Source organism: Martes martes, assembly GCF_963455335.1.
Source record: "Martes martes genome assembly, chromosome: 4".
Lineage (NCBI taxonomy): Eukaryota > Metazoa > Chordata > Mammalia > Carnivora > Mustelidae > Martes > Martes martes.
Window position 1 is genome coordinate 1,571,547 of NC_137891.1, and position 65,267 is coordinate 1,636,813.

The 65,267-nt window shown below is 66.1% G+C and overlaps 8 protein-coding genes across 8 annotated transcripts; 6 read left to right on the plus strand and 2 right to left on the minus strand.

Moving 5' to 3' along the window:
• The first annotated feature begins 3,234 nt into the window (after positions 1-3,234).
• LY6D (lymphocyte antigen 6 family member D) lies at positions 3,235-4,840 on the plus strand. The gene is made up of 3 exons (XM_080801335.1): positions 3,235-3,303; positions 4,024-4,122; positions 4,337-4,840. Exons 1-3 carry the CDS (start codon positions 3,252-3,254, stop codon positions 4,570-4,572), a joined length of 387 nt encoding a protein of 128 aa, XP_080657461.1. The 5' UTR covers positions 3,235-3,251; the 3' UTR covers positions 4,573-4,840.
• Positions 4,841-14,405: 9,565 nt separating this feature from the next.
• On the plus strand, positions 14,406-20,364 carry LYNX1 (Ly6/neurotoxin 1). Its single transcript, XM_080800376.1, has 4 exons — positions 14,406-14,537; positions 15,866-16,017; positions 16,228-16,329; positions 16,537-20,364. The coding sequence occupies exons 2-4, from the start codon at positions 15,966-15,968 to the stop codon at positions 16,731-16,733; spliced, it is 351 nt and encodes a 116-aa protein (XP_080656502.1). The 5' UTR covers positions 14,406-14,537; positions 15,866-15,965; the 3' UTR covers positions 16,734-20,364.
• A 1,100-nt stretch (positions 20,365-21,464) lies between these two features.
• Positions 21,465-25,251, plus strand: SLURP2 (secreted LY6/PLAUR domain containing 2; the record flags this gene model as incomplete). The annotated part of the gene is made up of 3 exons (XM_080800377.1): positions 21,465-21,516; positions 24,741-24,839; positions 25,115-25,251. 3 exons carry the CDS (start codon positions 21,465-21,467, stop codon positions 25,249-25,251), a joined length of 288 nt encoding a protein of 95 aa, XP_080656503.1.
• A 4,862-nt stretch (positions 25,252-30,113) lies between these two features.
• LYPD2 (LY6/PLAUR domain containing 2) lies at positions 30,114-32,145 on the plus strand. Its single transcript, XM_080802513.1, has 3 exons — positions 30,114-30,249; positions 31,320-31,439; positions 31,861-32,145. The coding sequence occupies exons 1-3, from the start codon at positions 30,189-30,191 to the stop codon at positions 32,064-32,066; spliced, it is 387 nt and encodes a 128-aa protein (XP_080658639.1). The 5' UTR covers positions 30,114-30,188; the 3' UTR covers positions 32,067-32,145.
• Positions 32,146-35,623: 3,478 nt separating this feature from the next.
• Positions 35,624-36,948, plus strand: SLURP1 (secreted LY6/PLAUR domain containing 1). The gene is made up of 3 exons (XM_080801821.1): positions 35,624-35,739; positions 36,122-36,241; positions 36,563-36,948. The coding sequence occupies exons 1-3, from the start codon at positions 35,679-35,681 to the stop codon at positions 36,817-36,819; spliced, it is 438 nt and encodes a 145-aa protein (XP_080657947.1). The 5' UTR covers positions 35,624-35,678; the 3' UTR covers positions 36,820-36,948.
• Positions 36,949-39,627: 2,679 nt separating this feature from the next.
• Positions 39,628-43,687, minus strand: THEM6 (thioesterase superfamily member 6). The gene is made up of 2 exons (XM_080802876.1): positions 43,077-43,687; positions 39,628-40,899 (listed from the first exon to the last, which is right to left on the minus strand). The coding sequence occupies exons 1-2, from the start codon at positions 43,587-43,589 to the stop codon at positions 40,786-40,788; spliced, it is 627 nt and encodes a 208-aa protein (XP_080659002.1). The 5' UTR covers positions 43,590-43,687; the 3' UTR covers positions 39,628-40,785.
• A 5,856-nt stretch (positions 43,688-49,543) lies between these two features.
• PSCA (prostate stem cell antigen) lies at positions 49,544-52,290 on the minus strand (the record flags this gene model as incomplete). The annotated part of the gene is made up of 3 exons (XM_080800043.1): positions 49,544-50,312; positions 50,892-50,999; positions 52,239-52,290. 3 exons carry the CDS (start codon positions 52,288-52,290, stop codon positions 50,098-50,100), a joined length of 375 nt encoding a protein of 124 aa, XP_080656169.1. The 3' UTR covers positions 49,544-50,097.
• Positions 52,291-59,515: 7,225 nt separating this feature from the next.
• Positions 59,516-62,898, plus strand: JRK (Jrk helix-turn-helix protein; the record flags this gene model as incomplete). Its single annotated transcript, XM_080800190.1, has 2 exons — positions 59,516-59,644; positions 60,834-62,898. The coding sequence occupies exon 2, from the start codon at positions 61,273-61,275 to the stop codon at positions 62,896-62,898; it is 1,626 nt and encodes a 541-aa protein (XP_080656316.1). The 5' UTR covers positions 59,516-59,644; positions 60,834-61,272.
• Positions 62,899-65,267: the final 2,369 nt, after the last annotated feature.

Genomic DNA, 65,267 nt, shown 5'->3' on the forward strand with positions numbered 1-65,267 from the left:
CATCCCGCTCACAGGGGGCCCGCTTGTCTGTGCCCCGTCTCCCCAGCTCATCGGGGGTCCTGCGGGCTGGCCGCGTCTCTCCTACCTGTCTCTGTGGGGCCCTGAGTGTGTGGTCCATGGCGGGTACTGCTCAGTGACGAGTGAGCGGCGGCCAGGCACCATGCGTCCCTGCGTGCGGCCGGCCAGCCCTCGTCCGTGATGCATCTGGAAACTAAAGCCTTGTCTGCAGACCCCAAGGTGGGGGGGGGGGGCGCCTCCGGGCAGGGAACCCGACCTGCCCATCCTAATGCCCACCCTCACCCTAGGCAGGGCCCGGGGACCCCTTAGGCTGCCTTTTCAGAAAGTCTCGAGTGGCCACTGTCTGCACTGAGCCAGGTGCTTCCCTCTCTGAGCCACTCGCCCACTTTGTGGGACCCCAGGGACCCCCAGAGCCCGGTGATCGAGGCCTTGATTCCCCTCTCCCATTCCAAGGCTGAGACCCTGGGGAACAGGGAGGGGGGCCGGGGGCATGAGCAGGAAAGGCACGAGGCAGCAGAGGTCTGGGCTTGTCCTGGCGCCGCTGAGTTCAGGAAGCAGGCACGGCTGAGGGGTGAGGGCGCGGGCGCTCCCGGCCCCTCCAAGACCTCCTCTAGGCCTCGTTTCTGCCGCCAACAATCCCCTGGCGCCAGCGGGCCCCGGGGACCGGGTGAGAGGGCTTGCATTCTGGAGAGTGGCAGCCTTCTCCAGAGGATGAGCGAGGACAGGAGGGGAGGCCGCGAGACCTGGAACTGTCAGGCTGACACCAGCGGGGCCCCCCAGTGAAAGGATGTCGGGAGAGGGCCAACCTAAGGGGCCATGACGGCTCCTCTCTCCCCTGAGATCTGCCTCCAAGATCAGGGCAGCCAGGCCACCACCTCCAGGAAGCCGTCCCTGACTGTACTGTTCCAATGACTCCCCATTCTCCGAGAGCTCCTGCCGTGGAAATCGCCCACTTTCTCGAACAAGTAAATGGTGTCTGAGGCTGCTGTTGACGGTCCTGCTAGGAAGCCCCTGGACAGGCGGCTCTCATCTTAGTGGGCAGCCCATGCCCTCACGGCAGCCCTGTCTTCCCATGGTCCACCCCTTCTCAGGCAGGCGTCTGTCCCGGCCTGACGGGCGCACGGCCAGTGAAGCCTCAGGTGCCCCGTGAGGGTGGGAGGGGGTGCAGGGTCGCCTCCAGCCCCAGTGAGGGGAACCTGCAGCCGGCAGCCTCATGCCCAGAATTCTACTCCTGGTCTGGACCCCTAGCTCTACCAGGCCTTATAGGAAACCCAATCCCCCAAACCCGTTGTTCTAGTAGCTTCTATGTCCCTTGGCCTCAGTGAGTCATCCCTCCCCGCCTGTCATCCCCACCCCACCCCCCATGCCAGTCCCCGCCTGTCACTGAGCCCCACCCCCCATGCCAGTCCCCCCCCCATCACTGAGCCCTACATCCTGCTTCCCAAGGCCTCTGGGACGTCCTCCTTCCAGCTGTCCGTGATGGGCTGTGCCTGATGGATTCCAGGCCTCAGAGCTTGCGGTGACTCCTCTCTCTGGCTGAGTGCACGGTTCCCCCATATTACCTGTCTCATCAAAAGAGGCCCCAGCTACCCTACATAAGGCCCAGGGAGGCTGGGACCAGCCCGGGGGACAGGCTCAGACTGCTGATGTGGGCCTGCCCCTGGGGCTCCTGCTGGCATCCCTCCCTGCGCCGCCGGGGTCCTGGAAGGAACGCTCTGTCAGCCTTGCGCCTCTGGCCAGGTCCCACCAGGGCCAGCAACATCTTTAGGGAGGGCGGCCCAGAGGGTCAGGCGGCACGTCCCTGGCCCTTTGGCACCGTGAGGCAGCCTGCCTCGCCCAGGGGAGGGCCCGCTCAGGAGCCGGCCTGTCCAGGGCACGCCGGGAGGAAGGGCCGAGGGCTCCCAGATCTCCCCGGCCTGAGCCCACAGTGCTCCCAAGAGCTGTGGGCCGGCTCTGCCCCCTGCCCTCCCTCCAGCCCAGGGCCGCCCTCCCCGCAGCTGGCCCTGCCCCTCCAGTACTTGCAGGGATGGGGCTGGCGCAGGCCCAGGGCCGAGTTCTGTGCTGTGGCCTGACTCCCCGTCACAGTCAGCATGGCCTGCCAGGACAGAGTCGGGGGAGGCCTCGTAGGGGACCCCCCACAACCCAGCAGGGTCTGCCAGGCACAGCCGAGCAGCGGGAGGGGCCGCGGCCAGCCAGCAGACAGGGAAAGCTTCAGGGAAGGGAGGACAGCGCCTGCGCTCAGGGGCTGGGTCTTCCCGCCCCACAAGCACTCTGAGAGGGTGACGTTGGGGGGATCTACCCAGCGCCCAGCGCCCCTGACCTGGGAGAGCTCACTGCCCTTGGGGACCAGAGCAGGAGATGGAGAGGCCTGGTTCCAAAGCCGGAAAAAGGCTGCCGGTCCTCCACCGTGCCTGGAGCACGGTGCAGAGTACTGGAGGGGCGGCGTCCAAGGCAGGGCTGCTGCAGACACAGGGGCCCTCGGGGTCTCTGGGTCAGTGAACCCTCCAGTCTCTGCCTCCACCCCCACCCCTCCCCCATCAGCCCTGCCCCCGCCCCTCACCCTGATGCACCCGGCCCCGGGGCTCACCTCTCTGCAGGCTCATCCACAGGCTTGCCCAGCTGCCGACCCCGCCCCAGGATGGCTTCCTCCCCTCCTCACGATCCTGATGTCCTGACATCTCAGCGAGATGCCCCGCTCGCCCGGGGGTCCTTCTCCCAACACCCCGTGGGCCCACCGAGCGGCCCTGAGCCCTGAGCCCAGGAAGCCAGGGCCAGAGCCTACACCTGCCTTGCTTGCCCCCTGGGCACAGCTCTGGCTCCCCACAGGGCACCTGCCTAGGCTTGCGACTCCGTTAACCTTATCTGAGGCTCGGGGTGCAAGGGAGGGAGTGGAAAGTCCGAGACAAAGCGACCTAGGGACGGACGGAGAGTCGGAGAGAGGAGAACAGGCAGAGAACCGCAGAGCCTGCTGAGGCCTCCATCATAGCCTGGAGATGGGAGACGGCAGACCCCTGCCCTGGTGGGGCAGGCAGCCAAGGGGCAGCGGTCCCTCCAGGTGGCAGTGGCAGGGGCAGCCACGCGCCGGGCTGGCGGGTGTGGGCCAGCCAGGGTGGGGCAGCTGGAATGCCGCTGCCTGGCTGGGTCCCCACCTTCACCCCTCCCACCAGCACCGGTCCCGGGCTATAAGGCCTCCAGAGAGGAGGGGCCCCCACTGCTCCCAGAGACGCCCCAAGATGAAGACAGCTCTCCTGCTCCTTGCTGTGCTGGCCATGGCTGCCAGGCCAGGTGGGTGAGGGGCTGGGCGGGGCAGGCAGCAGGGATCTGCGGGACACACATGGGAACCCTGCAGTACCCGCCTTTAGGCTCCGGGCATCCTGGGCTCCCTGGATGCCAGACTCAGAATTTAAAACAAAATGAACCCAGGTCTTAGCTTAGCGGAATCAGATGTAACATATCGCAGAGTCAGAGACTCTTAGAATTGGCCCCCTGGATCCGACACACAGAGAGGGAGAGAGAGGCGGGGAGCTGTGTTGAGACGCCCCCCACCGCCGGGGATGACCAGTGGCCAGTCATCCAGCCCCTGACTCTGTCCCCAAGGCAACCCGCCTCCCGCAAGCTCAGCGTGGTGGAGCTGAAACCCCCCAGCCCTGACTTAGTCTCAGGTCCTCATGACCATCGTGGGGACCACTGGGGACAGGCTCTGGGGAGGGGCCAGCTGTGGTGGGCTGCTCTCTGGAAGTGTCAGGGCTCCGGGACGCTCCCGTGGCGAGGTCCCCAGCCCGCACCAGCCTCCTTGCCACCAGTTCTCTAGACACGCCTGGCACAGGAGCCTCCTCCCACCGTCCCAGCCATGGAGGACCGTCGCCTCCTGGCCCCGGGGGGTGTGTGCAGGACGGGAGCCCCAGCAGGGGCCCCTCAGAGGGGTCCGGTGGGTCTCAGGCGGGGGTGGCAGAGGGCTGTGTCCAGGCAGCGACCCCAGGGCCCCCTGCGTCCCTCCTCCCCCAGCCCGTGCTCTCCGCTGCCACGTGTGCTCCAGCTCCTCCAACTGCGAGGGAGCCCAGGACTGTGCGGCCAGTGCGCGCTACTGCAGGACCAGGACCAAGGGTGAGTGCGGGGGGCACCGGGCCGGGGCAGGGCTCTGTGAGGGCGCCCCGGGGCTCGCGGGACCGGGGCCGAAGGCTGGCCGGAGGATGTCAGTGTCGGTGGGTTCCGGGGCCCCAGGGGCCGGGGGCTGGGACGTGGGGGCTCCAGGGGCCGGCTGCCTGGGCTGGGGGGTCCGAAGCCGCGGCGCAGCCTGACCGCACCCACCTGTCCGCAGTGGAGCCCCTGCGGGGGAACCTGGTGGAGAAGGACTGCGTGGAGTCGTGCACGCCCACGCACAGCCTGCCCGGCCAGGTGAGCAGCGGGGCGGCCGCCACCCTGTGCTGCCGGGACGACTTGTGCAACCGGCGCCTGCAGAGCCGCGCGCCCGCCCGCGCCCCGCCTCCCAGCGCCGGCCTCGGCCTGGCCCTGGCCCTCGGCCTCCTCGCCCTCCTCGTGGGCCCCAGCCTGTGACCTCCCCACGGCGGGGAACCCCGTCCCTTTCCCGGGCCCCTCCTGTTCCGCAGCCCCTCCCGCTGGCCGCGCGGTGGGAGCTTGGGAAGCCCCTGGCCGGACCGGCCTGCCAGGGCCTGGGGCCCCCTCTCCCAGACAGGACGGTGTCCTTCCCCGAGCGGCAGGAAGGCAGGACACAGAAGGCGTTCGGACCCCTTCTGACTGGACATTCGTTCTGTGCGGGTTCTGTTTAGTTTTCTATTTGCATAGGAATAAATGCCTGAAAATCAGCGCGGCTGTGTCTGTGCTATCCGGGGGCTGCAGGGGCTGGGGAGGGGGCCATCCGGGCACACAGGCCCCCAGCTCCTGGGGCTTGTCACCCGGGCCCAGTCTTGGCATCGTGCACGAGGCCTGAAATGTCACCACCACTCCTCGTCTTCAGAGGAGACCTAACTCTCTCCAAGCACCCTCTGTGCGGCCCCAGAAGGGTGGGGAGGACTGAGCAGGGGCACAGGGCAGAAGGCTTGAGTGCTCTTTCTGGCACCCAGCCCAAGTGCTCAGCACACACACACACACACGCACACCCCAAATCCACCCTGGGGAAGCTGGCCAAGGGGGCTGCTGAGCTCATCAGCACGGGATCAACCCAAGGCAGGTAAACTTACCTTGGTCCAGCTGCGTGGGTTCAGGGCCCCACTGCCTGGGTTAGGGCCTTGCTGTCTGGATCCGGACAACTTGAACCATTGCATCTGGGAGTTCCCAGAACCCGGCAGGCGTCCAAGTCAGCAGCCTCCCCCCTCCTCGGAGGACCAGAGGCTTCTGGGGGCTTCCTCCACCCCTCGGACGGTCATCACACTCTCAGGCTTCACTGTGGGTCAGACAGAGCCCCAAGTCCAGTGCCGGCAAGGGGGAGTCCTGGCTGCTGGGGGCCCCAGCAGGGTGCAGGGCAGGTAGATGGTGGAGGTGTGGGGCCCCCAGGAGCAGGAGGAGCAGGGCGCCATGCGGCCCGAGCGCGGCGGCAGAAGCTTGAGCTGCGGGACGTGGTGCCCGCTCCGCCAACCACGCCTGTGTTGCCGTCCCAGGAGCCTCGCACGGGCGCCACCATCTGACGCACCCGTGTCCCCGTGTGGCCCACGCATGGAGGCCACCCCGGCCCCCACGCTGCCCACGTCTCCCCATAGCTCTTTCCTCACCACCTGACCCACGGTGCTGTTTCATCAAGGTGCCCTCGAGGTACAGCGAACAGCGCCCTCAAGTGAGCACGGCGATGGGCTCGGACACGTCTTGCGCGTGAGGTCGTCACTACCATCAAGACAATGAGCACAGCCATTCCCCCCAAAGCCGCCTGCACCCCTGCCCGGGCCCCCTCCACCCTTCCCTGTGCACCCCTCCCCGGGCAACCCCGGGCCTGCTCTGTCCCGGCCGTGTTCTTCACGACCGCTCAGACCGAGACCCCCACACGGCACAGCGGCCAGAACTCGGTAAAACGGAGCTGATGGGATTCAGAGACACAGCCCTGCTCTGGGGCGTCCCGGTCTTCGCTCCCGGCCCTGCTGGAGCTCGGCTGTGCGGCCGCCGTGCGGCCGTGGGCTGCGGCCCGTCTCTCCATGCATCTGCCGGCAGGCAGCCGGCGTGTGCCCGGGCCCGAGCGCTCAGAGCGCTGCTGCAACGGACACCCAAATGCAGGTCTTCGTGGGCACAGGCTTCCTCTCACTTGGGTAAAAGCTAGGAGGGGGTGCACGAGGCAGCGGACAGAGGGATGCTTCCGGGTTGAGCGGCCACCAAACTGTTCTCCAAAGTGGCTGTTCTCCCCATGTTCTTTCCGGCAGAGGAAGAAGGTTCCGGTCACGGCACATCCGCGCCTTTCTGTGGTCAGTCTTTGACCGTCCTGATCCGGGGGCCGTGGGGTCTCCCTGCGGGTCCCGTTTGCACACCTCTCCTCGATCGACAGAGCATATCGTGTGTGTTTGCGTCTGGGCACCTTCTCTGATAAATTTTTCGACTCCGTTTACTCCCTTGTCTCTTCTGGGTCGTTTGGCTGATAATTATGTGTAAAAGCCGCTCACCCATTGTAGATACAACTTCTCGGACACAATAACTTGCAAATATGTTCTCCCGATCCGGCTGGTCTTGTCATTTTTATAACATTGTTCTGTGAAGAGTAAAAGTTCTGTTTTGATCAAGCCCCGTTTATGGATTTCTTCTCTTAGGTCTGTGTTTTTTTTTTTATTTTTTTATTTTATTTTTTTTAAGATTTTGTTTATTTATTTATTTGACAGAGATCACAAGTAGGCAGAGAGGCAGAGAGAGAGAGGAGGAAGCAGGCTCCCTGCTGAGCAGAGAGCCCGACGTGGGGCTCGATCCCAGGACCCTGAGATCATGACCTGAGCCGAAGGCAGAGGCTTTAACCCACTGAGCCACCCAGGCGCCCCAGGTCTGTTTTTAAAGAACTGTCTGTCATACCCGAGGTCACTAAGATTTCCAATGGTGTCTCTCTTAGGTAAGGCCTGTGACCCACTGCGAGCCCACGGATGGGACACACAGACAGGTGTCAAGTTTGCTCGCGTCTGGCCTCACTGGTGGCAACGCTAGTCCTCTCTCCGTTGACATGACTTAGTACCTTTGTCAAAAGTCAGCCGACCATACACGTGGGGTCTGTCCTAGGCACTAGCTCTGTCCACAGGGTCTGTACGTCTGTCCTGACCCCTACCATACTACCGTGAGTATATTAAGACCTAAAATCAAGTCTTGTGAGGCCTCTACCCTCTGCCTTCTTTCTCAAAATGGTTTTAGCTATTTTAGATCCTTTGCATTTCCATACAAATTTCTGAGTTAGTCTGCTAATTTCTTCAAGAAAAATGCCCTTGGGCTTTGGGCTGGGAATGTGCCAAATCCACAGAGCGTTTCGGGGAGAAGTTAGGCCTCGCTGTGAAGTCTGACTGCGAGTATGAGTGTCACAGAGCGTGACGAGCCTCTCCATCTGGTGAAGCCCTTGAAAATGTAGGTCAGCACTGTTGCGTGGCTTTCAGAGGGAGCGGGTCTTTCCCGTCTTTCGTCAGCGTCATCCCTAGATACTGCATGGGACGCTGTTCGTAATTTTTTTTTTTTTTAGATTTTATTTATTTATTTACCAGAGAGCAAGCAAGAGAGAGAGAGAGAGAGCACGAGAGTACAAGTGGGGCGAGGGGTGCGGGAGGCAAGCAGAGGGAGAAGCAGGCTCCTTGCTGAGCAAAGATCCCAACATGGGACTCGATCCTTGGACCCCGCGATCATGACCTGAGCCAAAGGCAGACTGAGCCACCCAGGTGCCCCTGGGATGCTATTTATAAAGCGTCTTTTCAATTTCCAGTGATCAGTTGTTGATTGTAGGAATACGGACATACAGTAAGTGTCTGCCTGCTGACCTTTGACCACACAACCTTGCTAAAGCAACACAGGTCTAGGACAGCTTTCTTGAGTTGGCTTTTTTTTTTTTTAAATTCCCCAAAATTTTCTATGTGAACAGTGCTGTCATCCGAAAACCGGGGGCAGTTTCACTTCCCTTCCAATCTTTGTGTCGTTTATGTCTCCGTCCTGCCCCGCTGCACGGCCGGACTTGCAGCACGCAGCTGCGCCCGCGCCATCGGAGGCCCGCGCCCCGTCCTTGCAGACCAGACGGAGGAGCCTTCATCAGGCTAAGACAGCTCCCCCTGTTCCTGGTTTGCCGAGACCTTGGTTGCTTGGTGGGTGGGTGGGTTGGTTTAATCAGAAACGGACGTGAGATTCTGTGAAACATTTTTCCCAAACCTATGCAGCCAGTCGTCTTGTGGACACGGCGAGTCACACTCGGTCTTCGACGTCAAAGCGGCCTTGGGCCTGGTCACGTTACATTTCCTTTTCTCTATTTTCAGATGCGTTTACTACGCTTTCATTCCTAACTCCTACAGCTAAGTCCAGGAGAGGCGCAGGCCCGCTGCGGTGCCCTGCAATGTCTGAGCCTGGTTCTGGGTCTCAGAGGGATGGTGGCCTCCCAACCCTTCCAGACTTTTCTTCCGAAGACAGAAGGGTACTCTGTTATGCGTTTCCTGGCCCGAGAATGAAGCCGGCCTGTGTGTGTGCAGGGCCTGGCCCGAGTCTTCTCACCTGTACGACGTACCGGCGTAAGGTTGTCACGGCCTGTCCCCATGTCCCCTTTCTCATCCCTGCTTTGCGTTGGTCTCATCTCATCTCTGTTTGATCCGTCTACACAGAGGTTCAAGAATCATACCGATGTCCTCAAAGAATCAGCTTTCGGTTTGGCTGATTTTGTTGTTGTTTTTCTTCTGCTTTTTCACAGATTTTTCTCTTTTTTGGCTCTTTTTTGTATTATTCCCTTTATCTTGCTTCCTTGGGCTTTGCTATGCTCTTGTTCTAGTCTCACTGTGTTGAGAGCTTTCCGGTTTTCTACCGTGAGCTGCAGGGACGCTCCCTGTCCCAACACTGCTTCCGCGGTGCCCACGGACCTCCCTGGGTTGCGTTCACTTTCCGTGGGCTGGAAATTCTCTTATTTCCTGGCAAACTTCTCCTCTGACCTGGCAGTTGCCTAGAACGCGGTGCTCAGCGTCGAAATACCTGGGCGCTCCCACACACGCTTGTCTGTTGCTTGTTTCTGATTTCACGCTGTCCGAGGAAACCACTCATCTGATTCCAGTCCTTGTGGTGTACTGGGATTTGCCCCAGAGCACAGGCTGTCCTGGGAAACGCTCTGTCCCCCGGCGCGCTGGGCACAGGGCTCCCTGCCCAGCAGCGGGCGGCTGTGCAGCTCAGGTCCTCGCTGCCCTTCTTAGGTTTGCGCATTTCTGCTCTGGGATCCAGAGGAAGGAGGAAGGAGGAATCACACTCGGACTGGGCGTGTCATTCTCTTCTCCGTCCTGCCAGGCCCCCGCGCCGGTGTGTTCCGAAGCTCAGCCGCCAGGTACGGAAACGTTTCGTGTCGTTCTGTGCCTTTCTAAGCCGATCCCTTCGCACTTACAGAGTGTCCCCCGTCCTCGCTCGTTGAATCCTCGGCTCCGGGCGCGCTTTGTCTGCTGGGACTGCGCCCGCGCGTGCTTTCCCGTCCGCGGGGTTGACGGGTTGACGTGGATGTGTCCTGCGCGCTCAGCGGGAACGGAGCGCGCGCGAGGACCGCACCGCGAGGCCTTGCCCCGCCTCTCTCCGGGCGTCCGGGCCGCCGAGCGGGGTTTCGGGTGCAGTCTGTTCTCCGGCCCTTGTCTTCTCCTGGGCTCCCGAGCTGCCCCCCCCCCCGCCTTCTCTATGACTCACAGATTAATTTTCTCTGGTTCCGTTTAATCCCGCGGGGCGTTCTCAGGCGCAGCTCTCTGAGGCCGCTTTGCAGTCCTCCGGCGCTTGCCCTGGTGCTTGTCGTCTTCAGCGGCCGCCGCAGGGCTCCGGCGCGCACACGGCGCTGCGCCTCCGTCTGTCCGCACCGCGTGGCCGCGACCGTCGCGCGTCCTGCACTTGCTGAGCAGCTCCTCAAGGAGCGGAACCGTGTCTGCTCCAAGCGGCCACTTACCTCCTAATTTCAAAGTTAAGAAAAAAAGGGCGGGCGGGCGTCCCACGCCCCTCCGCGCCCCCTCCTCGCCCCCTCCACGCCCCCGCACCCCCCTCCACGCCCCCTCCACGCCCCCGCACCTCCTCCACGCCCCTCCGCCCCCTCCACGCCCCCGCACCCCCCTCCACGCCCCTCCGTGCCCCGCCACGCCCCCGCACCCCCTCCACACTCCTCCGCGCCTCCTCCGCGCCCCTCCACGGCCCTCCACGCCCCTCCGCGCCCCCTCCACACCCCTCCGCGCCCCCGCCACGCCCCTCCGCGCCCCTCCTCGCTCCCTCCACGCCCCCCGCCCCACTCCACCCCCCACGCCCCCTCCACACCCCCTCCACGCCCCCTCCACGCCCCCGCACCTCCTCCACGCCCCTCCGTGCCCCGCCACGCCCCCGCACCTCCTCCACGCTCCTCCGCGCCCCCGCCACGCCCCCGCCACGCCCCCTCCATGCCCCCGCACCTCCTCCACGCCCCTCCGCGCCCCTCCGCGCTCCCTCCACGCCCCCCGCCCCCCACGCCCCTGCACCCCCCACGCCCCCTCCACACCCCCTCCACGCCCCTCCACGCCCCCTCCACGCCCCCGCACCCCCTCCACGCCCCCGCACCCCCTCCACGCCCCCTCCACGCCCCCCCGCACCCCTCCACGCCCCCTCCGCGCCCCTCCGCGCTCCCTCCACGCCCCCCCGCCCCCCTCCACGCCCCTCCGCCCCCCTCCACGCCCCTCCACCCCCCACGCCCCTCCGCGCCCCCTCCTCGCCCCCTCCACGCCCCCGCACCTCCTCCACGCCCCTCCGCCCCCTCCACGCCCCCGCACCCCCTCCACGCCCCTCCACGCCCCTCCGCGCCCCCGCACCCCCCTCCACGCCCCTCCGTGCCCCGCCACGCCCCCGCACCCCCTCCACACTCCTCCGCGCCTCCTCCGCGCCCCTCCACGGCCCTCCACGCCCCTCCGCGCCCCCTCCACACCCCTCCGCGCCCCCGCCACGCCCCTCCGCGCCCCTCCTCGCTCCCTCCACGCCCCCCGCCCCACTCCACCCCCCACGCCCCCTCCACACCCCCTCCACGCCCCCTCCACGCCCCCGCACCTCCTCCACGCCCCTCCGTGCCCCCGCCACGCCCCCGCCACGCCCCCTCCATGCCCCCGCACCTCCTCCACGCCCCTCCGCGCCCCCGCCACGCCCCCGCCACGCCCCCGCCACGCCCCCTCCATGCCCCCGCACCTCCTCCACGCCCCTCCGCGCCCCTCCGCGCTCCCTCCACGCCCCCCGCCCCCCACGCCCCTCCACCCCCCACGCCCCCTCCACACCCCCTCCACGCCCCCTCCACGCCCCCGCACCCCCTCCACGCCCCCTCCACGCCCCCTCCACGCCCCCTCCGCGCCCCCTCCACGCCCCCTCCACGCCCCCGCACCCCTCCACGCCCCTCCGCGCCCCTCCGCGCTCCCTCCACGCCCCCCCGCCCCCCTCCACGCCCCTCCACCCCCCACGCCCCCTCCACACCCCCTCCACGCCCCCTCCACGCCCCTCCACGCTGCCCTGGGGGAGGGCTTCGCCTGCACTGCCCCCTGCACTTTCAGACTCCACCGCTGGGATCTGGCGCTCCTGACATTCCCTCTGTCTCTGCCACGAGCTCACCGGGCAGCTGTGCCCCCGCGCTCTCCGGAGCGGCCTCGGGGTTCCCTCGCTGTCGCTGCTTCTCCACACCCGCCTTGAGACATGCTCTGGCTTGGTTTTCTTCATATTTCTTGTACTTTGTGTTCATTGGGTTTGTGGGTTCCATGGATTTATAGTTCTCAACAAATTCGGGAAAATGTGGCCATTATTTCTTGGAAACCTTTTTTCTCTTCCTCGCCTCTCCGTCTGGGACTCCGGGGACGCACACGGGGCCACTGGAAGGCGCGGCCAGGCTGTCCCTGCTCGTTCTGTTTCCTGGCAGCCTCTGCCTGGTGCTTTACCCTCAAGCCTGCTGATCTTTGACCCGCAGACTCCAGTGGGCCGTTAATTACCCCCCAGCACGTTTTTCATCCCAGACCCGTTTTTCATCTTTAGAAATTCAGTTTGTATTTTGTTTATTTCCCACAGCTCCCCGACCTGGTCATGCTCCCCTCTGTCTGCTTGACTATGGGAAATATGGTGTCTGGCTGTTGTTGTTGTTTTAAGATTTTATTTATTTGACAGAGAGAGACACAGGGACGGAACACAAGTAGTGGAAGAGGGAGAGGGAGAAGCAGGCTCCCCGCTGAGCAGGGAGCCCTACCTGGGGCTTCATCCTGGGACCCCAGGGATCATGACCTGAGCCAAAGGCAGATGCTTGACAATTACGGTGTCTGTTTTAATGTGCGTGCTCAGTAACACTACCAGCTGTGTCATTTGTGGGTCTGCTTCTAAGGATTTTTTCCTCCCCACCATGGGTCTCATTTTTCCTGCTTCTTCCCATGCCTGATGGTGTTTTCAGTCGGATGCCAGGCACCTAATCAGATGTTACATTGTGGAATGCTGGCTTATGTTCTCTTCCGACCTTTGTCTTAGGATGCAACGAAGTTCCTTGGAGACGACTGGACCCTTTCAAGGCTTCGTTAGGTGGGACCAGACGTGATCTGTGATCCAGGTGAGTAGTGCCTACGATTAAGGCAATTTCCTTCTGAGCACTTCGCCTGGTGACCCCTATTTTAAGGTTTCTGGTCCCAGCTCAAACAGGTGAACCCCCAGCCCCGTGTGACTCTGGGGACTGTTTTGCCTGCCCCTTGTCCACAGCTCCCTCTGCTCACCTCCTCTCTCTTGAGCAGCCCTCCTCAACCTGAGCTCTGCCCTGTGAATCCCAGCTGCCCTGGCACTTGTCTCCTCCCTCAGGGAGGGCACGCAGGCTCTGTTTGGTCCCCCTGAGGTAAAGCCTGCAGCCCCTTCTGTGAAGTCCCTTCCTCCAGAGTCCCGGACTCTGCTGGCCTGTCACGCAATGTCCAAAAAACGCTGCTTCTTGTATTCTCCCTTTTTGGGTTGCTTAAAGCAAGGTGGTAAACCCAGTTCTTTAATGCATCATAGCCTGATGCTGAGGCCGGTGGTGTGCTCTGGGTTTGATCCACGGGTTTATTCTCTGCCCCGTTAGAGTGTGAGCTTCATGAGGATGAGGCTCAGTGTCTAGGGCCCCCCAAACAATTCACCTCCTTTCAAGAAAAAAAACCCTTATATATAGTCAATTGGAATGTTGTGTTTTTGCATCAGAAAAAAAAAAAAGGAAAAATTTAGGGCCCATGAAAATCTTAAATTTCGCCTAAAACAGAACAAAAGCTAAATGTTGAAGTGATGTTGTATAAGTAAAAACCAATTATTTAATATTGATACTATGGTTGGAGGGGGGCCTGAAGTAATGGGATTCAAGGCTTGCCTTTACGCTTTGCTAGACGGGACCAGGGACCGTTGGGGGACTGAAGCCCGGAAATGCTCGGTAAAAGGCAGAAGTCACTCAGCAGCTAAGGCAGGGCCGGGTGGGGACCCAGGCAGGCTGAACAGGGAGCCGGGTCCAGGGGTCACTGCGCCCTGGGACAGCTCCATGCAGCACCTCTGCCGAACTGGGCTCGAGGACTAGGGCCTGGGTGGCGGCATGGACGAGCGGTCAGAGTGCATCCGGCAGCAGCAGGGGAGACTGGGAGAGCCCGAAGCTTCAGCCGGGTCGCTGCGGCCAGACCCGGTGGAGGTAGCTCCTGCACGGCGCACGCGCGTGGGTATCTCCGTCCGGCCGCACTCCGCGGTGCGGGAGCTGCGCGCCGCCGGGGCTGAGGCTTGAATCCCCGTGGGCGGCGGGCGGGCTGACGCGAGATGGGAGGGGCTTGGGGTGGAGCCTGGGCGGACCTGGGGCGGGGGCGGAGACCGCGGAGCCGGGGCGGGGCTGAGACTGGGCGGAGCTGAGGGCGTGGCCAAGAGGAACGCGAGCCGAGGGCGGAGCCGGGGCGAGGACTGGGCCGAGCTGGAAAGGGGGCGGAACCGGAGCAGGACAGAGACTGGGCAGGGGTGGGGTGGGGCCGAGTTTAAATGGATCCAGGGGCGGAGCTGGGCAGGGGGGGGGCCGGGGCGGGGCCCAAGCCGGACGGGGGGCGGGCCGGGGACGGGTCCGGGGCGGGGCCAAAGCCGGACGGGGGCGGACGGGGGCGGGCCGGGGCGGGCCGGGGGCGGGGCCAAAGCCGGACGGGGCGGGCCGGGGCGGGGCCAAAGCCGGACGGGGCGGGCGGGGGCGGGGCCAAAGCCGGCCGGGGGCGGGCCGGGGCGGGCCGGGGCGGGGCCTCCGGCGGAGCCCTCACGCGCGGCGGGTGGCTTCCAGCCGCACTGGCCGCGGAGGGGCACTGCCGCGTGGTGACCGCGGGGCGCTCGGGCCGTCCTGCTGTCGGACCGAGGGCTCGGCGAGCGGCCGCGGGGGAGTCCCGGGCGCGGCGGAGGTACGGTGTGCTGAAGGTCACGGCTGAGGTCACCCGACGCCTGCCCCCTCTGCTGGGGACCGCAGTCTTCGGGGCGGAGCTCTCCGGGAGGGGCGGGAAGGGCTGGAGCCGCGGCTCGGCCTCGCTCAGGCCTCGGGCGTCCTGAAGTCGGCTCCTGGGAAGCGGGCCCTGAGGAAGTGTGGGTTTGATGTGCTGGGGAGGGCGGAGTCTAATCTAGCCCGCTGCGGGGGGACGCTGCGCACCCCCACCACCCCCGAATGTCCCCGCAGGGCGGAGGGGAGTCGTAGTCCAAATTCCGCAGCCCACCCCCGCCCCGCCTCTCACCGGAGACTGGACGTCTCCATCCCAAACACCACAGGGGAACTGGGAAGTCAGTTCCGCTGCTGTCTGCGCAGTGGCCCTCCGCCTGGTCCGAGCTCATCACTGCGCCGAGCTGCGGCTGTGGCCGGGGACGCAGACCTGGAAGGCCCAAGTAGGGCGGGGCTCTGGAGCTCTTCCTGGGAGAGCGGCCCCCGCCTGGACCCTGAGAGGAGCAGAAGTGGGGACCCACTCAGGGATACCCCAGTGACGTGGTTTTGGAATATAGATGAGGTTTGCTGGAGTGGGGTCTGGAGCCGATGCCCGAGAGAGAATTCTTGAGAGGTCTTTGGTGCAAATTGGTTTTATTAAAGCCCAGGGATGGGACCTGTGGGCAGAAAGAGCTGCACTGGGGTCCTGAGGAGCAAATGACTATGCACCATGGGGTTGGGGGAGGTATGGAGAAAGGGAGTTTTTCAAAAGACCTTTTATATGCTCTAGAGCACCTGCAGGGTACTGGAGGCCTCGCCATTGTCCAGGTTATTTCCCCGTAGCCAAGCAGTAACATTAAGACAGTTGGGAGCTTCCGGGAAGAACATCGCATGTCCCCCAGGAGTGAGCGGCAGTGGGGGGAAGGGAGGCTGCAGGGTGTCACCTTCTGCTTCTTCAGCCAGTCTTCTGCTCCCTCATAACCAGGAGCAAAGGGGAGGGGAAGCGGTGAGGAGAGAGCCAGCCCTGGGGCCCAGTCCTGCCCTCAGGGCCCTAGTTGACCTGGGGGCTGCGTGTGAGGCTCCCAGGGCCCCTGCATGGACCGCCCCCTGAGGGTCTGCACCACAGGTCTCCTGTCTTGCAGATGCCTGCCTCTCCCCTTGGAATGTCCCCCACCCTGCTCCCTTCTCGTCTCTTTTCATGTTCCTTTCTTCAGGAAACCTGACACTCTGGGTAGGGTGGCCCTTCTGCGCAGGTCCCCTGGGGTCCCTCAGTCCTCCTGGTGACCACCTGTCTTTGTCTCCCTCTGTGTGGCGCTGCAGTGCCTTGAGGCAACCAGGAGCTCCCGGATGGCAGGGGTCGTCTGACCCCTCTGCGCCCTGCCCAGCCCACCACTCCCACTCTGTCCTCTCACCTCTAGCCATGGCGGCCCTCCTCACCCTGTTCCTGGCAGCCCTGGTGGGCCTCCCTCTAGGTAAGACAGTTGGAGAACAGAACGATGGATAGAGCCCTGCTCGGGGGGGTGGGGGGGAGAACAGGTGGACCAGAAATGGGGAGGGAGGCCGGAGGCCTAACCGCCTCCGTCCAGCTGTTCTGCCCTGAGGAAGGTGACGGGGCCTGGGGTCTGACGGGCTGGAGGAGGGGCCTCTCCAGTCCAGCTCCCGCCCCACGCCCCGGCCCCCAGCCCAGGCTCTGGACTGCCACGTGTGCGCCTACAATGGAGAGAACTGCTTCAACCCCATGCGCTGCCCAGCCATGGTCACCTACTGCATGACCACGCGCACCTGTGAGTCCGCGGGCGCCCCCTGCTGCCCTTCCTGGGGAGGGGGCGCGGGGGCTGTGCTCCCCTGCCCTGGGGCGTGTGGGACCCTGAGGAGGGAGGCTCCCTGCTGCCCTCGGATTCTGGGCGCGCCCGGCTGGGGGAGACCCGGCCCCAAAGGCCCTCCACGCCAGGGTGGACCATCCTGACCCCTCGCCTGCCTCCCCTCTGCAGACTACACCCCGACCAGGATGAAGGTCAGCAAGTCCTGCGTGCCCAGCTGCTTCGAGACCGTGTATGACGGTTACTCCAAACACGCCTCCACCACCGCCTGCTGCCAGTACGACCTCTGCAACCGCGCCGGCCTCGCCGTGCCCGGGACCCTGGCCCTGGCGCCCATTCTCCTGGCTACCCTCTGGGGTCTGCTCTAAACCCCACCCCCCAGGACCCGCTCCAGGACAAAGTCCTGAGAGGCTCAGCCTTTCCCTTTCACTCCGCACACCCCACCCACCTGCTGCACCCCACCCCCACCCCCACCCCCACCCAGCACTGCCTGCTCTGGGCCACCCTGGGCCTCGCTGGGCCTCGCTCCCAGACCACGACTTTCGGTTCTTGAAAGGTCGATGTGGGCCCAGCCCTCCCAGAGGAGCCTGGCAAAGCGTGCTGCTTAGCTGGGGTCCTCTGCTGGCTGAGGAACACCGATTTGAAGGGAGACTTGACCCGCCTTCCTGGCGGCTCCGGGGGCAAGGCCCCGCCCCGGTCCACCCAGGAAGTGTGGGGAGCCGCGGGGGGAAAGTGGGGACCCGGGATGGGTGAGGGACCGTCCTGGGAAGAGGGGCCTTCTGGGGCACCAGGAGGGCTGTCTCTGTGCCTCTGCCCCGGGGGAGCTGCGGCATGGAGGCCCGAGGGAGGCAGGCCTTTGTCCCCGTCTGCTGTCCCAGGTAGGAGGGCCGGGAACATCCTGGCAGCCCTTGGCTGGGGGTTGGGGGTGGACTCAACCTAAAGAGGACCCTGAGCGCCTCCCCCCGCCCCCAGCAGCCTGGTAAGGGCGCCTACCCTTCTTGACTTTCCCCCTTCCCCACCCTGGCCTGAGGCTGGCAGGCACTTGGGGGCGGGGCAGGCGGGCAGCTATATTTGGTGAAGCCCAGAGCTGACCCCAGGACTATTTTTGGCAGGGAGGGAAGCAGGCTGGGGGGGGCCCAAACAGCCTGGTCTTCAGCCCTAGTGTGCCCCTTAACGGAGGGGGCCGAGCCGCAGTGGGCGTCTGGGGAGTTGCCCACCTGAGTCAGCTGGGGCGGGGATCCTGGGAGTCCGTCCAGGACAGAGGCTGGGAGAGGCAGGGTCTGGGATGCCAATGACCAAGCTCCCTTTGGACATGCACCCCGAGATTTCCTGTGCACCCCAATCCCAACAACCTGTTGACACCCACTTCCAGCGTGCCCCCCTCTGCTCTGGTCTGCAGGCCTGGCTGAATGAGGGCTGGCTGACCTGGCCGTGGCCCCAAAGCCTGAGGATCTCCACGAGGACCCTCTAGCCTCTGACTCTGCCTGAGCGGGGAGAGAGAGGTCCACCCGGGGCTGAAGAGCTCCCTCCTTGATTTGAAGAGTGGCGTGCTGGTGTCCCCAAGCCAGCGGGGCATTGGGATCCCCAAGGGCCCAAGAATTGGCATTATTTAAAGGGTGCCCAGCCTAGGTGAACCCCATCCCCGTCCTGGTTTGGGAAACAAGAGTCTGCCCAGCATGGAGCGTCCTGGGTAAGGATGGCCTGGGAAACGCATCTTCCTGCCAGTGGGGCCAGACTGTGCACGTGTCCTCACGCCCCAGGGCGCACAGGGCTTGAGGCCTTACCTGACCAGTGTCCCCAGCTCCGGCATCCGTAGAGGGGCCTAGGAGCCCCTTTAAGCTGTCTGGGCCTAAGTTGGCAGGACAGTGGCAAATACCTATATGGTGGGATTGTCCCTGGAACTCAGGAGCCGGTGGCCCGAGAGCGTGGCTCTCATTGTGGGGGGTGGGGGGAGCTGGACAGTCTGCCCAGAGGGTTTCACCCAGGCCCTTCCGGAACTCGAGGGACTGGGAGAGCCTCGGTCGGGGTCCTCAGGCAGAGCTGCTTGGGCCTCCCAGAATGTCCGGGAAGGTGGGCCTCATCCTGGGCCGGAAGGCCCTGCACTCAGGGAGCGCCTGGTCAAGAGCTCAGTCCCCACAGGAGACCTGGGTGTCTCTGTCCCCTGCAGCCCCATGTGGTGTGAGCGCTCCCTGGGGGAGGCTGGGAGCAAGGCAGACCCCAGCCACAAGCTCTCACAGGTCCAGCAGGAGCCCCCAGGAGTGATCAGCCTCAGGGAAGTGACCCAGCTCGCCCACAGAGCTGGCTGGAAGGCCGTCACAGGCCTTGGCTGCGGAAGCCGGCTAGGAGGAAGGGTGGACGCGGGCCTGCAGCCCCAGCCGCCCTTGGCCTCCTGACTCAGTGGGAGAGGCTTGGAAGCAGTTGTTAGCTTGCGTAAGACTTGTCCCGGGTCAGCGGCGTCCTAGGCCACAGCTGGGAGGAGCAGTTCCCCCTCCCCTCGGTGGGTGATGACCTTAGAGACCTGCCTGGCCACCTTGGGGTTCTGGGGTCCCCGAGAGCAGGGAGCCAGGCTTGCCGCAGTATGGGGGTGCTTATACCTGCCTCCCGTCCCCCTGCCCATCCTCCACTGTGACCGGATCCAAGTCCAAGACCCAGAACATTGCACCCGGCCCGCAGGACCATGCCACCCCACCACCCTCCCACAGCCCCCCGGCTGGCTGGGCTGTCCCCAGAGCCCAGCACAGAGCCCTCCGCAGGCCCTCAGCTGATACGGGACCTGGGCCCTGGTGGGAAGCCCATGACACTGAACAGTGGGGATGGCACTGACAAGAACCGGGAGCTGACCTCCGTCTGGCTTCCCTGTGCCCTGGCCACCGGCACTCCACGACCACCCTGCGAGGAGCGAGCCATTCTCACGCCCCCTTTACAGGTGAGGAAGCTGAGGCACAAACCGGGACCAGGTGCCCGGCCGCCACACCCCTGCCCCACTGAGCAGTCTCCTCCCACCGGCTAGGAGGCCGCCCCCCCAAGCCCAGGGTGGGGAAACCGAGGAGGGGTTTTATAAACTGAAAACAAACTGCGCCCGGGAAATACAAGAGCTTAGGGGCAGGAAAGCTCTAGAAGGAGAAGAGTGGAGCCGGAGACTTGAGAAGCCACGAGGCCCCCAGGCAGGTGTCCAGCCCTGTGTCTGTGTCCCAGTCTGGCTGGGGTTGCCAGGCTGCCCGCAGGCAGTGGGCATGTGCTCTGTGGGGAGGGTCCCTCCAACAGAAGCGAGTGCCCCCTCGACGGGAGTAGATGTGCTCCTTGGGCTCCCGGTGGCGCCTCAAGTCTGGGAGCACCCTGAAGGTCTCCGTTCCAAGCCGCCTGCCGTGGGTCCCCTCGGAGCACAGCTGAGCAGCCGGAGCTGCGGGCGCTGACCTCGGGGGCACCCTCCAAAGGGCCCGCCCCACTGCTGGGAGGGGAGGGGGAGGCCACACCCACCACCCCATCTCCCTTTGCGGCGACTGATTTGTAAAACACCTATCTTACCGCTGAAAAGTGTACAAAGAAGTGGGGACGCCTCCTTCTTTCTTCTACCCGCCCCCCGTGAGTTTTGTTGGGTCCTACAACTCGGGGTACCTGGAGGTCCTCACCCACGTCTCTGAGCCTCAGCTGTCTCGTTGGTAACATGGGAATGGTCGGTCCCCCCAAGCCGAGGCTTCGGGAGCACGGCCGAGGCTGTGGGTGAACGTGCCCAGCCCCGGGCCTAGCACACAGGAGGCCTAAGACGGACGGACGGACGGACGGACGGGTGGCCCCTCTTCCCTTCGTGCCACGTGCGAGGGCTGGGCCCTTCCAGGGCTGTGCCGCACCCTGGCAGCTAATGCTAAGCCCCGTAGCCCTGACCCTGACCTTGATCGGCATGAGAACCCGCCTCTTCAGGCCAGGGCTCCCTCCTTTGCTCACACGATGCACCTCAGAGAGGCCCCGTCAGTGTCTCCAATAAATGGGTAAATACGCGCGTCCACCCTTCTCTCCGTCCTCAGCAGCCGCCGCGGCCTGCGCCAGATCCCCTCCTTGGCCTCGTATGGCTGGTCATGCCGGCTCTGTGGGTCCCAGACTCCAGTTCGCCCTGGCTCATCCTGTCGCCCTTGGAGCCAGGACTGGCATGGGACAAGGGGACGACCCATGGGAGAAGCCGAGGACCCGGGGCTCCAGGGAAAAGTGACAGGCCCACCAGCTCACCCGGCCTCCCTCTGAGAGGAGTCCCTAGAGGAGGCTGGTGGGGGCTGCAGGAGGCAGGCGGGACCCCAGGAACCCACCTACCACCCCTGCGTTCAAGCACTTCCCCCTGGGAGCAGGGTCTGAACCCACCCAGCTCCCAGCCGGAAGGAGCCCGCCAGATAGAGCGGAGGACAGAAGCCACTCGGCGGCCAGAGCAGCCAAGGGTCGTTGGGCCGACAAGCTTCCCCGCTGCCCCCACGGCTTTTGGCAGAATGGTGGGGCTGGCAGGTGGCTCCGCGTGTCTGGCTTCTGCTCTCACATGCAGCCTTTTGGGCTCTCACCTACCATGGGACCCTTTGAAATCTCTCTGCTCCCCGCACCTCCCCCCGCCCCCCAGCCACAGGGCACAGGGGCGCACTGGTGCAGGTCTCGGGCCCTGCCGGGTGAGCTCGGCGACAGCCACCAGCCCTCATCACTCCTAGCAAAGCCGGCAGCTCTCCACCGCTAGGACCGCGGAGGACGCACCTGTTCCGGCTCTGCGGAGGGGAGCTGGACACCTTGGGGGGCACTTCTGGCTACCCCTAAGCTTCTCCCGTGTTGAGCGGGAAAGGCGAGCTCAGGCCTGTGCTGGACCCTCGTTCCAGTTCCTCACGGGAACACCAGACACTGTGAGCTGAGGGTCCACCCTGTGCCAGGGGGTCTTACCTGGTCCCCACGCCGCCATCTGATGGACAAAGAAGCCTGTGGGATAAACGCGGCTGGGCCTGGGGCCTGGGGGCTAGGCAGGTCCCAGCCTGGCTCCTCGGCTGAGTCAGCGGCCAGGTGAGTCAGAGCCGGCGGGAGCAGCCCGTATAAGACGGCAGCCTGGTAGCTGCGAGCCAGCCTCGACCCAGGAAACCATGCGGCTGCTCCCTGGGCTCTTGCTGGCCGCTGCCTTGAGCCTGGAGCTGGGTGAGTCCAAGGGCCACCTCTGTCCCCACTGCTCTAAGCCAGTCCCCCACCCCCTTTTCTGGGCTCTAGACCCTCCCCACCTGCCACCTCCTACCTTCCGCTTGTGGACAGCACTCAGGAGCTCTCCCCCACCCCCTCCTGGACCTGCAGGCCCATCGGCGGAGCCCACAATGCTGTCCTTGTCCCTGCAAGGGCCGTCAACCTCCCAGTGCCCTACTCCGAGCTTGACAGCCCTCTCCCCGACAGGCTTCTCCACTCAACAGTGACCCCCACACTGAGTGTGAGGCCCTCTTCCAGCTCTCCCTGGCCTGCCCCTGTTCCCTAGGACCACCCTCTTCTGGCCCCTAATGGTTCTCTTCTGACTGGGACACGGGTCTCTCCTGCTTTTGCTCAGGCTTCCTTCTGGGGCCAGTTCCCCACTCTGGCCATTTCCATGTTTGGCTGCGCCCACGTCTGCCCTTGCTGGCCCTGTCTGGTCCAGCTCCAGGCCCGGTGGACCAAATGCCTGCCGAAGGGCTTCTCGGGGAACTCTGCCTCAAATGGGGCTGCCCACACCTGGCCTCATCTTCCTAGTGCACCCAAGGGGGGACGGCGTCTCCCCCCCCCGCCACAGCCCCGAAAGAAACCAGCCAGACGCCCGGCCACAGCCGGCCCCACTCCCCCGGCCCTCACCCGACAAGGCCTCGCCTCCATGCCTGGGAAGGCACCCTCCTCGCGGCCCGTGGCCCTAAACGAGATGGACACGGGGAGCGTCTGGACTGCCCCTGGCATGGGCCTCGTCTGGGATCCGCTGCTGTCCCCCTGCGGGAACCGCCCTCCCCAGGCCCAGGCACTTGCAGGCTCTCTGTTTGGTGGGGAGGGTCTCACCAGCGACCCCTGAGGACTGCCCCAGGGTCATCAGTGTGGATGGACAGGGGTGGGGAAAGCCTTCGTCACCCCCAGTGCTAAGTCACAGGCCCCTCCTCCCTCCTCTGGCTCCGCCGGGGTCCAGCGGATCATGGGAGCTGCACATGCCACAGCACTGCTGGCGTCCTCTCCCTGCTCCCGCCGGGTCCACACACCGGCCCTGTCAGAGGGAACACACGGGGTGCAGAGTGGGAGGGGCCCATCTGCTGCACAGTGAGCCAGGACAGGGCGCGAGCCTGGCCAGCTGCACCCACAGCCCTGCCCCCAGACGGCCCTTCCTTCCCCTCCCCCCTCCTCCCTCCTTCCCTCCCCCCTTCCTTCTTCCCTCCCTCTTTCCTCCCTTCCCCGTTCCCTCCCTTCCTCCTTCCCTCCCTCCCCTCTTCCTACCTTCCTTCCACGAAGCTCTCCTGGCCTCCAGTAGGTACAGGGGGGATGCTTTGGGGCCCGCAGAAGAGTGGGTGAAACACCCCACCCATGTCCTTCAGGTCGGGGGGGGTTGGTGGGGAGGGAGCCCTGAGCAAGGTCACGTGGGGACAGGGACGCTGCCACCAGGCTGGCGCAGAGGTGCCAGCCGCTCGTGGGGGGCATGCCACAGGAGGAGCCATCAACTCTGCCTGGAAATCCAGAAGGCCTTCTTAGAGGAGGTGGCATTTGAGCTGGGGCCTGTCTTGCCTGGAAGGCAGAGGGAAGAGCAGGGGCGAAGCAGGGAGGCGTCTGGGCGAATGGGAGAGGAGAGCAGAGGAGAGCGGGAGGCGGGAACTGCCCTTCTCAAGGGGCTCCCTTGGGGCAGAGACACCCCAGTTTCCCAGGTGACAGTCCCCTGTCTGTCCATTAGGTGGCACACGTAGCTTACCACACCGTCCTCGGGTGTGATGTGTTGGTGGCTTCAAGCAGCGGTGATGAGCTTTGTGACAGGAGCTGTCACCTTTCTTGGTCCGGGGCGGGGCGGGGGGGGGGGGCGGGTCTCAGATTGCTCTGCAGGGCTGGCCGATGAGTCAAGGCCGACTGGGCACACTCCCGTGGTGGGGACTTCGAGTCTCCATCACGGCTCTGGGGCTCTGGGAGGAGGCTGCCCACAACCCCAGGGGCTGAACAGAGGGCTCAGGGCTGGCCAGGAGGTGTGTGCGCCTTGCCCAGGTGTGCGTGCATGTGCCCGTGCACACTGGGGTTTGGTGAAAGTGTGCAGTGCGTCACGGTGGCCACTGGCCCGGGTCGGAAAGTGTGCTGATCTGGGGCAGATCCAGGGCGACGGTGATGGTGGGGCTGGGGCAGCCAGCAGAGGCCCGAAGGACAGACTGGGGCATGGGTGGGGCGGGAGGACCCCACCCCGAACTGTGATGCCCTGAGGCTCGGAGCCTGCCCACAGCGAGCGTGCCCCGTGCGAGTGTGCTGCCTCTGCACTGTGGCTCAGGTCCCGGACAGAAGCACTGAGTGCAGGAACCAGAGAAGGAGGGGCAGGCAGGGAGGGAGGAAATTCAAGGCAAGGAGCATGCTGGGAAGGGGGTGCCAAAGGACAGAGAGCCCCCCGCCGTGCCCCCGTGCGAGGACAGGCTGATGGGCAGATCTGCCAGACATTTATGGAATGAACTTAGTATTTCAAAAGCCTCCAGGTTGTCCTCGGAGAAGAAACATTGAACAAAACTGTGCCAGCCGCCCTCCCGTCCCTTTCGTCACCCAGCGCTTCTGTCCCCACTGCTTCCCACTCCCCACGGAGGCCGGTGAGGCCCCCCCCACCGCAGCCACCAGAACGAAGGAGCCTGTGGGTCTCAGGGGTTCTGCTGACGTGGAAATGGGCACGGCCACATCGTGGGGGGCCCTCACCACCTTCTCCCCATCTCCAACGCCTCCCAACCCCCAGGTCGTTCTGAGTGAAGCCGCTGCTCATGCCGTCCACTGGGGGGGGGGTCACACAGAGAGTCCGCAAAGACCCCATCCTGCCCCCCAGCCCAACGCTGTCCTGGGCGGGGGGACTCAGCAGAGCCACCTCCAGCAGCAGACGACCCCGCTGTGGCCCCGGGCCTGGCCACCTGCACCCTGGGAAGAGCGGTCCCGCAGGACGGAAGGGCAGAGCGCCGGCCCTGGGCTGAGGCTTCGGATGGGGTGGCCTCCCCACCCCTTATCTACAGGGTCTTAAGGGGCTGCGCACCCCAGGAGGAGAGCCTAGGGTCCTGAGAATGAGAGGTGTCTCCTGGGTGGGAAGGGAGGGTGTCGTTAGGCCAGCATTGCCCACACCTGTGTCCCTCTCTGTCTGTGCGTCCGTCCACCTGACCCTCCGCCCACGGCTGATCCGGCTGTCCCTCCTCCGCCCGCGGCTGCAGCCCGAGGCTTGAACTGTCACCAGTGCAAGGGCTTTGGAGGGTGCACCCACGCGTCCAGGTGCCCATGGGGCTCCAACTACTGCGTCAGCATCGCCACCCGTGAGTAAGGGATGTGTGGGGTGGCCCAGCTGTGCCCTCCCTGCCCAGGAGAGGAGACCCAGGCTCAGAGGGGGCAGAGCTGGTCCAGGCTCCCGACGAGTCTAGAACAGGATGGGAGGGGCACCCACTGACCTCAGTGCAGGAGAGGACTCAAGGGAGGGGGCCAGTTACACCCAGTTCGGGCGGTGACTCTTGGCTTGGTGGTGGGGGGGGCGGGGGCACAGGCAGCTCAGGGCCTCAGGGAGCTTACACTGTTGACCTTCTGTCCACCCCAGGAGTCCCCTTCAGCGTCGCTGACCTGCCTCTGGTGACCAAATCATGCTACAGTGGCTGCCCGGACATCTCTACCCTTGGCCTCGGCCCCCACGTGTCCATCGTCTGCTGCCAGTTCAGCCTCTGCAACACGGACTGACCGCCCCTCCACCCTCAGCTGCCCCCCCCGCCCCGCCCAGGGCTAAGAGATGCCCGGAGCCCCAGGCAGCCGCCGCTCCCCAGGCTGCTGAGAGGGGGCACCGGCTGGGGGGAGGTGCTGGAGGAGCGAGGAGCGTCGCGGAGCCGGAGGTCCTAAGAACTAGAGGGGGCATTGGGCGGGCCAGAGGAAGGGGGAGGGCCCCCGGCAGAGGCAGGGACCTCTGGGGGAACTGGAAAGGGGGCGATGGAGGGAGCAGAGCAGACAGGTGAGGGGGGAGGCTGGAGGCGGCTCGGGCCCCACCCACGCACAGGCGCAGTCGCGTGCGCACACCCACACCCACACCCACGCACGTCCCCCCGCACCGCCCCCACACGCTGAGAAGCTTTCAATCAGGGCTGCCGCCGGCCTCCTGCTGCGGAGTGGACCAAGACCCTACCCCACCAGGGGACATGGCTCCTCCCCACCCCATGACCCCCAGCACAGCCCTTGCCTTGTCCTTACCCTGACCACGGTCTCATGAAAGAAAACGTGGAAAGCCAGTGCGGTGGTGCAGCCACCCAGTGAGGGGGGGGGGGCGGCCTCCCAGCAGAGAGCGACCCCACAGAGGCACAAGCAGGGCTTCGGGCTAGCGGGGTGGGGGCGGCACGCGGGAAGGGCAGGACTGCGCAGGCGCTGATGTGGCGTGCGGCAGGTGCAGGGGCGGGGGGCGACCCGGCACAGGCGGTGGGCAGCTGACCACCGTGAGAAGAAGACCAAACCGGCTCTGGGCCTTCACTCCCGCTCACTCGAAAGGCGTTCCGACTGAATCACGGATTTAAGTGTTGAGAGAGAGATTGTTCAAGTGTTGGGCGTAGAAAATCGAGACACCAGCAATCCCATCCGCGGGCACACACCTGCGCCGGACGAACCCAAGCTCACACGGAAGCCTCTCGGTGACCGCTCACACCTCGTAACAGCGACAGCGTGGACAGACGCCCCGGTCCCTCCAGACCGCGGGGTACGTCCCCACCACCCCCGCACCCCACGCTGCTAACGGCGGCGGCGCGAAGCAGAGAGCAGGAGGCCACATGCGGAGAACCGCCAGCCGCGCTCTGGTTTCTGCGAAGCGCCCAGCACAGGCCAATCTGCGGGGCGGGCGGCCAGGGCAGGCTGGGAGCGCGCTGGGGCGGGGGCGCGGGGGTGCGGGGGTGCCGGGAGGGCTCCTTCCTGAGCCTCACTGGGGAGGGTTTCAGGACCTGTGAGTACACCAGCCCTCCGTGGGTGAACTGTACGGAAGGGGACGTGTGTCCAATAAAGCTGATACAAATTTCAAAGAGGAAAAAAGAAAAAGGTGTTTGCAAGAAAAACAGGACCGCACATCCGGACTGAGAAAGGTTGGCGACCACACAAACACAGGAAAGGATGCGCTGCGCAAAACCAGAGCGCAGGCGACAGCGCAGGCGACAGCGCAGGCAGCCCCCACACCCGCGCCACTCTTGGGCGCAGTGAAGAATGCTGCCCGGTCCCCCGGGCAGGTTCCCCTGAGGAGAACGTCAGCCACACGCAGAGCCAAAAAGGAGCCTTTACATCTAGGAGCGAGCACACGGAGAAGAGGGGGTCAGGGCAGGCGGGAAGCCACCCCTCTGTGCCCCGGGGTGGGGCGCTGCGGTCCCCGGTGGTCAGGTCCACCGCCTGCCCCCGGAACTGTTCAGTGCTGGTCCCCCCCAAACGTCACCAGACACCTGCGGTGGGGAGTCCCGCTCACATGGCCCGCAACCCCCCTGCTCCAGGCTTGAGAATCTGGTGAAAGGCGGGGCTCCTGATGTGAGGGCCTGGTGAGGCCTGGGTGAGCACCCGCTGAAGCAATTTAGGACCCCGTGGCAGGGGTGCTGAGTCTCGAGGCGTGGGACCCATCAAGAGCAGGGGGGTCTTTCGCACGGTTCCTGCAAACCTCCTGGAAGGGTCAGGCCATGGCGGGCGGGGACCAGAAGCGCTATCACGTGACAAGGAGTGCACGGCGTTGGGGGGTGGGGAGCAGGGAGGGTTCCCAGGTGTCCCAGCACAGATGGGAGCAGCCTCACGCCTGCTGGCACACAGGTGACTGTATATTAGGGCGCGTCCTCATCGGGGTCCTTCAGGAAGGATACAGCAGAAAGGGCTGCCTCCGGGATAATGTCACTCCCCGCATTTTCTTCACTGTGTAGAAACACGGAGCCATCAGGCTACTCTGCTGGACGCCCCGCACAGGGGAACGGGTGAGCAGGAGCCAGACACCCCACTGCCTTCCAGGGGGCCTGCAGACACTGCCCAGAGGAGGCCACCCACAGCTGGGGAGGAAGCCTAGTCCGGAGATGGAGTAGCAGCAGAGAGCCCTGACCCTGGTCACACTCTGAGCCCTGACCCTGGTCACACTCTGAGCCCTCACCCTGGTCACACTCTGAACCCTGATCCTGGTCACACTCTGAGCCCTGACCCTGGTCACTCTCTGAGCCCTGACCCTGGTCACACTCTGAGCCCTGACCCTGGTCACACTCTGAACCCTGATCCTGGTCACACTCTGAGCCCTGACCCTGGTCACACTCTGAGCCCTGATGCTGGTCACACTCTGAGCCCTGATTCCTGGTCACATACTGAGCCCTAATCCTGGTCACACACTGAGCCCTGATCCTGGTCATACTCTGAGTCCTGACCCTGGTCACATTCTCACCCTAACCCTGGTCCCATCCTGAACCCTGATCCCGGTCACACTTTAAGTCCTGACCCTGGTCACATGCTACACTTCAACCCCAGTCACACTGCAAGTCCTGATCTTTGTCACACTCTGAGCCCTGACCCTGGTCACATGCTGAGCCCTGACCCTGGTCACACTCGGAGCCCTGATCCTTGTCACACACTGAACCCTGACCCTGGTCACTCTCTGAGCCCCGACTCTGGTCACACTCTGAGTCCTAACCCTGATCATACTCTAGACCCCGACCCTGGTCACACTCTGAGCCATGATCCTACTCATACTCTGAGCCCTGACTCTGGTCACACAATGGACCCTGATTTTGTCACACTCTGAGTCTGGACCCTGGTCACACTCTGAGCCCTGCCCTAGAGGCTCCTAGTAGGACCGGGGGATGGCTGGAGACCTCTCAGCATGGAGGCATCCTAGACAGAGCCCACCCAAACTCTGACTGAGCCACATCCCTCCCCGACCTGAGTAGACAGGTGCAAATTTGCAGTTAAGTTTCAGCCTGGCTGCCCAGGGATCAGGCAGAAACTGTAGGAGGGGTGAACACCCAGGGGTCAGGGGTGTGTTCTGGATGGAAAGCACAGGTGGGGCTCCTTGAGCACGAGGAGCTGGGCTTGGTCCCGGCAGCAGCAATGGAATTGGGCTGGACCGAAGGAGGAAGCTAGGGTGTGTGCGGTGGGTGTCTAATCCAGTTAACGGCATCCGCGTCGACGGCTGCGGGGCGGCTTGCTCAAGTGTGAAATCAGACAAGCCCGCGCAAGGTGACCTGCCCAGGTCAGCAGCTGCCGGGAGTGTCCGATCCTACGCCCGAAGCAGAGTCAGTTGTCAGTGTTGAGTGCTAGTGTCGTGTCTCCAGAGCCGTGGTGAGGGGAAGTGGCTCCCCAGGCTGGGTGCTCCGGGAAGCCACGCACGCGGCCCACAGGCCCCACCCAGTGTCCAGGGGGGCGCAGGACCCGTCAGCTCCCACATGGAGCTGATCTCAAAGCAAAGCCAAGTACCGCATAAACACTGTGGGGTGGGGATGGGGGGAGTCCCCAGACAGAATATCAACCCCAGGAGGGTGGGGGAGGGACGGGCATCCCTGGTGACAGGAAACGCAGGAGCAAAGTCTTGGAGGGGGAAGCTTTGGACCCTCTGGGAGAAGACGGAGGAGTTGGGTGGGGTTGCAGCGCGGCCCCAAGTGAGTCTGGGCGCCATGGCCTTGACTTCCCAGCAAGAGGCCCTGGGACCCGTCAACAACCCTCCCCACCCTACCCCGGGGTTCACCCTGACAGCGGTGGGCTTGCTGGAGGGTGTGACTGGGTCACGGGTAGAGGACATCTCGGGGCGGCTGAAGTGCAGGCACTCTGGGGGGGATGTGTGTGCGCCTGCGTGTTGGGGGACAGAAGCGGCTGGAGCCACACTTCGGTGCTGTCTGGGCCTTGGGCAAGGGCCTTGCTGTCGATGGCCTGACCTACCACGGTCCAGGAGAGCCCTGCCGAAGGGGCAGCCCCTGTGGTCTCTTTAGAAACCAAGGTGTACCTGCCCCTCCAGTGGGCACAGGGGCTAGTGTCCCCAAAGTGACCCTGGCCCCTCCCCAGCTCCGCCCTCCACCCGCGACCTTCCTGTTGACCCAGCGCTCTTCTTGTCCTTGTGCCCATAAGCCTCTCAGTCCACTTCGGCTGGTTGTCCCGGCAGCGGTCTGTCCCCATATCTCCGTGCCCCGCAAGATTCCGTCAAAGGAGCTGGGGTGGGGGGTGCAGGCCCCCTCGGTAGCATTCAAACCCAGAATTACTAGACCCAGACTCTGCCCTGGAGGCAGGCCTGGGGACCCCAGTGGGAAGCGTGCCTTGCAGACGCAGAAACCGGGGTGGGGGTCGGGGTGGAGGAGGAAGGAGAAGCTGGGGAGCCCGGGGAAGGGAGTCATAGAGGGAGGTGGGGACCCCAAATCACAGAGAGGGGCCATCAGGGCCAGGAAGGGACCCCGGGCTGTGAGGGGGTAGAGGAGGGGGGAGAGGGCAGGGAGGGCAGGAGGGGCACCCACAGAGGCGTGGGGTTTCCGGTGCAGGCGGGAGGGGCCCCAGCGGGTGGGGGGGGCGGGTCTCTGCACCTCTGCCGCCCACAAGAAACCCAATCCCACTAATCTGCTTGGCTGACCGGTCGGGTGGCTGCACTGGGCGTCCACCGTCCCCGCGGGCAGGCCAAAGGCGAGCGTGCTGCAGAGCGGGGTGAGGACTAGACCATGAGGGGGACACGGCTGGCGCTACTGATGCTGGTGCTGGTGACCTGTGACCATGAGCTCGGTGAGGGGCGCGGGGCAGGGGGGCCAGGGAGTGCAGGAAGCCGGGGAGACCCAGGAGAGGCGGGGTGGGGAGGAAGGGTGAGCCGCAGGGAAGGGCGCAGGTGTCTGAGGGGGAGGAGGGCATAGCCCCAAGGGCCGCCCCCCAGGGCTGGGGCGGCGGCGGCAGAGGCTCTGGGAGCCCGCTGGGGAGCTGCATGTCACTGGGGGCCATGGGCACCCCGGAAAGGCTGTAGCTGGAGAGGTTGTGGGCAGAACCATGTTCCCCAATTCTGCGGCCATGTGGAGGCAGGGCTCAGGGGCGTCTTGGGAGACGAGGAAGGCTCTGGGAACTGGGGCTGACACGGGGGTCTGAGAGAACACCGGGGTGAGATGCCCCAGCCCCTTGGGGCCCCCACACCCAGCCAGAAAAGGAGCTGGGCAGTGGGGGCCCCAGCCAGAGGGGAAACAGATCAACCAGAGGCACAGTGACACGCAGTGGGGTTAGAGGAGCCTGTGGCCTTGGCTATGCTTGGACCAGCTGGCCCTGGTCAGACCAGCCAGTCTCCTGTGGTGGGTGGGACGCCGAGCAGCACACCCTGGGGCCCTGCCCTTGCCGGCCCACACCCCAACCTTCCCCGGGGTCCTTGGGTTGTGGCTCTTTGCTCCTTTGTTAATCTGGCACCTGTGGGTACCCCAGGCCCAGCCCGGCCCACCCTGCACCCCACACACCTCCTTGTCTGTTCCCGGTGCCCACTGTCGCTCGTTGGGTGCTGCTCTTTGCTGGGATTCCGAGGGGGTGTCCCGCCACACCGAGGCCCTCCCTGACCCTGCAGGGATGCCTGGCTCCCTGCAGGCCCCTCCTCGATGCTTCCAGAGCTGTCCCCTCCCCACCTTGGCCCTGCAGGCTGAGCCTATCAGGGGCACGCTCTGTCTCTGAGGACTACAGCTCAAACCTCCTGAGACCTTCCAGAGTCTGGGCCGCTGGGCACCTGCAGCCTGGACGGCGTGGCCCCCTCAAACCTGGGCCTCCAGGATGGGGGCTCGGGCAGGGGCAGGGCAAGCCTGATGTGTCCTTTGTCCCTTCTTACCCAGCGGAGGCCCTGCAATGCTACACCTGTCATGAGCCTACTGGTGTGTCCAGCTGTGTTACCGTCGCCACCTGCAATGCCAACGAGACCATGTGCAAGACCACCCTCTACTCCCTGGAGATAGGTCCGCGGGAGCTGGGGGCGGGGCGAGAGGTCCGCGGGAGCTGGGGTGGCGGGGCCGGGGTCCCAGGGTCAGAGCGTCTCCAGGACCCTCCCCCCGGCCGGCCCTGCACAGTGCGCCTCCACCACCTTGGCCACTTGTTTGCAAAAGGGTTTTTGGTTCCCAGCAGTTAGGCCTCCCTTCCTCCTCCTTTCTTTCCTTAAACGGAAAGGAAGCCTCCCCTTGCCGGGGCGGGGGGGGGGGGGGGGGAGGCGGGATTCCCTGGAAAGGGATGGCCTCCCACAGCCAACCGGGAGCCCGCACTCGGCCCACAGAGGCGGAAGGAAAGAGGGGCGGGGAACGGGTCACGCCACCCTGGGGTCATGGGCTGGGCGTGGGGGCCCTGAAGCTCGCGAGCTGACCGGACACCCAACATGGCCCACAGTGTACCCCTTCGTGGGGGACTCCACGGTGACCAAGTCCTGCGCTATCAAGTGTGTGCCCTCGGACGTGGACGGCATCGGCCAGACCCGGCCCGTGTCCTGCTGCAACACAGACCTCTGCAACACAGACGGGGCCCCTGCCCTGGCCGGCGGCTGCCGCCTGGCCTTGGCGCTGGCGCTCCTCCTGCTGGGCAGCCTTGGCCTCTAGAGCCGCCACCTCTGTCCCCACCCCCACCCCGCCCCCTGCGAGCCAGTCCCGAGTGTCCCTGAAGAAGCACTGTCCCTGCACCAGGCCTCCTGAATCTCCTTTTTGGCAGCCCTGCCCCACCAGGGCAGGGGGGGCTTTGAGCCTCGAGTCCAGCTCCCTCCACTTGGCCCTGTGGCCCGCTCCCACCCCTTCTCAGCCCCTCCTCTCCTGGTCCGTTCCTGACCCTCCTGGCCTCTGGGCTCTCTGGGACTCTCCTCACCCACTTGGCTGCCCCCGTCTGTCTCCTCTCCACATCCTAAGATGTGCTAAGCAGGGATGGTCACTAGGGCAGGAAACCGGGCAGGGCTCTGCTCTCTGGGCCCTGCGGGGGGCCTGACTGTGGTGGGACAGAAAGCGGGACCCCACAGGCAAGGGCAGTACTGCACCTGCCAGGGTCGGATCACGGGTGGCTTCTCGGAGGAGAGGGCCCTTAAGGCCAGGCTTTGGATGACTGAGAGATTGTTTGGGTAGAGGAGGGCAGGCCAAGTCAGGTGGAAGGAAGATCCAGGTGGGCTCAGAGTGGCCCGGGATCCAGGATCGATCCGTGAAGCGCCTACTGCCCGCTCGCCTGGCCCCTGGTGACATGGTCCCCTTGTGTTGGTCGGCGGGGTTTGCTGCTGGGCACACCCACCACCTGCCTTCTCCAGGCTCACCGAGCCCCACTCCCTGGGGGCCTAGGGCAGCCCAAGCTCCAATGCAGAGGGGACCTTCACTCCATCTTGACCTTGGCCAGCACTAAATCCTCCAGATCACCCTCCTGGGAGTCACCTACCCCGGACGCCTCTTATCCCGAGGGCTCCCAGCTCTGCATCTGGGTTGAGACTCGATGTTCACACACACATGCATACACACGTGTGCGCGTACACACGTGGTCCTGGAAACACACAGTGTGGGCCATGGACTTGAGGAAGACAGGCCCCGGCTCTCCCACCCAGTGCTGGCCCCTCCCCAGGACCGCCTAAGGGAGGCAAGAGGGGGAGAGGAGGAGAGGGCCTCCAGTCACCCTGGGACCTGCGCCTCCTCCCTGTCCTCCTGCTCCAGCAGCTCCTCTTGGGCCCCTGGGTGAGTTGGCCCGGTCCTGGGAGGGGGGCACAGCACTGGGGTCCAGCCTGAGTTGGGGCTGGGAGGCCCACTTTCTGGCTCATCCCCACTGGCCTCTGAGTCCAGAGAGCCCTCACAGTCAGCCCTCGCCCCCCTTCTGGGGTTTCCTTTTCTTGGATGGTAGACAGCAGCAGCCGGGACCTGAAGCAGGTCTCTCCTGGGGCGAGGGACACCCCATGCCTCTGAGAGAGGAGACCCGTGGCCAGAAGGCCCGCTACCCCTGGGACCCCCGGAACCCCACACCTCTGCCTCCTGTGACCAGACCTTCCATCTCGGGGGTTCTGTGGTCCTGAGCCAGATCCTGGGGGACAGAACACCCTCCCACCCCAGCGAGCCCTGTACTGTGTGTCCAGCACAGACGGGTCGCACAGCCTGGCCACCGTCTGCCAGAGACCCCTGACTCCAGGAAAGGCAGGGAACCCGGGAGGCCAGGCACGGCCAAGCGCTGTCAAGATGCCTCCGTTTGGAGTTGTAGCTCTGAACTCTGGCTTGAGCACGGAAGAGGCCCCGTCCAGTGATTCAGCACACCTCCCTCGGGGCGCTCCTGTGTCTCTCACAAAAGTGAGGAGAGTGGCAGGGTCACTTGAGCCCTAGAGCCTGGTTTGGGACCCAGTACACACACACACACACACACACACACACACGCACGCACGCACGCACACAGCCCTCCAGGGAAACATGGGAACACTGTGTGCCCCCCCCCCCGGCCACTGCTCCTGCCTGGCCTTCCCTCCCCTCCGAAGCCAGAGCCAGGGCCCTTCCAGGCAGACCCCGACAGCACACGGGGTCTCTCCCCCTCCTGCCCACCCCAGCCGCCTTCTCGGCACACTCGCCCCACCGCTGCTCCAGGTTCCTGTCCGCCCCTTGTCTTCCCAGCTGCCCTCGGAGGCACAGGACGTTCTGCCTGGTTCGCAGGTGAAAGAAAGGGGGTCAGGAGGGTTCGTGAGCAGACTGGTCACACAGGAGGTCAGGTGGGGCCAGGACCCACTCAGTCTGTCAGACTCCACACCAGACACTCCCCAGGTCCTCTTGCAACATCCGGGGCGCAGTCGCGGGACCGGGCCCTGGGGAAGGGCCGCCCGGCTGCTGTCCGCGCCCGCACCTGCCATGTGAGGCCCGGCTGTTGGCTTGGCAGCAACCGCAGTCTCTCCCTCGGCAAGCAGCGCCTCCCTTTGTTTCCTCAGTCCACGAGGCACCGTCACACCTGCCCTCAAAACCGCCCTGGGTCCCTAGTCTCATCCCACCCACTGGAGTACGGTCTAGAGGGGCAAGGGAGTCACCTCAAGGCCACATGTGCAGCCAGCAGCAAAGCCAAGACCGAAACCAGGACCGAAACCAAGACCTCCTGAGTGCCGGTCCCCGCTCCTCCCAGCACCTCATCCCGCCGGGAGGCTGGGGGGTGACTCCATACCCAGCAGCAGGGCGCCCTCCACACACCCAGCCTGCAGCACACTCATAATCTGTCCTCGGCCACCTGCCCAGCCACCTGCTCTTCCGTCCACCATCTACCGCCTCCCCCCATCTTTCCTCCCTCCTTCACGCGTGCCCCCGCCACCCCCTCCACCTTCTACCCATCCACTTCCTCAAACACCGCCCACCCAGCCGCCCATTCACTCACCCGTCTGCTCACCCGCTCGCCCGCTCACCCACCCACTCATCCATCATCCATCTTCCCATCCACCACCCTTTAGGCCGTCAGAGGACAGAGAAACCAGAGGGTCTGGAACACCAGGAAGACCCCTGGATGAGGGGCACCTGGCCTGGACCTTCCAGCACGGGGGAGAGTTGAGGCCAGGACGGGAGGCCGGGGAGGGCGCCCACCAAGAGGCAGAGAACAGACAAAGGTGCAGGCGCGGGAAAGCCTGCGGTGAGAGGTGGGCTGTGAACAGCTGGAGAAGGCCGTCAGGCCGGGAGGCAGGGGTTGGGCAGAGCCCTGTTGTCTGGGGCCTAAAATCAGGAAGCTCAGGCTTGGTCATTTGTAGGGAAGGGGCTGGCAGTGACCGTGGGGCCTGCCTGGAGCCCACACCCATCAGCCCAAGAGGAGCCTGGGGGGCCCATCCCACCCACGTGACACCATCCCCACCCCACCAGGCGCCCACCCTCCTCTGCACCTGGCCTGACTCCGCGCCCCCGGGCCTGTGCTCTGGTGGGCTCCTGTGTCAGGAGGGGGACATCTGGGTGTGAAGGAGACTGGACTGCGTCCGGGCCAGGCCCCCGTTTGGTGCCTGGGTGGTGTCCTTGCGGGCCGGCACCAGACAGGCTCCAGCCATGGGGGGTCTCCCTCCCTGAGGGTCTGGGAGTGATGCTGCCCGCCTGCCCACCGTCCCGCCCGCTCCCTCCCACTCCTACCCTGTGCCGCCCGGCTGACTCACGCGCCTCTTACGCCACCGCCCTGGCAGGCCCCGTGGGGCGGGTATAAGTGTCCACGGAGGCGGCCCTGGTGCTGCCTGTCCCGGCTTCCGAGCGTGGCAGATGGCCTGGTGCGGGGCTGTCCTCCCACTGCTGCTTATCGCAGCATCCAGCGTGCGTGGCGGTGAGCGGGATGGCTGGGAGGGGACCTGTCATCGGCCTCCCTTGGCCTACCTCCTCAGCCGGGAGGAGGCCCTTCAGGCACTGGGGCAGAAGGCCTCCATAGGCACCCCCGAGGCTCACCTCCCTGCACCTAAATCAGCCTCCTGGGCCCTAGAGCCTTCGCTCGGGACCGGCTTCAAGTCCCCATTTTCTAGGCAGGAAAACCAAGGCTCAGTGGGGGACGCTCGGTCCGCCGGCTGGAGCCCTGGGCCTCGAAGGGTCTCAGTCAAGCAGGGGTGGGCCCGGGGGGTCTGCCCGGGGGCTAGACCGCACTTGGCCTCTGCTCCAGCCTCCCAGAAGGCCCTCGAGGCCCGGTGATGAGGTCTGCCCCATCCCCCGCCCAGGTGAGGCCTTCAAATGCTTCACATGCGAGCAGCCCACAACCATTTCGTTGTGTAAGAACATCACTCGCTGCAAGCCGGAGGCCACGGCCTGCCAGACGGTGCTGGTGCGGGTGGAGTCCGGTGAGTCCGGCCCACAGTGGTCACCTTCCCCAAATGGTCCTCAGGGTTGGGGGGCAGCGGTGGAGATCCCACGGACTGGCTCTGGGGTGCACAAGGGCTGCATCAGCCTCGGGGCTCCGGGCCCCCCCAAGGCTGCACGGCATGCCCCAACAGGCGCCTGGAGGGAGGAGCACGGACTAGTTCCCAGGCCCAGCCTGGGGGGTCACGGGGTGTCCCTGGCAGGGTCGAAAAGGGCTGGAGCAGGTGCCTGAAACTTGGGGCAGCTGGGGAGGGCACCAGGCAGCGGAGGAGCGGGCTCTGATGCCTGTCCATCCCCGGCAGAGTACCCCTTCAACCAGAGCCCCAAGGTGACCCGTTCCTGCGCCAACTCCTGCGTAGCCACCGACCCCGACAGCATAGGAATCGCCCACCCCGTCTACTGCTGCTTCTATGACTTGTGCAACTCCATGCAGGGAACCAGGCTGGGGGCCAGCCGCCGGGGGCCCCGCTCCTCGGCCACGTCCTTCCCTGAAGGGCCCAGCGCCACCAGAGATCGCCTCTACCCACGTGCTTCCTTGAGCTCCCCCAGCCTCAGGTGAATCACGGGCCCCAAGGGCTGAGAGCCTTGCCAGGGGCACTCTGTCTCCCACCCTTGCAGAGGATAAATAAAGACGAGGCAGAGGCCACTGCTTTCCTCCCTGGGTGCCGACAGCCCACGGAGTCAGCTTTTAGGAGAGCCGGGCTGAGTCAGGCACATTCCGGGCCCCGGGCCTTCCTTCTCACCCAGGGCCATTTGGACTCATTTCACAGAAGGGGAAACGGAGGCTCCGGGGGAGAAAGGCATCCCCGGCTGGACTTCCTGCAAACCAGTCCCACGGCACCTCAGGGCAGGACCGGTGCCTTAGCCCAAGGGGAGTCTGCCCCCACTCCCAGATTCTCCCCTCAGCCCCCGGAGGCATCAAGCCCACTCCCCGTTCCCGGGGTGGGAAGGAAGCTGGAGTCAAGGGTGGGCACGCCCGGCTCTACCCGGCCAGCACAGGGAAGCTGGGAAGAGAGCTGTGGCCTTGCAGGGAGCCTGCCTGCCCAGCCCGGGCGTCCCCAGGAGCGTGTGGGGTGGGGTGCCTCTGGGCCACGAACACCCACACACCTGCACAGGCTTCGGTCACCTCCCCTGACAAGGGGCCCACCGTACCCTTGCCGCGGGGACAGCTGCAATGAAAAGAAACCATGTGCATGGAACCTGCCAGCTCGACCCAGACCCCAAGGGCCAGCACTGGGCTCTGTGCCCTGCAGGGCCGGCAGCAGCCCTCCCAGCCAGGAGACGGGCAGCCATGGCCCCCCAGGCTGGCCTCAGACTCCTGTCTTCCCCTCACGATGACCCCCAGCTGGCCCTGGTCGTGACCCGGCTCTGCAGCCCCGGAGGGAGGTGGGGGCGGGAGTCACGCCCCGCACACAGCAGCCTCAGAGCCTGCTGCCCCTCTCCAGGCCCAAATGCCCACCAGCGTCCTGGGCGGGGCCCTTTCCAGGCTCTGCATTACGGCCAGTGTTCCTGAGAGCCTCTAGCGGGCCCCGGGTTTGGAGGCGAGGGGCCAGGGCCACGGCCTCCCCATGGGGACACCGCAGCTCTTGGCTTCAGCATCCAGGGGCTGACAAGGATCCTTCTTCGGGATGAGGAGGGTGGGCCGGTGGGAGGCTCGGCAGCCACCCCAGTCCTGGGGGAGGCAGGCCGGTGGCCCCAGGGACCTGCGGGGCCTCTGCACTGCACCGGCACGGCCAACAGAGGGCGCCCCTGCCCATCACCGCCCGAGCGCCAGGCTGCTGGGCCCTCCCCGGCGGGAGCTGCCCCCGCCCCCGCCCCCCCCACCGCCCCCGCCCCCCCCACCGCCCCCGCCCCCCCCACCGCCCCCGCCCCGCGTGAACGCAGCCAAGTTGAGCTGAGGAGAGCCCCTGAGGTCTGCAGGCCTGAGAACAAGCTCCCAGCCCTGCACAGCCCGGTGTGCCTCGGGAGCTGGGGAAGCCGCACTCGGGGCCCCGGGAGGGCTGGCCCTGGGGTGGCCACGGTGCTAGCCGGAGCTGCTCACACTGGCAGGGGACACTTGGGGCCTTGGAGGAGGGGGCACGTGCAGTCACAGAAAATGCAGAAGGATGGGAGGTCATCCATGCGCGGGACGCTCAAACCCCACGGGGGCCAGCCCCGTGCCCCGGTCAGCAAGCCCCTCCGGAACTCCGTGGCTGGACTTCCTCCACACAGAAAGGGTGAGAGCGAGCCTCCCCTCCCCCTGCCCCAGTCTGGGGCGTGTTTCCTTTGAGAGGACAGAGAAACTGCAGTGGCCCCTGGGACACAGTGACGTTCAGCCCAGACGCCCCTGACCACCCTGAATGCCTCCTACAGACGCACAGACCCATCCTGCCCCCCAGCCCCTGCCCCGCTCCAGGGTGCCGGCCGGCCGCCCACACCACGTGGACCCGCGGGGACCCAGACCCACTGTGTGCGCACCCTTCCCTGTCCCCACTCGCACTGGGGAATGTGTCCCTGTCTGACAGCTGCGGCGATCCCCAAGCTCCCCACTCCCCGCACGTGCCCCACGGGACCTGCCCAAACACCTGTTAGACAAGGAGGCGCAGCTATCCACGGGGATGACCGAGGGCCCTCGTGGGCCGCAGGCTGGCTGCTCGAGGCCCAACGCGGCCAGCCCAGGGCGCCCCGGCCTGCCTGGGAGGCGGCAAGAGCGAGGCACCCGGCGACCTCCCTGGCCACAGACCACTGGGCTGCCATGCGACCCCAGCCAGACCGCATCGCTTCCCCCATCGCTGAACGCCGGCTGCTAAGCCAACTTTCCCAATCACCCATTCTTTTCCAGGCCCGCAGAGCCGGGCCCTCCTGAGCAGGGGGTCAGAGCATGACGTGGCCCCTGCCGTCTCCCCCTGCCCCAGCCACCTTACGTCCTGGCAGCCCCACTTCTTACTCTTGCCGAGGGGCTGGCAGAAGGAGCCCTATGCCGACCCCACCCTCTACCCACCACGGTCCGCTGAACTCTGCCCCACCTGCCACCCTACGGCCTCACCTCGGTAACCCCAGGCTCCGAGGCCTGACCTCCCAGACTCCTCGGGAGGATCTGGGACCAAATCAGAAAGGGGCACCAGCCACCCACAGACTGGGACAGCCAGGTCCAGGGGCTGGGGACGAGGAAAGCAGTGCGGCCTACAAGGGGGTTGGGGCCATTCTTTGCGGCCTCGGTCCCGTGTTCTGTGAGACAGGAGCACGTCTTGCTTGGCCCACCTGCTCCCTAAGTTCACGGGGGCCCAAGAAGCCTAGACAAACGCCCCCCAGGAAGACACCGCCGCGAGCGGCCCCTGCTTCCCCGGGGGGCCAGGACTGGACAAACGAGGACTTTCCCCGGCACACGGACATCAAAACCTTTTAATCTTGGGCTCTCTTTAAATAAAACAGAAACATTGCAGCTTTCCCATTGCGGCTGTACGGCAGAGGTCAGTGTGGGGGGCAGGCAAGGGCTGGGGCACTGCTGCGCTCTCCGCTCCAGCTGGCAGCGGGCTGCCCGGACAGGGCGGGAGAGGCGGTCCAGGGGTTCCACGGCTCCGGCCTACGCCACAGGGGACCACAGGCAGGCGGCCCCTCGTCCTGGGCACACCCACGAGCAAGCGCCAATCCCACCCCGGGGCCCTGACCCAAGTCCCCAGCCGGCTCTGCGCACCCCTGCCTTGCTGTCAGTGCTCTGGGCCGCCGTCCGCTTCTCTCCAGGCCTTCCGGACTGGAGGGCAAGTGGTCAGCCCTGTGAGGACCCAGGGGTGCGGACGAGCAAGGGCGAGGTCCATAGGGCACCCAGGCAGAAGCCCGCTCCCTCCCCCAGCAGGCCCCAGCTAGGACGGGAAGCTCACCACCAGCACCCCTGTGCCATCTGACCTGACGGGCTCTGGCACAGCGTCTGGCCCCGCAGGCCCTACCCGCGCCCTGGGGGAGCCCCTCTGCCCTCTGGTCAGCCGGCCTGGGCCCTGATTGCCCCGACTCCACCCTGGGCCTGCCCCTCCCCCACCCACAGCCCCCGGGCTCTGCCTCAAATGCGGTTCTGACCCTTCGCAGATCCTCACCAGGCCAGAATCAGGCCTCACCCCTGCAGCCCGGTCAAATTCCAGGCTCCAGTGCTCAGAGTGGCTTTAACTAGTCCCTCTGGTCCAAGCCCTCTCCCTGGAGCCCATGGAAACTGGCTTCACCTGCCGGCTGGGGCCCTACCTCCAACCCCATACCCCCACAGCGCCCACGTTGAGGGCCCTGGGCCTCCCACTTTCCTCATCACCCCTGCCCCAAGGGCAGAGCTGGGTCAGGGTCTTTGTCCCCGGGTCCAGTGCCCGGCATGGCGCAGGGGAGGGGGCAGCGATTACTGGCTCGGGGAGGGAGGGCCTGAGCGTGGGGAGGGGGCAGGGCCGACTCCAGCGGGGGGGGGGGGGACAGCCCAGCCAGCCGGGCCATCCTGCACGCTCGACCCCTGGCAGGCACGGACGGGAGGGCAACCGCCCCCAGAGTGAGGCCGGTGGTCAGGGCGCGGCGGTCACTGGTCCTTGGTGATGTCACTGAGTCCACTCTCGGCCCTGAGCAGCTGGCTGCTGGCCTCGTTGTAGGCGACCCAGTGCCGCAGGTCTTCTGGTAGCTCAGGGGGCTCCACCTGCAGGGGGAGACGGTGAGGTTCCTACCCGCACCACCACCAGCACCACCAGCACCACCAGCACCACCGGCTAGCCAGGAAGGGCCCCCCGCCGGGGTGCTGCCTTCACACCTCTGCGCCTCTGCTCATGCTGATCCCTCTTCCAGGTGCCCCTCCCCGAGGCCCTCAATGTCTGCATTTCCCCCTGGCCAGCGCTCACGACCCTATCCTCCGTCACCAGGCCCGTCTCCCCAACGGGGCCACATCCGAGCCTTCTGTGTGTCCCCAGAACCCAGGCGAGAGTCTCCGAGGCCAGCTGGCTGGAGAGAGGAGGAGGGAGGAGGCTCAGAGGGCGTCAGGGGTCTAGAGCTGGGGGTGGAGGAGCGGAGGGGCGGAAGCAGGGGAGGGAGGGAAGAGCAGGGGGGGTAGCGGAAGGGGGAGGGGCGGAGGGGCGGCTGTCAGAGCCCCTCTGCTGGGCAAGTGCTGGACAGGGGCTTGCCTGAAGCCCCTGTCCTTCCCGAGTGCATCAGGAGACGCTAAACCTGCAGCTCTGGGCCTGGCTCCCGCGTCCCCCACCCCCGCCCACCAGGCCGCACCATGGCCCACCACCACGGCCCACCCCCCACCATTCTGTGCTGGGGAGAAGGCAAGGTGCGGGCTCAGGCCTGGGAGGTCACAGGCCTTGGAGATGGGCTGTGGGTGTTCCCAGGGGCAAGGGGAGAAGCTGGGGCAGAAGGGCTTGGAGCTGTGCAGCCCCGGCCTCCCCTGCAGACAGGGGTGCTCTGCTCAGCATCCAGGCCAGGCTTTCAGGAGAACTGTCCTCCCAGCCAGCTGTGGGGACCAGCTGCGGTGGCTGGGCTGTAGGCCAGCTGTCGCCCCATGGCCACCCTAGTTGCAGCAGGCAGGATCTCTGGGCACCAGACTCAGACTGCCCTGCACTAAACCCGAGACTGTCTGGGGCTCTCCCTGACCCATGGGCTAGGCCAGGCTCTCCCGGGCCCCTCCAGGCCCCACATTGGCCCTCCTGCCCCTGGCTGGGCGTCCTCGGGGTATGTCTGCTAAGCTCTCCCCCAGCTCTCTGCGAAGCCCCTTCCCGCCCACGCCGGCCGCCTGGCACCCTCTGCTTTTCAGTTCCAGCGCAGTCCCTACACATAAAAGGACACGTGGAGCATCTCCGTCCCTTCGGCGTGGGGGACATCCAGGACCTTTGGGGGTGTTCAGAGACAGACAGAGACAGAAAACTGGGGAGCTGTGCCTATGGCCCACAGTATAGCCTTGGGTGGTTCCCGTTGCCTCTCAGCCTCAGTTTCCCCACCTCTGATATCAGGGAAAGGCTGGCCTCTCACAATTAAGGTGCACTTGTGTCCTTCCCGGCTCAGGAAGCCCCTACCCAAAGCCAGAGAGGGCGGCGCCCTGGTTTAGGGCACCGAGGGGTTGGGGCAGGCCCCGGCTTTGGCATGGAGGCTGCAGAGAAGCTTTTGGGAACCCGCCTCAGGCAGGAGCGTGCCCTGGAAACCATCACCGTGGTGGTGCCCTAGCTTGTCCCCAGGGCCCCTGTTGCCACGCTGCAGTAGCTGCCGCGCTGGAAGGAGCAGGCCCTGGGGAGAGCCCTTCAGCCCCACGCATGCACTCGGGTCCTCGCTCCAACTGGTAAAGGCAGAACAACCTGGGGCTCTCTGGGTCTCAATCCCCCCAGCCCAAACCCAGGGGTTCTGTCCAAGCTGTGTGAAAAGAGCAAGGGGAGGGGTGGGGTGTCCTCAGGTTCTCGGGAATTCCCAGCAACCTCCTCTCACCGACACCATCCCTCGGGTTCAGAACCAAGGACCAAAGACGGCAGCTGCACAGTCCAAGCACCCAGCAGCACCAGGACTCAGACGCCTGAGAGGGAACTGGTCCAGGGTTCCCTGTACTGGGAAAGGTGGAGGCTATGGCATGGAGTCTGGAGAAGCAAGGCGGAGCCGTGGCGGGGTGGGGGTGGGGGACCCTGCTAAGAACCGGCACGAGGAGTTGATTCAGGGACCCCGGAGCTCCCGGGAAGTGAAGGGAGGTCCTGCATCCAACGGCAAAGCTGGGGTGGTACTCGGAGGGACAGGGGCACCCCTAAGGAGGCACTGGCAGCTGGAGCTGGCTCAGAGACCAGGAGCCCTGGGGGCCCTGCGGGGGGGCGTGCACCCGGGGCGGGGGAAGAGGGTGCTCACCGGGCGCTTGCACAGGCGCTGCACGACGCGCTCCGGCGAGGTGCCCAGCACGTGCTGGCGGGAGCGCAGCAGCGCGCACACGAAGCCGTCGCGCAGGCTGATGAAGCGCGCCTCCAGGTAAAAGGCGCGGTCGTCCCAGCCCAGCAGGCGGGTGCGCACCTCGAACGGCTCAAACAGGCGCAGCGAGCGGCGGTAGCGCGCGCACGAGGCGGCCAGCACCGCACGGGCCCCGAGCGCGCGCAGCGCCTCCAGGACCCCGCAGCGGGCCAGGTGCGCGGCGCGCGCCACGTCGGCCTCCCGCAAGTAGCGCGCGTTGTTCATGTGCAGCAGCAGGTCCAGGTCCGAGGGCAGCACGCGGCCCGCGTAGCGCTGCTCCGCCAGCAGGTCCCGGACGCGCGGCTGCAGCAGGCGCGCGCGCAGCACGGCGCACGGCACGCGCACCAGGTACCACCCGTCCAGCAGCGCGAAGTAGGCGAGCGCCACCAGCAGCGCCGCCACGAGCAGCCCCAGCATCGCGGCGGCGGCGGGCGCGGGGCGCGGGGCGCGGGGCGCGGGGGGCGGCGGCGGCGGCGGAGGGCACGGCCCTGGTGTCGGCGGCAACGGTGCCCGCGCCCCGCCTGCCAGCCTGCCGGGAGCGCCGCGCCGCCGGAGCGAACCACCTCGCGCGGCCGGCCGGGGGAGGGGAAGCGCCGGAGGCCGCAGGTGCCGCAGGCCCGGGCCCCGCCCCCCCGCGCCCACAGTGGTCCGCCCCGCCCCCCCCGCGCCCTCAGTGGTCCGCCCCGCCCCCCCCCCGCGCCGGCTCCCCCCCGCGCCCTAAGTGGTCCGCCCCTCCCCCCCCCGCGCCCTTAGTGGCCCGCCCCGCCCCCCCCGCGCCCTTAGTGGTCCGCCCCGCCCCCCCGCGCCGGCGCCCCCCCCGCGCCCACAGTGGTCCGCCCCGCCCCCCCCCCGCGCCGGCTCCCCCCCCCGCGCCCACAGTGGTCCGCCCCGCCCCCCCCGCGCCGGCGCCCCCCCGCGCCCACAGTGGTCCGCCCCGCCCCCCCGCACCGGCTCCCCCCCGCGCCCTAAGTGGTCCGCCCCTCCCCCCCGCGCCCTTAGTGGCCCGCCCCGCCCCCCCCGCGCGCTTAGTGGTCCGCCCCGCCCCCCCCGCGCCCTCAGTGGTCCGCCCCGACCCCCCCCGCGCCCTCAGTGGTCCGCCCCGAACCCCCCCCCCGCGCTCAGTGGTCCGCCCCGCCCACCCCCCGCGCCGGCGCCCCCCCTCCGCGCTCAGTGGTCCGCCCCGCCCACCCCCCGCGCCGGCGCCCCCCCCCCCGCGCCCTCAGTGGTCCGCCCCGTCCCCCCACTTCCGCCCGCGGCCCCTCCCATGCTTTCGCTCGCGCCGGGCTCCGCGCCACAGCGCCATCTGGCGGGCGCGCCCCGCGCTGCAGGCGCAGAGGCGTCCGTGCGGCTCCGCCGCGTCTCCTCCGGCCTGGCTCGAGGGCGCCTCTCCGGCCTCTCTCCCCGGCCCTTGAAGCCTCCGCCGGGCCCGGAGAGGAGGACACGGAGCGGAGCAGGGGCAGGGGCTCCAGCCCTTCCCGGCCCCGGCGGCGCTGCTTCATGACTCCGCCGGAAAGCGACCCTCGAGGCTCCGGAACGCCCAGGGCACCCCCTCGGCAGGGCGACCGCCCCCGGGGCCGCTGCGGCCACTCGGGGTGCGTCACCGTCGGGCCCTTCGGGGGCTTTCTCAGTCCCAGCCTGTGACCTCGTTACCCCACCGCCGGTCCGGGCCGTCTCAGCCTCCGTCCCCCGCTCCGGCCTCCGCCTTTCGGAAAGGGGCAGGTCGCCGGGCCGGGGGGAGCGCGAAGGCCCCGCAGGCGTCCTCAGCACGGGCTGGGGTCCCCGCAGCCTGGAGCCTGCTGTCCGGCGTCCTGGCCCTTCTCTGGACTCCGTCTTCGCTCTTTCTGGCTGTGCTTCTGGGGCCAGTAGTTGGGCAGAACGGGGTGCGGGGATCTGCTTGGATGCTCCCAGGGACAGGCAGTTCGCTCTCTGTCGGGGCTGACCCCGCTGCCCTGGGAGCCCCTGGAGGTGAGAAGCCTTCTCCCCGCTGCTCGCTGTTGTCCCTGTCGTGCTCGCCTGTCCCTGGGGTGGGGCAGCTTCTCAGGATGACAATGTCCCTTGAGCCCCCCCTCCCCGGGCAGCTGGTCTGTGGACACACCTGTCTCATCCCCACAGGGGAGGGGCCGCCTCTAGAGGCTGCTCTGAAGGCGTCGGTGAAGGTCGGTAAATGATAAAACGGGGGGTCGGGGGCTCCCAAGAGCCCCGCCCCCACCCTCCTCACAGCCCGGGCTCCCCTGCCCAGCCATCCACGCGGAGCCCCCCACCTTCTTAGCGGCCCGCCATGCTCCTGCGACCGTCCTGCGCAGCAGACTCGGGGCCCCTGGGGGTTCATCCGCAGACGGTGAGGGGTTGAAGTCAGGCCGAGGACTCTTGGACCTGGAACCCCCTCCCCCACCCTGGCCTGAAGTATCTGGGCCCCAGGAGCTGGGCAGGGTGGGCGAGTGTCAGAAGCGCTACTCCTGGGTCCCCGGGACTCCACGAGAGTTGTCCCGTCTGGGTGGTGCCTGGCGTTGCCAACGCGGGCAGCCCCACGGCCTAAGTTCTAGGGGCCGCCGCCGGGTGCAGGCTTGGGGGGGGGGAGAGGAGGAGCATGGGCGCGCGGCACCGCCCGGCGGAACAGGACCCCCCCCCTTCCTCTGCTCTGTCCCAGGCCCGCTGGTCTTGCCCGGGGTCAGAGGCTCAAGGTGGTGATTGTCACAGTGAAGGACTAGCCTGTGGGCGCGGCAAAGGGGGGGTTGAGAGGGCCCAGACACATTTGTCTGTGGGGGGCCCATCCCGTGGCCCTCTGGAACCCCAGGTCCATCAAACGGGAGCGCTCGCTGTAGCTGGGGGCGGCTGTGCGGCAACGCCAGGCCTCGGTTTCCCCAGACGCACTCTTGCTCCCAGAGTTGCCTGCCTGCTGTGTGCCCACATCTGGACCGCGGGCAGGAGTGCTCCACGGTGAGGCAGGCCGTGTGTCCGTGGGCACATGGCAACATTTGGGTGACGCAGCTCAGATCAGGGCCTGGCCCAGAAGGGCCGCTCCCCGGGGGCCGCCCTTGCACCCATAACCTTTGTGGAGTGGGCAGATGGGGTCCCCGCTCTGTGCCCTGCGGCCGTGGGCACTTGGGCAGGGGCACTAAGCCTCTCCAGGACTGGTGAGTGATGCCAGGCCCCAAGGCCTCCGCAGGGCCTGCCCCGCCCCACCCCTGCCCTCCAGACCGGACTCCTTCCTGTCTCGCTTGCCTCCTTTTTGCTGCAGCTGAGGCCCTGTGTGTGGGCTCAGGAGGAGGAGGAGAGAAGCCCGGAAGAGGTGGGTGGACCCCCGCTGCAGGGAGGAGTCTGGGGGCAGGGAGGGATGGGCAGAACAGAGAGACAGGCAAAGAGGGAGAAGGGGCTGGGAGCCACGTGACAAAGATTGAGCTTCGAGGGGCGCCTGGGTGGCTCAGTGGGTTAAAGCCTCTGCCTTTGGCTCGGGTCATGGTCTCAGGGTCCTGGGATCGAGCCCCGCATCGGGGTCTCTGCTCAGCGGGGAGCCTGCTTCCCCCCTTCTCTCTGCCTGCCTCTGTGCCTACCTGTGATCTCTGTCTGTCAAATAAATAAATAAAATCTTTAAAAAAAAAAAAAGGTGGAGCTTCAAGAAGCAGAGGACGACGGACATCTCCGCCCGCCCCCGACTTCGCTGCCTCCGGAGGGGTCTGACCTGGCGCCCCTCAGGCAACCCACTCCAGCCTCCCTCCCTACTGCACCGCAACTGCAGCCAGGCAGGAGCAGCCCTTCACAGAGCGGGGCCCAGGCTGCTGACTGACAAGGGGACCTGCCTGTCCAGTCCTGGGTCACGTGGGCAGGGCACTCTACAAACACCCGAGTGGCCGCAGATGGAGAACTCACCAACCTGGGCGGGGTTGGCGGGGGCGGGGGCACAGCGAACCCAGCCCTGGAGGGGCCAGGCAGACAGGCCCTGGGATTGATGGTCGGGCTGAGCCAGAGTCCCCAGGGGGGAGGACGGCACCAGACCGCCTCCAGCCCGAGGCTGGGTGCGGCGCCAGGTCCAGAGGTGCCCACTTAGGGATGCCGCTGGAGGTCTGGCTTGAGGTGAGCAGGCACGCAGGGGAGGAGGGTGACGAGCCAGCTGTGTGACCTCGGGGCAGTTCCTTCACCTCTCTGTGCCCTGGCTCTTTCCCTGGATGGCCGGCCTCGCTGGGTGGCAGGGAGTTGATCACGGATTGCACGGAGACCCATGGGCGAGCCTCTGAGCCCCTGTTGTCACCTATCATGAGAGAGGTGAAAGGCTCAGACAGTGTCTCCAACACAGAAAGCGCTCGGGAAAGGCATCTTAAAGACAAACCCAAGTCTGTCTGTCCAGGGGAACGCCTGCGCCTCCGGACAGGACCGAGAGGGTCTGTATTCCTCGCTAGGGAAGGATCTATGTTCAGAAAGCAGTTTGCTGGGGAGCGTGTGTCTGGTGAGCCAGGTGTGCACGCTCGCGGCGTACACCTGCGCGTTCTCACCCAGGAAGCATCCCGGAGCCAGTGCAGACGGTGACACGCGCCAGCCTAGTGTGTGCGGATCTGAGCCCTGTGCTCTCTTATTCTTTGCTTTTCTGTAGTTCATGAGGACGAGATGGTGAGGGGACGGGGAGATTAGGGCCCGCTGCTGAGGGGCCCTGGGCCAGTGGGCTGCCCCCGCAGGTGGCCCCCTGCTCTCCCCACCCTGAGAGGAGGAGCCCCGTCGGCCCCAGCGCGCTGTGTGTCGGGAGGGGTTCCTGCCCCACCTTCTGTTGTGCAGTGAGGTTGCATGAACTTGGAGACAGCTCAGGAGGCCGGAGGAGAGCCCCTGGTTCTGGGACATGGAGAACCCTGCCAGGCCTCCCACATCGCAGGGACCTACCTGCCCTCTCCCCTGCCCCTGGCCCAGATGTTTCCAACCCAGGAGCCTGGGACAGGATATGGTGGTCCAGGCATCGCCTCACCACCCTGAGCCTCAGCCCCAGGGAGGAGGAGCCCTGCCCAAGGGGTCCCTGCCTTGTTCAGCGGACTCTGGCCTGTCCCTCCGGACTTGCAGGCCCCACAGAGGCTTCCTGGCCCCACCGGTGTGTGTGATTTTCTCTCTGTGATTTATTCCTTTCTGAGCTTCTCCTGCTGACATGCTACATATTTCCGTATTGATCCTGTTCACCTAAGCCCTCTGTCCTGTAAGCTCCATGACCTGGGGTGGCCCCAGGGCATCAAGAGAGGTCCGGGAGAATCCAGCCAAGCCCAGGCGACTGCTGTTTTTGGTGTGCCTGGAACATAGCAGGTGCTCTGTAACTACAGAGGTGTCCGCTGTGTCCTGGGCAGGGTCAGTGAGCCTGGGCCCCACAACTTCAGGGCACAAAGAAGCCCAGTCCTGAGTGCCCACCAGTCCTCAATCTCCAAGCTCCAGCCCGGCCCAGACCCTGCTGGGCCTAATGCTCTGCCCAGGGTCCCCCCAGTTCTGGGGTGCCCTCCCAGGAAATAAAGGCCCAGCCCTGAACCCAGGACCCTGGACTGGAGCCACGCCAGGTCTGTGTGTTGGGCCCCAGGGGAGCATCGTAGGAGAGGCGGGAGCCCACAGGTGCTCCCCAGGAGCCGGGCGCCAGGGCTGGGAAGGGAGCAGGGAGGATCACCCCTCAACATGGGGAACTCCACCCTCCAGAGGTGGCAACCCTGGGACCCAGTGGCCTGCCTGAGGACACACACAGGGAGACTCTGGGCTTCTGGCTCAACCTTGTTGGTCAGTGTAACCCCGCCCCACCCCCAGCCCAGCTCTCCAGACCCCGGGTTCTAATGCTGCCTCACCCACGGCTTGGTACGTGTCTTGGAAGCGCCATCCCGTGCATGTCCGTCCTGGCCCCCGCTCTGAGGACACACCCTCCTCACGGCCCCCACCCCGCTCACACCCCCCAACGGCCGCCCACCCACATAGGCCGCCCTCCCTTATAACAGACAAAATAAAAAATTCAAGAAGGAGACAGAGGGTCTCTCCTCGAACAAAAGGGAAGGCCAGGGAAGGGACCCTGTGGGGACCTCACACAGTCGCAGCTTCTCCCCCCAGAAGCTTCTGTGTCCTGTGAATCAGTCCTCACAGCAGATGGGTCACAGATAAGTATCTGAGGCTCACGGAGGTCGAAAGACGTGAGCGGGGCTCACCGCAAGAGCCGGGAGTCCGTAGGGACGCCACCCCCTTCTGCAGCAATGCCCTCCCTTCCAGGGGCCGGTCATGTGCTCCTGCCCAGGCCGGACCTCCACCCATGTGGCTGGTCAGTGCCGTGGCCACAGCCTGTGGACACGGGGCCGGGCGGCCGTCCGGCACAGCGCCGGACCCCAACCCTGACTTCCACCCCAGGGCACATAAGAACACAGCTCTCTGCCACTAGGTCGGGGGGATTTTATTAAGGGCCTCCTGTGGGCTGGGGTTACTGCACCAGGACTCCCATGGCCATGGGGAGCTGGACCCCCCTCCACACCTCATCTCTTGGGGCCCATGGGAACTCACACTCCCTGTCTCTAATTCTGTTCAGCCTTTGTGGGGCCCTCCCGAGTGCCTGCTCCTTGCTGGTTGTGGGGGACCTCACGGGTGGGAATGGCTCCGCCGATGGACGGTGGGGCAGAGACGTCTTGCTGGAGGAAGAAATGCCCAAGCCAGGGTTGAGGAGGGGCTGCGACATGGGCGTTGGGCAGACCGCGTGCAGGCTGGGTTCTAGGGATTTGGAACAGCGCCGCATCAACAGGACCCAGCCTGCTGAGCAGTGGGGGCTGGGCAGGGCTTCTGGAGGGAGCCACAGAAGGCTGGAAGGGGCAGAGAGGCATGGCCCAACCTGAGCTGGGGTCTCCGAGGGGTCTCGACTGGGCCAGGTGTGTGTGAAGAGCGCTCCAGAGCCCCTGGGCACTGATACCCAGTGTGGGACACAGTGGGGTCCTCCCGGATCCTACAGCCGGCTGGGACCCCATAGCAGCAGGCCACCGAGAGTGGTGAGCAGCGCCAGGGTGACAGCCGCTGGCCGCAGGGCATGGGCCCCGTTGGCGTTGCACAGGTCCGTGGAGCAGCAAGTGACGTTCTTCTTGCCCACGTAGTAGTTCTGGGCGTCCTCCACGCAGTGCTCGCTGCAGCCCTTGCTGATGATGGTCATGATGTCAACAGCACCTGGGGGGAGGGGCTGCTCAGCTCACCTACCTGGCCTTGTCCTCGGTCCCACGGCCCTCTTCCTGTCCCCACTCGAACACTTTAGAGTCACCCCGGGTGACTACCTCGAGACTGCCAGCAGCGTCAGGGCAGGCGCCTGGGCTCATCCATACCCACATGCCCAAGGCAACCGGACCTTCTGCTGCAACTGAAAATGCCTAATGGGTGAATGCAGGGATGGGTGAGTGAATGATGGACGGGTGGGTGGATGGGTGGGTGGACGGATGATAGAGGGGGATGATGGGCGGGTGCGTGGACGGATGAGTGATATAGGAGGGATGGATGGATGAGTAACGAAGGGGGACGGATGGACGGACAGACAAGGGATGGGTGGAGCGGTGCGTGGACGGGAAGCTGAGCACCTGTATCTGTGGGTGGATGAACAAGTGGGCAGATGGACAGAAGGTCTTTGAGTCCCTACCAGGGGGTGGGAAGGTGCAGGGAGTCCAAGGGAATGGCAAGAGGGAAGGCCAATCCCCACCCGGTCCTGGGGGGATCTGGGCAGGGTCCGGGGAGGCGCGGGAACGGCAGGGAACTCACGGATGCGCTCGGTCCAGCAGTACGTCTCGGAGTCGGTGCAGTTCTGCACATGCCGACAATCGCGGTTGCTCGCCTGGGCCTTGCAGGAGTAGCAGCGCAGAGCGGTGCCTGGGGGGTGGGGGGGCTCAGAGTGGGGAAGCAGCCTCCTTTCGTCATCTGTCATAGCTTCCAAGCTGCCGGCAGTGTGTGAGAGCCCACGAGCCCACTGCAGACTGGGGACACCCCGGCCCCCAGGGAGGGAGCCCTGCTCATCGGAGTTCACCGGGAATGCTTCTCTGCCTCCTGGCTTCCCTGGCACCTGGAACCCACCATGAGTGCCCCAGCCCGCCCCCCTGCCAAATGCCCCTGGTCTGAGGCGGAAGGGAGTGACGCGCTCCAGTGTGGGCACGGGCTCCCCCACGGGGCCGGGGAGGGCAGGGTGGGCAGGACTCCAGAACTGCTCCTGCCACCGGGCGTCACTGTCTCTAATAACCCGCGCCCGTCCGACAGCCTCCCAGCCCTGCCCAGGTCTCGCTAGGGCCGGGAGACCCTGTGTGGGCCCTGGCCAGGCCCTGCTCTGTCCCTGGGAGTAGTGGCCCCAGCTGGCATGGTAAGGCCCCTTCCAGTCAAAACAATGGTGGGATAGGATAGAGTCACCCGAGGCAAGGAGGCCCCAGGCTGCCGGTCCTGTGCTCAGTCACCCCACATCCCAGCTGACCCCCCAGCAGCCTTGGGGGCCATCATCATGAGCCCCAGTTTCCAGAAGAGGAAGCTGAGACTCCAAGAGATTTCGTGACTTCCCAGGACGGGAAGGACCGCGTGGGGCCTGGAGTGCAGACCAGAGCAGCCGAGCCCGCTCCCCGGCCTGGGTGTCTGCGGTCCTTGGTGCCCACAGTGGACCCCAGGGCTGGGCCTGGGGAGAGGCCCCAGGTGCTGTCAGGACACCCTCCAGGCCCCCCCCCGCCCCGTTCATTTGGCCCTTCCTTGCTTCCGCGGCACTTGTTACCTTGAGGTTTTTCTGCCCCTGTGCCTCCCCCAACCCTGCATGTTCCCCGTGCATCCCTCCGGCTGCTCGTCCTCCAAAAGCCAGGCCCCGCCATGCGCTCCCGCCTCTGGGCGAGTCCCTGCTGCCCCCTGGCTGTCCTCAGAGCTGCCCCAGAGGGGGACACGGGCAAGGACCAAAGCCCCTTCTTCCTGCCGCTGCCTCCCTTACCTTCCACCTGACCGCCCTCCCCCGTTCCCCACCTCTGTCTCCTCTCTCTGTCCTTCTGGGTGGGTCCCCTCGCTGAGTGGCCCTCTGGTCTCCCCGATTGTCCCCCTTCCCAGTGCTGTTCCCGTGGCCGGGCCCCATGGGGGCGGAGGTCTCACCTGGCTGCAGGGCCAAGCCGAGAGCCAGCAGGGCAAGGAGGACAGCCTTCATGGTCACCAGCAGGCGGCCCAGGGCTGGACTCCGGGTGGCTTTATAGGCTTCGCCTGGCAAGGGGGAGGCTCCACCGCCCACGGTCAACACGGACGGGCTCCCCAGCCAGCAAGTACCCCAGGGCAGGTAGATCCCAATCTCTGGCCGCCCCACCACGCCCCTTGTCCTCTCCCTCTGCTTCCGGAAGGCAGGGCCTGTCCTGGGCAGGGCTGCCCTCCCCACTCTCTGCCATCTCTCAGCACCCCCAGGGCAAGGCATGGGGCTCACAGCGAGGCCAGAGGGGGGTAAGTGCGGAAGGCCAAGGTTGAGGCCCAGCCTCCCTCGGGCCCTGCTCTGCTCCCAGGGCTCCTGGTCCCCCAGGGACAACAGGCCTTGAATGGCCACACCCAAGAGGGGCACAGGGAATGGGGAGACCGTTCTGGGAAGGGCCCTGAGGCTGGAGGGGGTGCTGGCACAGCCCAAGGGCACAGGCGTGGTGCATGGAAATGTGTGCACGCTGATGTGCAGGCTTAACCCTCACCACCTTCCTGAATCCCCCCAGGACACAGAACTTTAGCTGCAAGGGAGTCTGGGAAATGGAGCATTAGCTGCCTTTGGAGGAGGCCGTGGAAGGGGGTCGGCACCGGGCTGGACACGGGCTGTGCCCCAGACCCACTCTCCACCCCGTCTGTGTCCTGGGGTCCCTTAAGGGCCCCAAAGGGCTTCCGATGGCTGGAGACCTGAGGGTGGAGGTGTGGAGGCCGGGCCGCGTCCTCCTCTGTGCCCTGACAGCGAGGCAGCAGCGGCCGTGCGTGGCCGTGTCCCTGGGGGCCACCAACCTGGCCAGTCTGTGGGACCCATACCATCCCCTCACCTCTCCAAGCCCAGGGCCCAGTGGGTTCCTTCTGCTCTTGGCCTAGGGGCCCATTCGTGGTCCCTGTTGTCACTATAAACGTGACCCTCCCTTTGTAAACAGTCTCCCCATGACCCCTTGGGGTGTCCAGGTGGGTGTGGGCAGGTACAGGCCATGCCCATTGCCTGCTGACCCCATGTGTCCGGGGAGGTGACGGGCCCCTCCCCAGGGTGGAGAGAGCACCTTTCGCTCCCTGCTGCTTGCCTGGCCCTGGGACGGCATGTCTGTGCTCGCTTTGGCATCTGACCTCATCCCCCTGGGTTCACCCCCGGGACAGGGCAGGGCCGAGTGTGTGCTGCTGGCAAGGCCCTCGCTGGGGCAGTGAGCTCCATCACCCAGCTCTCCTGGGCGGGCGGCGGGGGGACAGAATGACATCCCTGGGGGGCGGCAGCTTCCACCCTCTCACCCTGAGTCCTGGATCAAGACAACACAGTGACACGGGCCGGGGCTGAGTCCCAGAGCTGCCTGGCATTGGGGTCTTTCCTGCATGGTCCCCTGGCCCCCACCAGTTTGGGCCCTTTCCCACGGACGGCGTCTCTGCTTTAGCAGAGGAGGAGTCTGGGGCCCGGGAGGGGCAGGACGCTGCTCAAGGTCACACAGCGGTGGGAAAGGTGGCGGTGAGTGTGGTCCCTCCACCAGCTGTCTTCCTGGTCTACTCTGGCCGCTCAGATCTTTCTCCCTGAACACCCCCACTCCAGCCCACAGCCCCCTCGGCTCAGGTGGTCCATGGGGTAAAATGTTTGTGACCTCCCTGTCTGCCCGTCGGCCCACCCCCAGCCCCCTGGGACTGGGGGTGCCCTGGCCCGGAGCCTTTCTTATCTGCCTTCGTGCTCCGGGCACCCAGCACCTAGCACAGCCTGGAACATTCATTCCTCAAATATTGACAGGTGCACGTGTGTTTGTTCACCTGACTCGCTATGACGTGACTACTCTAGGGCTGTGGCTCTCAAGCAGGGGGCTTCTGGGCCCTAGGGGATGCTTGGCGGTGCCCGAGGACACTGTGGGTTGGCCCAGCAGGGGAGTGCTACTGCCTTCCAGGGGGTTCGGGCCAAGAAAGCTGCTCACCATCCTGGACAGGGGCACCCCCCCCCCACCCCAGGGACACATCCAGCCCAATACGGGCAGAACCGTCGGGAGAGAAGGCCCGCCCAGAGCCACGGAGATGAGGCTGCCGTCCCACTGGGGGTAGACGGCAGGGAGTTAGACGGAACAGGGAAGGAGTGAGTGTACCTCGCATGTGAGAAGGACATGAATTTTGGGGACCCAGGGGCCACAATGCTATGGTCTGAATTGTGTCCCCCTAGACTCCTACGTTGAAGCGCCAACCCCTGTGTGGTGTGCTGGAAGGTGGGGCGTCGGCCGGTGATCGGGTCAGATGAGGTCATGAGGGTGGGGCCCCCACGATGGCGTTTGTGCCCCGTAAGATCGGACGGCAGAGCTCCCCGCACCACCAGGTAAGAACACAGCGAGGAGGGGGCCGTGTGCAGGCCAGGAAGTGGGTCCTCGCCAGAACCCAGCCCTGCCGGCACCCCGGTCTCAGACTTCCAGCCTCCAGGGCTGTGAGAACCCCGTCTGTCGTGTAGGCTGTCCAGCCCGCGGGGTTGTGTGACGGGGCCCGAGCTGACTGAGTGGACAGCCTAAGAGCCACAGCTCCAATATTGAAGCCCATGGCCATGCTGCTGCCGTAGCCACGGTTATGAACACCCCTGCCCCGGCACGGGCTGACCACTGACCTAGTCTAAAACTAAGCCCTCACTAGGGTCACAGTCTGAACCCTGACCCCGTTTACGCGGAGGACCTGCCTCTGGCCACTGATTGCATTCTGTCCCATCACCCATGCTCTGGGGACATGCTGAATACAGCCCCTTGGCCTCGGCTGAGCCTGGATCCCCTGGCTGTCCCATTTTCTGGAAGGTCTGCCGCTAAGGGTCCCTCCCTGCAGTGGAGGGGGTCAGGGTGTGCCTTTGCTGTGACTCACCCTTAGCTCTCTTCCTCTCCTCGGCTCTGCTGTCACCTCTCGGGGCTCCAGATTTTCCTGTTCTCTCTCGCCTCTTCACCTACCTGCCCAGCCCGCTGGGTCCCCTGGAGCTCCTGCCCGCTCACGGTTCTCTTCTTGCGGTTCTCTTCTTGCGGGGACAGAAAGCCGGAAGGCCGGGGCTGGTGGGACGGCAGCAGGGGCCGGGCCCTGGAAGGAGGCGGGATCGCTGACCCCACCTTGTGCGGGGTCTTTGCCAGCAGACCGTGACCTCCTGGGGCTGCCACGTGAATGGACACCAGTGCTGGATGAATCTCACATTTGGGGCAGAGTGAATTTAAAAAATAAAGATGGTGGGTTAATTACAAAACCACAGCTGATTTCACCTTCCACTTCTGTAGACCTTTTTCTTGAGAAAAATGCATTCGTGGAATCGAGAGGGTCAACCACACGCTGCAAGACCACGGGCCCCCGGGGAGCGCGCGCTCAGGGTCCGGCCTCCCATTCTGGGCTCTTGAAATTCAGGCATCTTGCAAGCTCTGTGAGTGTGTGCGCGTGTGTGGGTCCTGCGGGCACTGAGTCCCACGCCGGGGCCTGGGAGCCTCCTGCTTCTCACCCCCAGTTCACCGGGGCCGAGCTCCCTCGGCCTACTGCCAGCCCGGGTGCCCGTCCACCTCGAATTCTGGGAAGGGCCTTGCACGCCAGAGAAGGGCCCTCGTCCTGGTTCTCACAAAGGTGTCCCACGTCCCATCAGTGTCTCTGCCCCAAACCCATCCCTCCTCCTGTCTCTGGCCTTCTATTCCGCCCCCCGCCGGGTCTGGTGCCTCTCAGAGCTGTCCCTCATCTCCAGCCACCTCCCCTCCGTCCTGGAGTGAGGTCAGGGGGCCCAGCACACCCGGTCCACGTGGGCAGTGCTGCCCTTCTGCCAGAGGCTGTGGACTTCACAAGCACCCCCAGGCTGGAGCCAAAGCCCCCCTGCTCTGGGGACTGGCCGGTGACGTCTCTCCACCCGAGGCCTCCAGGATCTGGGTGAGTGGTTTGGCTGCTTCCGGTCCTGCCTTCAGGTGGAGGCCTGCGGGCTGAGGGACAGCGCACCCAGAAGGGGCTCCTGTGTGGGGCCTGGAGGGGACAGCTCGAGCCAGATGTGGTGTGGCCTGCTGGGGACCATTCTGCAGAGCCCACTGGGATGCCAGGGATGGGGGGGTGGTGATCGGCTCAGACTGACACCCTCAAGGCCACTCTGGTTGTGAACAGGGGTGGGGAGCTGTGGTGGGGAGCGGCTGTGGCCTGGGGACTGGGTCCTGTGCAATGGGGGGTAAGGGGGGAGAGTCATCAGTGGCCGTTCCCAGGAGACACAAGTTCTTCCTTCTCATCCTCCTTCTGACCCTCTCTTCTCTGCCAGCGTGGGCTCAGACCTGGAGATGTGGCCCAAGAGTCCCAGAGTGATGATGGGAGCCTCTGGGAGAACCCGGTGCATCTGGGGGGGGGGTCAAACCCCAGGCCACCACTGCCGCTGCATGTAGGCTCTGGGAGGTGCGTGTAATCCCGTGTCCATGAGGTGGCAGCAGAGAGTCTCCCACGGGGACAGAGCCAGCCTTCCTGCGGGGCCACCAGGGTGCCCCAGGAGACGATGCTCATGCCCCCAGTTTTCTCCTCGGGCAAGCACATCTGCTCCTAGCACCTCCAGATTCCTGACCCACGGAACCAGGTGCAGCAAGATGGTTCGTTTCAAGCGGCTGAGTTTGGGGTGTTCCATCACACAGCAGCAGATGGCTGATGTGGGGCAGAGACAGAAGCAAGGAGGCTGGGGGGCAGGGTGGGGGCTAAGGCCAGGGAGAGAGCAGCTGTGGGTGCCAGGAGGTCAGATGGGGCGCGGATGGGGAGGGCAGAGCTGGGTGGAGCTCCTGGTCAATCAAGGCTAAGCATGGGTTAAGCATGACTGAATTTTTGGCCCAGTGAAGGCAAAGAGGACAGTGCCGCTCACCGGGAGGGGGGTGCGCGGGTGGGGCAACGCTGGGCCGCGTTCTGAGCTCAGGCCTTGAAAGGCTGGGCGTGAGGTGCTGCCCAAAGACATGCTGGGAAGGTTCTGGAGAGAGGCCCCTGGCGCTCCTTCTGCCCAGAGAGGGGTGGTCACCCGGGGAGTGAATGTGCTAGAGAGGGCAGAGCCAAGGAGGGAGCCCAGGCCGCAGGAGCCCTCCGGGGAGCGCTGGAAGGAGGGCCTGGGGCCGCAGCATCTGGGGGAGTCCGGGAAGCAAGGGAGTGGAGTGGAGGGGGCTGTGGAACTGTCTTCGTCCCTGGCCCCGGCTGCAACAAGGAGCCACTTGGCGGCGGAGCCGTAACGCGCCGGGCCGCAGAGGCTCCAGGCAGGCGCGCGTCCCTCCGCTCGCCACCGAGCAGCACCGCGACGCGCGTCCCTTGTCCCATCTCCTCTCCTCCCTCTGCCCCTCACGTCGCCCTCCCCGACGGGCCCTCCTCCCTCCCTCCTACCCGGCGCCGTGATCACACTGGCCCTCCGCACACCCCCCTCCTAGCTTGCTGGGGATAGGGGTGTGGACGTGCGGGCACCTTCAGCGCCGGGGCTGGACTCCGGGCTCCAAAGACTCCCGCCCGCCCCGCACGCAGACCACATTCGTCGCCTCCCCAGGTCCCCGACGAGCTCAGCTCGACGGCCCAGGTCCGAGCAGGGGCCCCGCGCCCGCATCCGAACCCCGCACACCAGGTGTGCACGAAGCCCCAGCGAGTAAGGCCGCGCCCCCGCCGGACCGGGGACCCGACGGTTTCCTTTTTCCCTCTCCGGGTGTGCGTTTCTCTCAGCGGGAAGGAAACCGCTCGGGCCACCGCGTCTCACTAACGCGAGGCGCCGCATCACCGCGCTCCTGCCAACCCTGGCCCGGGACCGCGAGAGCTCCGCGCCCTTCAGCCCGGGGCTCCACTCGCACAAGACCCGCGACTCCCGGGCCGGTGCGCCCCGTCGGCAGGTGCGTCCCGCGGGCAGGTGCGCCCCGTCGGCAGGTGCGCGCGCAGGAGACCCGCGGCGCCCGGCTGCCCGCACCACCGAGAGGCCCAGTCGGTCCTCCGGGCTGCCTAGAGCGTCCCGGAAATGGCCCGGGGAAGGCGCCCAGGCGCGGACCGGCGGCACTTCCGGCGGCGGCGGCAGCGGCGGCGGCCCGGGTCCGCAGGTGAGTGGGGGCCGGGCCGGGCCGGGGGGCGGGCGCCGCGCGGTGTGTGCTCCCCGGGCGGAGGCTCCTCCCGTCCCAGCCCCGCCGCCGCCGGGCCTGGCCGTGCCGCCGCTCGCAGACGCTCGGGGCCCCGCCGGCGGAGGGGGTGGGTCACGGGGTCCCCGCCCCGGGACCTGCCGGACGGGGACTTGCACGGTTTTCCTCTTTCCCTTTGCGGTGTGTGCTTCGCCCCGGGCCGAGCTGCTGCCCCCCGACGGGGGCCCCGGGGACGAGACCCTTTCCAAACGCACCGGCCCGAAAGCCTCGTCTGCGCGCCCCGGGGTCCCCGCGGAGGCCCCGCACCTGCGCTGTGGGCGGAACCGCGCCCGCTGACGCCCCGCCCCGGGCCCTCCCCAGAACCCGCCCCGCCCCGGCGCCCCCCACCAGCAGGCCGCGCCCCCCCCCGGCGGGCCGCGCCCCCCAGAACCCACCCCGCCCCGGCGCCCCCCACCAGCAGGTCGCGCCCCCCAGCGGGCCGCGCCCCCCAGGACCCACCCCGCCCCGGCGCCCCCCACCAGCAGGCCGCGCCCCCCCAGCGGGCCGCGCCCCCCAGGACCCACCCCGCCCCCCCAGCGGGCCGCGCCCCCCAGGACCCACCCCCGCCCCGGCGCCCCCCCAGCGGGCCGCGCCCCCCAGGACCCACCCCGCCCCGGCGCCCCCCACCAGCAGGCCGCGCCCCCCCAGCGGGCCGCGCCCCCCAGGACCCACCCCGCCCCCCCAGCGGGCCGCGCCCCCCAGGACCCACCCCGCCCCCCCAGCGGGCCGCGCCCCCCAGGACCCACCCCTGCCCCAGCCCCCCCAGCGGGCCGCGCCCCCCAGGACCCACCGCGCCCCCCCCACCAGCAGGCTGCGCGCCCCCCAGGACCCACCCCCGCCCCAGCGCCCCCCCAGCGGGCCGCGCCCCCTCCCGGTGCACACGCATTTCTTGCCCCTGGAGTCTTCCCGCGTCTGCCTCAGTCTCCAAATTACTTGTTTTGTTTAGATTTCCTCTCTCGTGGCCCCCCGCCCCCCGCCCCCCGCCCCACTGTGGCTCCGCCTCCTCGGCCCCAGTCCTTCAGGCTCTTCTCAGGTCGGGGCTTCCCCTCGCAGGGACCAGGAGCAGGTGTGAAGCGGCCGCCCTCCTCGGCCTCCTGCCCCTCTCCGCCCGCCACCCCCGTTTCATCTGTCCGTCGGGCCCAGGAGGGTGAGATGTGTCCGTCCGTGTTCCTGAGGCCTCCGCCTCCGTGCTTACGTTGAAGTCACGGCGAGAAGCCCGGAATCCTGCCCCAGGTGCCCTTTTGGCTTAAGAAGGTGTTTCAGAATGTCAGGATATCTGAGTCTCGGTTTTCAAAGTAGTTGCGTCTCACGGGGGTCCACGGTGCTTCCAACCAGCGAGTGTCATTCCGCACACACCTCGCGTTCACCCGCACGTCAGGGACAGGAAACGTCCGGAACCTCCGGTTTCAGGGGCAGAGCCTGCGGGAGGCCTCGCTGCTGTGCTTGGAGTTGGTCCTGAGGTGGCCTTTACTTCCCTCTGCTCCCCGCGGGGCCGAGCAGTCCACTCACGTAGGTGGGATGAAGGCAGGCCCTGAAGGAGCGGCTCCCGCGCCTGGCAGACCCAGAGGCTGACCCGCAGGGCAGAATGTGTCCGGAGCTGGCAGGTGACAGGTCTAGAGTCGCCGTGGAGCTCTCACAACATTCGAATTAACGTCATTCGTCTTGAGTTGTGTTCTCACGGAGCTCCGTTTTCACGTGGCACCTCTGAGCAGTCCTGTGGCCTCAGCATCTGTGGGAGGTGGGAGGGCACCGCCAGAATGAGGGCTTGGGTGGCAGGCGGGTGCGGAGTTGCTCGAAGCCCACCTGTGAGTGCTGCGTGCCTCTCGTCGCGGGGTGGGGTGACCGGCAGCGAGCTGGCTGTAGCTGTCGCCCTGGCGATCCGCTGTCTCCTGGGCGGAGGCGGTGAGGAACGGGGGGCCGAGTCATGAAGGCAGTGAGGGGACACAGGCTGGGAGGGAGAAGACAGGACCAGCCCAGCAGACCCTGCACGGAGTAGGCCAGCAGGGCCGGGCACTGTCAGGGCAGCAGCCCTTGGCTCCTCCCAGGATGGAGGAGTTGGTGTCTTAGCAGGAGAACCATGGCAAGGGTGTGATTCCTGAAGGATCCATCAAGGATGCCTGTTCTCTGCCCTCCGAGTGTGCCCAGCGGCACAGGGAGGGGCAGGGTGTTCGGGAAAGGGTCAGGAGAGAATGGAGTTGTGCAACCTGAGGGAGCCGTGGTGACTGAGAGGTCACTGGAAAGAGCCCGTGTGCCCAGTTGGGTAGCCTCCTGGATGCTGCGTCCCTCGGGCCCAGCACTCGTGTCGGTCGCCCCCTCGACGTGGTGGTTTCTGCTGCAGCTTGTCCGAAGTAGTGAGCGGATGCTGGCAGGGGCCCAGGCCCGCGGCCCATAACATTCTTTCTTCCCCTGTTCTGCTTTCCAGTTCCTAGAGCACGGCGGGAGACAGCGCCATGTGCCCGGAGAGGCGGCCCCAGCACAGACAGTGCTACCTCGATTAATCAGAACTGCGCTCCCGGGACCCCTGTACTCTCTAAAGTCCACATTTGAAGGCAGGAGCGGCCACCATCCCCCTCAGAGAAGACCAGAGGTTCCAACCGTGTGGACATGTCCAGGGCGGCGTGACACTAGTCGTCTCTCCTGCAGAGGGGCCGGGAGGTGGCAACGTCACTAGCACTGGAGGGCGGATCACAGGAGGAACTGGGGCTCATGGTGGCCCGGGATCCGTGGAACGGGACCGGCAGGTGAGGGAGCGGAGGACGGGGGAGGTGAGGCAAGGAGTCTGCCGGGACTCCCCGTCCCTCCCCCGCTGCCACGCGTGTCCTCCCTCCTCCCCAGCTCCTGGGGACGAGCCACCCCTCACCATGGCCTCCAAGCAGGCTGCGGGGCGGAGCCCAGGGGAGAAGCGCAAGAGGGTGGTGCTGACCCTGAAGGAGAAGATCGACATTTGCGCGCGCCTGGAGAAGGGGGAGAGCAGGAAAGTGCTGATGCAGGAGTACAACGTGGGCATGTCCACGCTGTACGACATCAAGGCCCACAAGGCGCAGCTGCTGCGCTTCTTCGCCAACTCGGCGTCCAGCGCGGCGGCGGAGCAGCGGCGCACCCTGCACACGCCCAAGCTGGAGCACCTGGACCGCGCCCTGTACCAGTGGTTCCTGGGCAAGCGGGCCGAGGGCGTGCCCGTGTCGGGCCCCATGCTCATCGAGAAGGCCAAGGACTTCTACGAGCAGATGCGGCTTACGGAGCCCTGCGTGTTCTCGGGTGGGTGGCTCTGGCGTTTTAAGGCCAGGCACGGCATCAAGAAGCTGGACGCGTCCGGCGAGAAACAGGCGGCCGACCACCGAGCCGCCGAGCAGTTCTGTGGCTTCTTCCGGAGCCTGACGGCCGAGCACGGCCTGTCCCCCGAGCAGGTGTACAACGCCGATGAGACCGGCCTTTTCTGGCGGTGCCTGCCCAGTCCCAGCCTGGAAGGTGGGGCGGTGCCCGGCGTCAGGCAGAGCAAGGACAGGCTGACCGTCCTCATGTGTGCCAATGCCACCGGCTCCCACAAGATCAAGCCCCTGGTGGTCGGCAAGGGCGGCGGTCCCCGGGCTTTTGGGGGCATCCAGCAGCTGCCCGTCGCCTACAAGGCCCAAGGGAACGCCTGGGTGGACAAGGAGATTTTTTCCGACTGGTTCCATCACATCTTCGTCCCGTCAGTGAAGGAGCACTTCCGGGCGGCGGGTCTGCCCGAGGACGGCAAAGCCATTCTGCTGCTGGACAACGCCCGCGCCCGCCCGCGGGAGGCCGAGTTGGCCTCTGGCAACATCTTCACCGTCTTCCTGCCCGCCAGCGCCACGTCGCTGCTTCAGCCCATGGACCAGGGCATCCGGAGAGACTTCATGAGGCACTTCATTAACCCCCCCGTCCCACTGCAGGCCTGCCACCCCCGCTATGGCATGAATGACGCCGTCTTCAACGTGGCCTGCGCCTGGAGCGCCGTGCCCGGCGACGTCTTCAGCCGGGCCTGGAGGAAGCTGTGGCCGGCAGTCATGTTCGCCGAGGGCTCGTCTTCAGAGGAGGAGCCGGAGCGCCTCCGAGTGAAGCCTCGCGATCAGACTTTTGCTCACATTCTGGAGCTGGGGACGGAGGCCCCAGCCCACCCTGGCAGCCGGCTTCCCCAGGCCGCGGCAGCCGAGCGGGGCAGGCCGGGACACGCGGTCGGAGAAGGCCCGGCCCCGGGCGCAGGGAGCCTGGAGCTCGCCAAGAAGGACGGCGACGAGGCAGCCTGGGAGCAGGCAGCCTTGTCCTTCGACGCCGTGGTCCGCTTCGCCGAGGGGCAGCCCTGCTTCACGGCGCAGGAGGTGGGGCAGCTGCGCGCGCTGCGCTCCGTGTTCGCCCGGCAGAGGCAGGTGAAGTGGCGGCGCGGGGCCCTCAGGGCCGTGGTCAAACTCGAGGCCCCCCAGGAGGCCTCCGCTCTGCCCTGCTCCTCCGCAGCCGCCGAGCACTGACGTCCACGCGGCCTTCGCCTGCGGGCCGGAGCTTGTCCAGGAGGTTGCGGCGGCCGGCGTGCGCTCTTGGCCGTTCAGGGCGGCCCGTCCCGGCGCATCTGCTTCATCGCGGGCTTGCCGTGTTTTCTGTCCTGGCTCGCGAGTGTGAGTGGCCACTCCGGCTGGCTCGCCCACACCTGAAGCCGACCCAGCGTCCCGTGGCTGGAAGTGGGGCCCAGCCGGGCAGAGTCTGGACTTGTGTTCGCTGGCTGAGTCCTGCTGTATGGGTGGGTGGAGCTGTCTGTCTGTCCGTCCAGGACGTCCAGGACGAGGAAAGCCAGCCCTCGGGCCAGCTGATGGCAGGACCTGCAGCCCCTTGCCTGGGGCTGGCGTTGCCCTGGGCCGGCCCCGTCCTCCCCTCGGGGCTCAGTCGTGGCTGCTTGTGGCATATAGGTGGCAGTTGTCCCGTCAGCCGTGAACTCACTTAACCATGCCAGCCTCTTCTTGGAAGTTCCCCAGTGTTGCCAGGAGGCCTCAGCCCTGGGGTCGGGACTCCAGGACATGGGGGCCACACTCGGGGTTGGCATGGCGGAGCCCCTTCCCCTAACACAAGCAGGACTGCCCCCCCCCACCTGTTGCCCCAGGGGGGGCCGTGGTGCACCACAGGCGTGTCTAGCATCCTGGTGCCGAGTCCACTCCGAGGTCCGATCCCCGTCCGTGGGAGTTCACGCTCACCGCCTGCCTGTCCCCAAGTTTCGCGGAGGCGTTCAAAAATGAGTTTTAGGCCTCTGCTCGCCACCCGGCGTAGAAGGAGCTGGTTGGATTTCCGGCTGCATCTGAACCCCTGCGTTCGCTATCCGCGCCTCCGTACGCCGGCAGGGAAGAGCCGGCTGCGCGGCTTGGTTTTGGGAAGATCGCGCCTGCCGAGGCCCCCCGCCGGCTCCCCGCGGCCCGGACTGGCCCGGAGCCAGGACTGCCCGCGGCCCGGGATGGCAGCGCACCCTCCTTGTGCGTGCGCATCAGGGCTGCGACTCTGTTTTCTTCACCGCTGTGCCCTTGGGTCCGGCCTCGCTGCCCGGCCGCCTGCTGGTTCTCGTTCCCGCGCCTCCTGGGGCGCCCGCCAGCTGCGAGGGACACCGCGTGTGGCTCACAGGCCGCTCGTCTGCTGCACGCGCGTCTTCACAAGCGCAAGCGACGCAGCCGCCCGTGGGCGAGCGCGCTTCCTGCTTTCCACGCAGGGACCGCGACCCAGCGAGGCTGTTCTCAGAGCACCCTTATCTCCGGGCCAGGTGGCCTCAGGGCTGTGCCGCCTCCACGCCCCTTCCTTCCCGTGCCTGGAGTGACATCTGTGCAGCCCTGCCGTGGGCTGCCGCGTCGGACCGTGTCGTTGAACGGCGGTTGCTTGCGGTGAGGTGTCGGGAGTCCCTGCAGCACCTGCCCTCACCTCGGCGGCCGTGGTGGCAGCCCGGAGAGGTGGCCGGACGCCGAGGAGCTCTCCCCCGCAGCCCGGCGTGCTTCTTGAATAGGACTTTGCCGGCAGGTGCAGCTGGAGGGACAGGACATGGGGGGGCTCCTGGATGCCCTGCTGTGGATTCGTGCACCCGTCCTGGCTGTTTTGTGGCCACCCAATAAACACTTGTCACCAACGGCCTGAGGGGTGTCTGCGCTCCTTCCAGAAGCAGCCACAGAGCACAGCGCCTACTTGAGCCCCCATGCCGCTCGGGAGGCTCGGGGGCAGAGCGGGGTCTGGCCTCCCGTGCCCCGCCCCACGGGCAGCGCGCTGCTCGCGTGGCCTCTGCTGGTGGAGTGTGGGGCCCTGGGCTGCAGCCGGCTGTGGGGCCACGAGCAGGCGCTGGCAGAGCCCAGGGCCCAGCAAGGCCGTCCGGTGAGCCCCTCCACCCGTCCCGCCGTCCCACGCTCCTGCCAGAGACCTCTGCCCCCTCCTGCCCTCCAAGAGCACCCCCAGGCTCCGGTGGGTCAGACTGCTTTCGCCTCAGAATCTTTTTTCCCAGGCAGTTCTGGGTGGAGCCTAACTAGGCCGGGTGTGAAATCAGAGCTAGGTGGGTCACCACAGAGGCACCTTTAGGAGGCCTGGGCTCCGCATCCCCCAGGAGCACTTGGCCCAGAGCCCTGGTGGTGGGGTCCGCGGGTGTGGCATCCGGGAAGCCCTGCCGCCCTGTGCGACGTGCTTGCCCCGCTCTTGGCTGGTCTTTCCTGGGTCAGAAGGTGGAGCCTCGGGAGGCAGCTCGGGGCCCCAGAGTCAGATGTGGCCTTGGAGGGACGGGGTAGAGGCAGGGGTACGCGGCCACGCGGACTGCGTGCTTTCGCCGGAGCCGGGGTGCACGGGAAGCAGAATTTAGGGGAAATGGGACGCGCCGCCGCCGCCGCCT

Coding starts and splice junctions, on each gene's coding strand:
- LYNX1 (XM_080800376.1), top strand. CDS start 15,966: ATGGCGGCCCTCCTCACCCTGTTCCTGGCAGCCCTGGTGGGCCTCCCT. Junction 16,018..16,227: donor CCTGGTGGGCCTCCCTCTAG/GTAAGACAGTTG, acceptor CCCGGCCCCCAG/CCCAGGCTCTGGACTGCCAC. Junction 16,330..16,536: donor CTGCATGACCACGCGCACCT/GTGAGTCCGCGG, acceptor TCCCCTCTGCAG/ACTACACCCCGACCAGGATG.
- SLURP1 (XM_080801821.1), top strand. CDS start 35,679: ATGGCCTGGTGCGGGGCTGTCCTCCCACTGCTGCTTATCGCAGCATCC. Junction 35,740..36,121: donor AGCATCCAGCGTGCGTGGCG/GTGAGCGGGATG, acceptor TCCCCCGCCCAG/GTGAGGCCTTCAAATGCTTC. Junction 36,242..36,562: donor GCTGGTGCGGGTGGAGTCCG/GTGAGTCCGGCC, acceptor CATCCCCGGCAG/AGTACCCCTTCAACCAGAGC.
- LYPD2 (XM_080802513.1), top strand. CDS start 30,189: ATGAGGGGGACACGGCTGGCGCTACTGATGCTGGTGCTGGTGACCTGT. Junction 30,250..31,319: donor GACCTGTGACCATGAGCTCG/GTGAGGGGCGCG, acceptor CTTCTTACCCAG/CGGAGGCCCTGCAATGCTAC. Junction 31,440..31,860: donor CCTCTACTCCCTGGAGATAG/GTCCGCGGGAGC, acceptor CATGGCCCACAG/TGTACCCCTTCGTGGGGGAC.
- THEM6 (XM_080802876.1), bottom strand. CDS start 43,589: ATGCTGGGGCTGCTCGTGGCGGCGCTGCTGGTGGCGCTCGCCTACTTC. Junction 40,900..43,076: donor AGCGCCTGTGCAAGCGCCCG/GTGAGCACCCTC, acceptor CTCCCCCTGCAG/GTGGAGCCCCCTGAGCTACC.
- LY6D (XM_080801335.1), top strand. CDS start 3,252: ATGAAGACAGCTCTCCTGCTCCTTGCTGTGCTGGCCATGGCTGCCAGG. Junction 3,304..4,023: donor GGCCATGGCTGCCAGGCCAG/GTGGGTGAGGGG, acceptor CTCCTCCCCCAG/CCCGTGCTCTCCGCTGCCAC. Junction 4,123..4,336: donor CTGCAGGACCAGGACCAAGG/GTGAGTGCGGGG, acceptor ACCTGTCCGCAG/TGGAGCCCCTGCGGGGGAAC.